The sequence below is a fragment of the Akebia trifoliata genome, chromosome 11 (assembly GCF_017979445.1).
Source record: "Akebia trifoliata isolate Shusen 1 chromosome 11, ASM1797944v1, whole genome shotgun sequence".
Classification (NCBI taxonomy): domain Eukaryota; kingdom Viridiplantae; phylum Streptophyta; class Magnoliopsida; order Ranunculales; family Lardizabalaceae; genus Akebia; species Akebia trifoliata.
In genome coordinates this window covers 16279636-16351724 of record NC_141385.1, presented here as the reverse complement: position 1 = coordinate 16351724, position 72089 = coordinate 16279636, and the positions used below count along the sequence as shown (strand labels likewise).

General features: G+C 33.9%; 3 protein-coding genes and 1 long non-coding RNA gene across 6 annotated transcripts; all 4 read right to left on the bottom strand.

Annotated features, from left to right (window-relative positions):
• Positions 1-8367: 8367 nt before the first annotated feature.
• On the bottom strand, positions 8368-8898 carry LOC147391053 (uncharacterized). Its single transcript, XM_086458974.1, has 2 exons — positions 8614-8898; positions 8368-8505 (listed from the first exon to the last, which is right to left on the bottom strand). Exons 1-2 carry the CDS (start codon positions 8896-8898, stop codon positions 8368-8370), a joined length of 423 nt encoding a protein of 140 aa, XP_086315100.1.
• Positions 8899-24244: 15346 nt separating this feature from the next.
• Positions 24245-25870, bottom strand: LOC147391052 (putative membrane-associated kinase regulator 2). The gene is made up of 2 exons (XM_086417240.1): positions 24670-25870; positions 24245-24569 (listed from the first exon to the last, which is right to left on the bottom strand). Exons 1-2 carry the CDS (start codon positions 25640-25642, stop codon positions 24457-24459), a joined length of 1086 nt encoding a protein of 361 aa, XP_086273366.1. The 5' UTR covers positions 25643-25870; the 3' UTR covers positions 24245-24456.
• Positions 25871-47502: 21632 nt separating this feature from the next.
• LOC147391051 (glycosyl hydrolase 5 family protein-like) lies at positions 47503-49827 on the bottom strand. The gene is given in 4 exon segments (XM_086460237.1): positions 47503-47881; positions 47884-48033; positions 48166-48766; positions 49128-49827. Coding segments are annotated over 4 exon segments (1611 nt in total). The 5' UTR covers positions 49710-49827; the 3' UTR covers positions 47503-47603.
• An 8128-nt stretch (positions 49828-57955) lies between these two features.
• LOC147391050 (uncharacterized) lies at positions 57956-64633 on the bottom strand. 3 transcript variants are annotated; one of them, XR_015182828.1, is made up of 5 exons: positions 64144-64633; positions 63188-63362; positions 60167-60283; positions 58470-58640; positions 57956-58311 (listed from the first exon to the last, which is right to left on the bottom strand). It is a non-coding gene; the product is annotated as an uncharacterized LOC147391050 (long non-coding RNA). The 3 variants fall into 3 exon arrangements; XR_015182829.1 differs by having other exon boundaries at positions 57956-58217; positions 63188-64633; XR_015182827.1 differs by having other exon boundaries at positions 63188-64632.
• Between the last annotated feature and the right edge of the window lie 7456 nt (positions 64634-72089).

Genomic DNA, 72089 nt, shown 5'->3' with positions numbered 1-72089 from the left:
AGTCGATAAGAGAGCAGATGAACATACTGATATAACCGCCTCGGGTATGAAAATTTGATATTTTAGACTTCCAATCCGACGTAGAATCCATCGTTATAATATGATTTTGTGGCCGATCTAGCATACCACTGTTGGATGACCATTTATCCAACTTAGAATAGTTGTTGACTAAGAACCCAATATTGAGTTCAACTAACGATAAGGTTGACCATTTGATGACTGTAAACTATACTATACAAAGACCGCCTTTACACACACAACATTCCTCAAGAAAGAAGTGGGAGAAATTCTCAGATCTCATAAGTTGTAATATGCTTTAAGGTATCCCATATTACCGAAAAGCATATGACATCTAGTATTATCCTAAATTGACCCGTCACTTCTAGATATACAACAACGAGTCACTCTTTGTAGGTTTTCTACGATTATTTTCTAGTAAACAAATAGTTTTGACTTTTTGTAATATATACTAATTTCTTTTTATTAAAAATAAAAGTAAGGTTCAATAGTGCTTTCAAATAACATCCATCTATCATTTTCATTCATCAATAAATCCATTCATCTATTTATCTATCATGTCTTACGTAGCACAACCACTGTATAAGACAGGAGGTATTATCCCATCAATTAGTCGAGAACATACATTCTCTCTATCCATCCATCAATCAATCGATCAATCCCTCGTATAACTTCCTATATATCTAATAAAATATATTTCACTTTTAAAGTTATTTGACATCCGTCGAGCATCAATCATTTCCATTAGAAATACTCAAAAAATACGATAAAGTCATAAGACATAAAAGTTGAAAAAAAATTATGAAAATTTGGTTAAGTATTGAAAAAAGTAATTTTTCAAAGTTGTCGAAATTGAAAATTGATTTTTTTATAAATAAAAGCCTTCGACAACATGAAAAGTATCGTGCAATTTTTATAACTTTATTCAAAGGAACGGTTAAGATATCGAGTTTTGAAAATTGGATAAAAACGTTGTAATTTACGTTTTGTTCTTGAAACCAAAAATTAAATCTTGATACGATGAGATTTGAATCTTGAAATTATTTCAAAAGTTTTCAAATGGGAGATAAAACTTTAATTTCATTTAAGAACTTAAAGTAAATGAAAAGTACATTTACTTAAATGTTTTTAATGAAATAAAATGTGTACAAAAATATATATATATATATATATATATATATATGCTGTGAGGGAAACCAAACATGAACCAGATTTCAAATCTAAGTAAAAACCTTTTGACGACACCATTAATGTCTAATAGCGGTGTCGCTAGTAAGTGGAAAGCTTGAATTTTTTTTTTTATTTTCAAAAATATTTTATCAAAAATTAATATAAAATGTATCAATTTATTTCTAAAACATCACACAACTTATAAAAGACTTAAATAACATCCAATAAACCAAAATCAATTGAAAAGAATTCCACAACATGATTCAATTCATTCAAACATGCGTGAATTTAACAAATTAAATATAAAAAATAGAAAAATAATAACAATCTAAAAAATTAAATGTATTTTTCTATGAGATTGTTGTATAACTAAAGGGTAAAAGGGAAGACATCCTACTCTGGATTATTTTTGACGGTTGATCGAAATTAAAGATCGCCTCCGATCGATCATAGAAACTTTTCTTCGACGAAAATCGAATTTCTTTGTGTCCACACGTAGTCCTTCATGAAATGAGCGACTTTCCTTTTTATGGTAAAATTCGAATTGTTCTAGTTTAACATAAATCTGAGTTGCAAAGATCAAGAAAAAATAAGACGGAGATTTGTTTGGAGAGAAGAATAAGAAAAATTAGATTTTTCTTTAGGTTTCTGATATTTATACTTAAATGGGAACGTAAGCATCATTTCAGGAATTATTTTTCTTGAATGTCGATTTAAACATTCTTGTATTCTATTTCGAGTGATTTTTTTACACGAACCTAACAGGACGATTGAATTTCTCAAATTATGTCTCTAAATTAATCTTTTACCTATTGGATAAAAATTGACACAAAAATCAAAGATTCGACAACTTTTTCATTTGACTTTTAATTAAAACACACTTACAAGCTAAAATATATTTTTTTACCCTTCTGAATCTATTGGTGAAGTTAATTTACCTCAAATATTTTAAATTAAGGATCCATACTTTTAAAATCAACTTCAAAAACTACAAATCTTTCCTCGAGATATGCATTAAATTTTTTAGGTCATTATAGTAGCTTACCAAAGGATCTTAAATGAGAGAAAATTTAAAGATTTAGAACATAGGTACTTAAAAAATTAAAAGGAGATTAGATTAGGGAAATCTAACTCAAGAGGGGTGGATAAGGTAATTTCCTAGGAATAATCTCATCCACACATGAGCTCTTCAACTGCCTAACTGAATTAGATATATGCTAGGTATGGCCAAAGTAAAATTATACCTACGCACCACAAAGAAAAAGTTGGAACAAAATATTACTTTGTCATATGTTCTAAATAGCCAAGCTATGTCTATGATTGGCCATTTGGTTGGTACGACTAGGTAAAATCAATTTTTCATTGATTAGATTTCATTAGTTTGAGTGGTTTCCCCTCGATTGATCAAAATTCTCTCAATTTGATCTTTGATACTGTCTTTGAACGAGCTATCAGACTTATTCAATCACATTGTGGTGTCTACATTAACTATTTTATGTTTAATTAAATTTTTTGAATCTTTCAACTCAACTAAGACTATCATATAGAATTGGTCAATACTTTAAGAACAGAAATATTTTATAAAGAAATGTATCTTGATAATTACTTAGAGCAATAGATATTTTATCAATAGATTGATAAATGGATAGAGAAAACTTATGTTTTCGATTGATTAATGAAACAATGCTTTCAGATGTATGTAGTGGCTAGGCTACATTATACTTGATTGATAGATAAATGGATGCACATCTCACATTCCCACGAATACGTAAGATATGATTGATTAATGGATGATTTGACAAATGAATGTAACTAGAGAGTACTACCATACTTTCATTTACATTTTGATAGTAAAGGATCGTAGAAACCTAGAAAGCGTAATGCATTGCTATATTTTCGGAAGTAGTGGGTCATTCTAGGATAACACATGATGTCTTACTCTGTTTGATAGTATGAAATACCTTAGAGAGTAGTATAGCTTGTGAGATTTGGAAATTTCTCATCTTCTTTCTTAGGGAACATCTATGTGTAAATGTGGTCTTTGTCTAGGGTAAAGATACTCGAGGTTCACACGTATTGCATCTTAATAGGTTTAGACGTGAAGAATTTTCTCTTAGGCTAATTAGTTATCATTAAGAATTTGTAGTCGTCAAATAAATGACCAGTATTATTAATTCAAGTTTTTGAACCTTGGTCAATGGCCAGTCTAAGTCGGATAAATGGTCACTCAAATGTGATAACAATGATCGACCAGAAAATCAGATGAAAATGGTGGGGTTTCACATTGAAAATAGTTTGAAATATCTATGACTATACTGAGATTGTTGTATCGGTGTGTTCCTCAATACTATTATCGATTACACAGTCATATTTGTAATATATATCTTTTTATTATATGTTGATAGATAGATATTTATAGTTTGTAAGCATGTTAAAACTAATAATGATATATTTGATCAAACTAATATATTAATATTTACCTGAATTATTTTATTATTATTTTTAATCTTTATCTGAATGCTATATTATAACAAAATTAGCATGATTTAAATTTCAGTATATTTATTCGTTGCATGCTGTAATAAGTTATTAAACCGGTATACATCCTACTGAGTAACTCCCATTACTCATCCTACCATTCACATTTTCCAGATCATAGTCTTTAGAGGAGTCATTTGTTGAAGAGAAGATTTATGAGAAAGTACAAAAGTTTGAGTATATGGATGAACAACCGCCTTCGTCAATTTAAGCTGTCTTTGAATTTAGTAGTTGTTTCATTTTTATGTTTTAGTTTAAGACATTTATATCAAGGTACTACGTGTCATTTTATTTCAATATTATATATTAGCTACATTTATATGTTAGATTTGGAGACATTAATTTATGTTATTACAAGATTGAAGATTATGGATTATAATTATAATTATAATTATTATTTGCATCTGCACTCTATTAGTTTATTAGTAATATATATGCTTTTGCTAGGATATAATAGTGAATCATGATCTACTTTTTTTAATTATTGTATATTATCATGGGATGAGATAATTAATCATGCCTTGACATCTAATAGATGAGTCCTTGGGATTCATGTTGGATTTGGGAGTGTGACATGGTTACTGTTTCTTTACTTATCGTTGAGGTCACTATCTTATTATTCATTTATATTGATGAAATTCTCCTCATTGGAAATAGTGACACGTCTTTTGCAATAGATCATTGACTTAAGAGAATCATTTTCCATGAAGGATCTTGGTTGCTTACATTATTTTCTGGGTCTTGAAGCCATTATCACGACAACCAGATTGTATGTAACTCAGCAAAAATATGCCTTATTGTGGAAGTCACTTTTCACAATTTCCTGACCTAAGGAAGTCAACTATTTCGTCTATCCAGCATGGACCTGAACTTACCTGCATGCACATTTCTTCTGTTTCTGAGTCAATACTTGCCTGGGCCTGGAATTCCACCGGGATTGTTTGGACCTCTGAATCCCCTAGCATCGATGCTACATATGCTAACAAGTCGACGTGGCGATTGTTATCTCGGAATATCCTGGAGATTTTCACTTTCTCAAATCCTGCCATCTCCTTCTGGACGAGCTTTACCTACTTCGCCATTCTGTCGTCTTTTACTTGAAATGTGCCTCTGCATTGTTCGACTACAAGCTGGGAGTTTGAATAAACTTGTAGCTCTTTAATCTTCAATTCTTGAGCCATACGTAGTCCTCTGAGGACCGCCTCGTATTCAACTTCATTATTCGATGCCCCAAACCCTAACTCTATTACTTTTTCCAATCTATCGTTACTGGGAGTGACTAGCACCATTCATGCACCTGATCCATGGAAATTAGCTGACCCATTTGTGAATAACCTCCATCCAGTTTCCGGGCTCATAGGATCGGGTATATTTTCTTCTAACGGATCTACCTCTTCCTCCCAATGTGGGTCTTCAACAGGGAAATCAGCAAGAAGATCGACAACTACTTGTCCATTTTGTGCATTCCTCTGTTCGAACATAAGGTCTAACTCTCCCAGGGTGACAATTCACTTGGCCACTCTCCTAGATTTTTCTAATCTATAAAGTATCTCTCTTATCGGATAATCCGTAATGATTTTGACCCTGTGAGCTTGAAAATAGGGTCTGAGCTTCTGCACCAAATATACTAGAGCGAGGCAAATTTTCTCTATTTGACTGTACTTTTCCTCCGAGGTTCCTAGCGTTTTACTGACGAAGTAAATTGGTAGCTCTTTTTTTTCTTCCGTCCTAAAAAGTATGGAACTTATTGCCATTGGCGTAGCAGCCAAATACATCCCCAAAGTTTCGTCGTCTTCCGGTTTGCTCAAAATTGGAGGAGACCCGAGATATGCCTTTAAGTTCTTAAATGCCTTCTCACATTCTTCCGACCATACGAACCCTGTCCCTTTCTTCAATAATGAAAATAAGGGTTTGCATTTGTCTGATGATCTTGACACAAACCTGTTGAGGGAAGCAATTCTTCCAACTAATTTTTGTACTTGTTTCACACTGGTTGGTGGGGCCATCTCCGTTAGCGCTCTTATTTGGTCTGGATTGGTCTCTATTCCTCTTCTTGTGACTATGTATCCCAAAAACTTCCTGGAAGATACTCCGAATGCACACTTCTTCGAGTTGAGGCACATTCTAGATTCCCTTAGGAGAGCAAATGTGTCTTCTAGTTGGATCATGTTGTCTTCCGCTCGCTTGCTTTTTACTAGCATGTCATCGATGTAGACTTTCATGGTATCTCCTCATTTATCTTCGAACATCTTTGTAACTAGCCTCTAATACGTGGCTTCGACGTTTTTTAATCCGAATGGCATCATGGTATAGCAGAATAGACCTTGTTCAGTGATAAAGGTTGTTTTCTCCTAATCCTCAGGGGTTAACATGACCTGGTTATAACCTGAATACCTGTCCATGAATGAAAGTCTCTCGTGTCCTACCGTTGCGTCTACCAGGCTATCAATCCGTGGAAGCAAAAACCCATCATTTGGGTATGTCTAATTTAAGTTAGTGAAATCGATGCATACCCTTACCCGACCATCCTTTTTAGGTACCGTTACTATGTTGGCGACCCATGTTGGGAATTGCACTTCTTTTATGTACCCGACCTTAAGAAGTTTAGAAACTTCTACGTTCACAGCTTGTCGCAGCCTTGGTGCTAGTCTTCGTGGTTTTTGTTGGTGTAGACACCCCATTTTTGCATCCGCCTGATTAATCAACTCATCAACCCGATCGCAATGATTCCCAATGATGGATGTGTATTCCATTGCTTTATTTTGTTACCAGATGTGTTTCAGAAATCCGGATGAGGTATCTCGAACTGACAAAACATTAGAAATCACGCTACGCTAGGAAAATATGACTCCAAAAGCTTAGAAATCATCATCTTGCAGACCCAAAAAGAAGTTTCACGATAAAAATCACTAAAAAATTACCAAATTACCAAAATACCCCTAACATCAAAAAAATCCTAGAGCCTACATTACACTTAGGAAAACTCTTTCGAACACATAAAACAACAAATCAGAATCAAATAAATCATTTCACCAATTTTCACAGAATTCGACAAAATTATGAAAATGCCCCTCATAAAGTTCATGACCATTTCATACAAAAAATTTCATAAATGATACAAACTAATATTTCCATTGAATTCCTTACGAAAAATCGATTCTAAAACATCTTAGAACATTAAAAATCTACTTAAAACGTGAAAAGTCCTCTCCGAGGGCAAAACAGTAATTTCACAATTTTCATAATTAAAAATTTTAAAATTAATAAATAAAACATTAAATAATTAAATTGAAACATTAATGAAATTAATTTAAAATTTTGAATTAAAAAATCGATCAATCGGGATTTCAAGTAAAATTGTTGAGGGTTCGTGAGATATTTCTTTAAGGACCCCTCCATTTGGGAGTCCAAAGAATTAAAGATATAATAGAGGAGGGTTCTCCAAAAAATTAAAGTCAATCAAGAAAGACTAAGGTCAAGGTATTAAAGTCAATCTAGTGAGATTAAAGTCAATTAAACAAGACTAAAGTCAAGATATTAAAAGTCAATCAATTAATACTAAAGTCAAAATATTAAAAGTCAATCAAATAAAACCAAAAGTCAAAATCCTAATAGAGTTCTAATTAAAAAATAACTCTATCTAATAGAGTTATAACTAAAAAATAATTCTACCTAAAACAATTTTAATTAAAACACAATTCTACCTAAAACAATTATAACTAAAACACAACTCTAATTAAACACTAACTCTATCAAAATCAACCCTAAAAAAATCTATAAATAGAGGTGCTCACACCCTATTTTCGTACCAAATCATAAACACTAAGAGAAGTAGGTCAAAAAGCCTCCCTAACCTCCAATAAACCTCAATTTTGAAGTCCCAACTCCTTACCTAACACCCATACCTCAATTTTAGCTCAAAAAACACCTAGAAGCCCTTCAAAAACACCCTAAAACCCATAAACAAATTCGAAGAATTCAGATATAAGAAAGAGATACTTCAACTTGGAGATCAAAAATAAGATCCGGTGAGAGAACGAAGCGAGGAATATTGTACAAGAAGTTATTCTATCAGATCTGAGGGAAAAGAAAATCGTTGCGTTCGGAAAAGGTAAGTATTTTTATTTTTTTTATTGATTAGGTCATTTTAGCAATGTAGTTCTACTTGAAAATTAGTAGAGACCGGTGTTTGCCGGGCGGGGTTGGTGCCTAACACCTTCCAACTCCGTAACGTGATCCCCGGACTTAGTTTCTTATTTTTCGTAGATTAGTTTCTTTTACCTTTTAGAGTCAATGTTCGGTTCCTAGACCATAATAACTAGGTGGCGACTCCCGAACCTCAAGGGTCAAAAGCGGTCCGTGCACCCCGCGGATCGAGGGCGCTTTCAGTTGGATAGGTAAAAAGTTTGGATCTACATGCAGATGGTGGCTCACCACTCATGGATAAATGTCGGGCATGTCCTCCAATGACTAGGGAAAGACATCCTTATTATTTTTTAAGAATTCAATCATACTTTCCGACTCCTCCTTCTTCATTTCCGACCCGATGAAGGTCAGATGCGCACCATCCTCTCCCAAATCGACCTCTACTACTTGCTCCACTACGGATACCCGACCAATAGGCTGGGTGTTCTATAATTGTTATTGTTCTTCTAGGCTAGCGGGGCTATCTTTAATCCTCTCGATTTTCTCCTGATGCTCCTTCTTCCTTCCCTCTTTAACTGCATAGGAAAAACATTGCCGAGCCATTATCTGATCTCCGCAAATCTCCATGGGCCCCTGCAAGGTCGAAAATAGCAATACTTGATAAAATGTGGAAGGCACGGCCTGCATCGAGTGAATCTATCTTCTCCCGAGGATTGTATTGTAAGCTGAGTCTGAACTAACTATAACGAATCTGGTAATAATAACTTTCAGACTAGCCGAAATGGGCAATGTGATCTCTCCAGCTGGCATTACCGAACTCCTGTTAAAACTGTAGACACTAACGTCAGATTGCTCCATTCCACACAGCACGCCCATACGCTCAGCGGCTGATATGAACAGGATGTCAATTGCACTCCCTGCGTCGATGAGAATTCTTCTTAGATCAACTGGGCCTACTGATAGGGTAATTACCAAAGCATCGTTGTGAGGGCTGGACACTCCATCTAAGTCTTTTGGAGTGAACATGATTGCATTGTTTCCCCATACTGACTCTGGTATCCGAGTTACTACGGCTTCCTCTGTGACTTTATAAACTTCTCGATCATGCTGTGCTTTCCTGACCTTAGATCGTAACGGAACCCCGGATGATTTGTCTGTTGCTAGCTCTGTCACTATTGTGTTTACCACTTTTCGATTTTTATCATCTTGGGCCGGAAGTCCATGTGGGGGGTGGGGGAGGCAAATCCCGTCCCCGTCGTTCTTCTGTGGACATCGCTACATATCTCCTGAGCTTCCCTATGTCGATCATGTCCTGAATGACATGTTTTAGTTTTCAACAGCTATCGGTCGGGTGATCTTCTGCCTTGTGATACTCGCAATAAGGCATCCCCGGTTGCCCACGGTAGTTCTGAGATGCGGGTTTGAAGCTCGGATCGTTGACGATGTACCTTAATATCTCGGATAGCCTTTCTATCAGTAGAGTTAGGATTCTTTTCGAATTCCATGTATTCCGGCTTGTGTGCTCCCTTGCTTTCTTCCTTTCAGATCCGCCAAAGTTTCTCTAGATCTGTTCTTCAATGTTTCTTCTAGAGTAATGAATTTCTCAGCTACCACATATAGATCCTCCATTCTCTCTGGGGGATTCGTTACTAGATCTTCATGCAACCTGGTTCCCGGTATGATTGCATTTACATACGCCTGAACGACCATGCCATCGTCTGGGTTCTCTACCGAAAGGAGCTGACCTCTAAATTGAGCCGTGAAATCCCAGACGCTTTCCTTTTCTCCCTGTCGCAGATAGAACAAGATGTTGACTTTAACTTTTCTCCTTCTATTCTGAATGTACTTATGTTACGAAAATTTCCTCCAATTGTTGGAAACTCTCGATCGTCCCCGCCTGGAGGCCCTGAAACCAGGAAAGCGCCCCTGAACGAAGGGTGGAAGGGAACAATTTGTAGATCAGCGCATCATCCCCCTCGTTTAAGATCATCATGTTCTTGTAATGCATGACATGCTCCACAGGGTCTTTAGTTCCATCAGAAGGGTCGAATTTCGGCGTATGGAATTTCCTTGGTGGCTCTGCGTGTTTGATCACTACGAAAAATGGAGATGTTTGTAGTTCTCTAACGATTGATTGAGCAAGCCTCTCGATTTTCCCTCGCTTTGCGGCATCTTCTTCCCTGTGCTTGAGCATATCCTCCACTTCCCCCGTAGTGAGAGGATTTGGAGGTACGCCTTACTCAGTGACAGTCTGATTGCTCTCACTTCTCTCGTCGGGGTCATGATTCCCAGAATACTATCCCCCTTCTTTGTCAGTCCCGTCGTGGTTCCCTGATTCATCTCCTCTCTGTTGTCTCAGGCGCTCGTTCTCCCTTCTTAGTTCCTTGATCTCCTCCGATTGACGATCCAGTTTTCTCTGCAGATCTCCCCTAATCTGCGCCAGTAACTGTTGGATGCCCAATACTGGCACGCCATCTTGCTCACCCTGTGCATGTCCTTCCCCTATTGCCCCCACTACCGCTACTGGCATTGCATCTCCTACTTCTCCTGTAGCATTTGCTCTAGCAGTCACCCTTCTTCCTATATTTCTAGTGTTAGCCATCTGTACGTCGTGTTTTTTTTTTTTTTGCTTGATCCCACAGACGGCGCCAATTGTGGAAGTCACTTTTCACAATTTCCTGATGTTAACCGAGCTATGATCGTGGCATAGATTCCAGGATCATGCGTCGATCACCCTTTCTCTGTTATGGTCTCTTCCTGTAAAGAGGAAAAAGCTCCGATGCCTGAAACGCCCTCGATCCGCGGGGTGCGCGGATCCGCTTTTGACCCTTGAGGTTTGGGAGTCACCACCTAGTTATTACGATCTAGGAACCGATCAATGACTCTAAACGGATAAAAACTAATCTAAAATAATAAAAAACTGAATTCGGGGATCAAGTTACGGGGTTGGAAGGTGTAAGGCACCAACCCCGCCCGGCCACAGTCGGTCTCTACTAAATTCCCAAGTAAATTACATTGCTAAAACCTAGATAAGAAAATAAATAAAAATAAAAGGTTTACCTTTCCGATGGCAAGGACTTGGTTCCCTCAGATCTGACAAAAAGAACTCCTTGTACCGTGCTCCCTTGCTTCGTTCTGCTTCCGGATTTGACTTCGGATCTCCGAGGCAAGGTATCTCGTTGTTTTTGAATCTAAACTCTTCAAGTTCGTTGCGGATTTGGGGATGTTTTTAGAAGGCTTTTGGGTGTTTTCTAGACTAAAATTGAAGGAGGGATGTTAGCTAAGGAGTTGAGACTCCAAAACTAGGGTTTATGGGGGGCTAGGGGAGCTTCTAGACCTACTTCTCTTAGGGTTTATAATTTGATACGAAAATAGGGTGTGAGCACCTCTATTTATAGATGTTTTTAGGGGTTGATTTGGATAGAGTTAGTGTTTAATTAGAGATCTTTTAATTAGAGTTGTGTTTTAATTTGACTTGTTTTAGGTAGAATTGTATTTTAATTAGAATTGTTTTAGGTAGAATTGTGTTTTAATTCAAATTGTTTTAAGTAGAATTATTTTTAAGTTAGAACTCTATTAGATAGAGTTATTATTTAATTAGAATTCTATTATGACTTTTGGTCTTATTTGATTGACTTTTAATGTTTTGACTTTAGTCTTAATTGATTGACTTGACTTCAGTCTTGCTTAATTGACTTTAATTTTGACTTCAGTCTCACTTGATTGACTTTAATACCTTGACTTTAGTCTTGCTTGATTTACTTTTAATTTTTGGAGAAGGCCCCTTTCATTATTTCTTTAATTCTTTGGACCCCCAAATTGAGGGGTTCTTAAAGAAATATCTCACGAACCCTCAACAATTTTGCCTGAGAACCCGATTGATCGATTTTTTAGGTTCAAAATTTTAAATTAATTTCATTAATGTTTCACTTTAATTATTTAATATTTATTTATTAATTTCAAAATTTTTAATTATGAAAATTGTGAAATTACCGTTTTGCCCCCGGAGAGGACTTTTCACGTTTCAAGTCGGTTTTTAATGTTCCAGGATGTTTTAGAATCGATTTTTCGTAAGGAATTCAATGGAAATATTAGTTTTTGTTATTTATGAAGATTTTTTGTGTGAAATGGTTGTGAACTTTACGAGGGGCATTTTCGTAATTTTGTCAAATTCTATTAAAATTGGTGAAATGATTTATTTGGTTCCGATTTGTTATTTTATGTGTTCGAGAGAGTTTTCCTAAGCGTAACGTAGGCTCTAGGGTTGTTTTGAGGTTAGGAATATTTTGGTAATTTGGTAATTTTTAGTGATTTTTATCGTGAAGTTTCTTTCTGGTCTGCAAGATGATGATTTCTATGTTTCTGGGGTCGTATTTTCCTAGCGTAGCGTAATTTCTAAGATTTTGTCAGTTCGAGATACCTCATCCGGATTTCTGAAATATATCTGGTAACAAAATAAAGCATTGGAATACACATCCATCATTGGGAATCATTGCAATCGGGTTGACGAGTTGATTAATCAGGCGGATGCAAAAATGGGGTGTCTACAGATGCCCCTCTTGGCAGAGGGTTGAAGCAAACTAGATAGCAAATCTATTTTGGTAGATAGTGCGATATCTGAATGCCAAAGCTAGTAACAGTTCATTTTGCAGCCTGATTTAGCAATTCGTCAGGGTGTTTTCGGATCCTTGAGCGTAAACTCTTCCCGAACTAAAAGGTTGTCAGGTCCTCGAGCTTGAACTCTCACTGACGATGTCAAATCCTCGAATTTTAGAAGATTTTCCCTGACTGATGCAAAAGTGCACGTGTGTGCAATGGTGTGATGCTGTGTGAAACTAAGTAAAAATGTGCCAGGTCCTAGAGATCTTCTCTCACTGACAATAATGATTCAAAATTGAGATGCACTTATGCAACGAAAACAATCATAGCAAGGTTTAACAAAGGTAATTGGAGTTATAACATTGTAGGAACTTCGTTAAATCCTATTTGAAATTCTTTTTAGAGTTCGAAAAAGTTGAGTCTCATTTATCGGACTGGAGCCTATTGTAGCCAAGCTTCTCAGGCTAAGGAACTTAAATAATCCTATTAATTCAATATGATTTCAAACAAAGCTGGAGTCTCGTTTCTCGGACTCTGGCTAAGGTTTGCAGGAACTTAAACAATCCTATTAAAATTGAAGTCTCGTTTCTCGGACTCGAACTAAGGTTAATAGGCACTTCAAAAAGCCTATGATTCAAAACGTTGGAGTCTCATTTCTCGGACTCGAACTTAGGTTTATAGGCACTTCAAAAAGTCTATATATTATTCAAAAAGTTGGAGTCTCGTTTCTCGGACTTGAACTTAGGTTTGTAGGCACTTCAAAAAGCCTATTCATTCTATGATTCAAAAATTGGAGTCTCGTTTCTCAGACTCGAACTTAGGTTTGTAGGCACTTCAAAAAGCCTATTCATTCTATGATTCAAAAAGTTGGAGTCTCGTTTCTCGGACTCGAACTTAGGTTATAGGCACTTCAACAAGCCCATTCATTCTATGATTCAAAAAGTTGGAGTCTCGTTTCTCGGACTCGAACTTACTAAGCCACGTTTCTCGGGCTTAGATTTATAGGAACTTAAACAATCCTATTAATTGATTATATGATTCAAAATCGAGCTCAAAGTTTGAAAGATCAGGTCTTTATTGGCTTATCATGCATCTAGATTCGTAATTATCATTGGGTTTCGCCGGACTTTTAAGCTTTGTATGATTTTCTTTTTATCATGTGATTAAGAACAAAAATTTTGGAATTAAATGACCTTCAAAAATGCCCCTAGTTTCAAGGTTGGCTTTAATTGGGACTTGACTACGAGACTGATGGAATGGATTACACTTGAAAAAATGGACTCTGATGTATGATAGAGAAAAGAACTGACATTCTCTTAAATTTAAGACTCTTAAGATTATCATATGTGCAATAAAGAATTGATCATTTTCTTTTGAATTTCTTTTGAAAATGCTGAGCTGGACTTAAAAAATCTTGATAAATATTAGAATAAAAGATCTTCCTCTTCAAAGTGGTTGATGATTCTACATCTTCCATTAGCGAATACTTGAACAAGTAAACATACTTTTGAAGATCCTACAATGTTCAAGATGACTTCTGATTTTTTTTCGACTTCAATATTGTCTTTGTCGGATGTGAGCTCTTGGCTAAAAGACAAATATCGTGGCTTGAATGGTCTGCAGTTTCTGCACAAACTTCCTTCTGAATTTTTCTTCTTGACGGGACCTTTCCTCCCATTTGATGATGCCCTAATTTTTGCCTAGATCGCCTCTTCAGGTTTTCAATCTAGCGGGCTTTGCTCTTTCTTTTTCTGATAATACCTTGATTTTTGCCTAGGTCGCCTTTTCAGGTTTTCAACCTAGCAGGCTTTCTTTTTTATGGTTATGCCCTAAATTTTGCCTAAGCCGCCTTTTCAGGTTTTCGACTTAGCGGGCTTCTCTTTTTTTTCTTGATGATCTTGTGTAATCAAATCGACGATTTCTCAGTTTCCTGCACCTTAACCGAGTCAATTAGCCTTCAGGAGGACTTAATAGGTGGGCTTAGGATATGGTTTAGAAAGAAAAGGTATAAGGCTCAACTTCCCAAAATGCCCCTAGTTTGATATTCTCTCTTTTCTATCAATTATTTTGATTTTTTTTTCTAAATGCCCCTAGTTTGGCATTCTTTTCTTTTTATCAATTTTTCTGATTCTTTTTTCTAATGCTCTTAGTTTGGCATTCTTTTCTTTTGAACATTTCAATAGTAGATTTCTCTTTTGGATGATACTTTCCTTAAGAGAATACATTTTTCTTTTAATGACCGGGCCTGAAGTAACTTCTCAGGTTGCCTACGTACCCCAAATATTTCTTTTTTCCTTTTGGGATCAGGTCAAAACGTAGTTCATACTAAGATTCCCTCCCAAGGTTGGTTGGTATGGTTTAGAAAGAAAAGGCTACTGCTTTTATTTTTCTTTTAAAAGACTGCGAGGGGCTAAAGAAGGTTTTTTTTTCTTTTTTGGTAAGACAGGATGATTGTTCGACCAAAGAAGGCCTCCTTTGGTGAATGCTGCTTGACTTGGTCAAAGTTTCAGGAATTCGATATCTGAATTGCTCTGTCGAGCAAGGTCTTCTTTTGAGAATGAATATTCTTCAGTCTTCTTTTGTGAAATCGAGTATGATTGAGTTTTCTAACTCTAAAATTTCGAGAAACTCTTTTATTCTCTTATGAATGAAAATTCTCCTCTTTTGAGTGAGAAACCTGGTAGATCCACTTGTAAGTCTTAGTGTCTTTGTCGATGCCTTCAGCTATATCATTTTTGACCAATAATCTTCGACTTTGAAGTTCACCCTTGACTACATGTCTTGATCTATATTTTTATGCGATCCATCTATATATCCTTATGAGACCATGCAAGAAATATTGTTGAATTTTTCAAGTAAGTTTACTATGCTCTCATGTTCTCCTGAGGATAATGTATCACCAATTTGCACTTCTTGAGTGTTACTCTTTAATTCCAATATTTATCAAATTTGATTAGTGAGCTTTAAGTCATTTCTCATGTCATGTTCATCATTATTGCTCACATCATTATTAATTCATAACAAAAGCTTCTTTATAAAAAAAGAACAAAAGTATCACACACATGATAACAAAGCCATTAGAATAAAAAAGAACACAAACTGACAAACTACTAAAAGTAGATGGAATTCAAAGACTGACGCAATTGAAGCTAAAAAAAAACTAAGAAAACTTAAAAGATGACATCATTATGAATAGAGGGACACAAATCTAGAGTCTATGCCACTTCGGTTATCTTCGATGGATGACTTGAACTTGCCTGCTTTTACTATCTCTTCATATTTTGATTCAAGCCTCTGTCATATGCGCGACAATCCGTTGCTTCAATAATTTCCTTGTTCTTCAGTTCTGTCGTTGCCTTAGGGTAGTTGTGCTCATTCTGGCATGGAGCGAATGCACTGTTAAGACCCATTGGGTGAATGAAGGAAACTGGATCAATTGATTCGGGTTTGGATATGGATATTAGGTTCAGAGTAGGAGGGGGTTGATTTTGAAAAGTAGGCAAAGGGTTAGTCTTAACATTGGGAGTAGTAGGAGTGGGTATGGTGACTTTTCCTTGCTCAATAAGGTCTTGGATAGCATGTCTGAGAGTAATACACCTGTCAAGAACATGACCAGGCATCTGTGGAATTCACAGAATTTCCCATTATCCATGTTTGGAGGAAGAGGATTAGGCAAATGCTTAGGTTGTAAAGGCGTCAACAATCCCCTCTTCATCAATTTTTGATAAGCAACACTAAGGGACATTCCAAGATTGGCAAACTGTCTCTTAGGCTTAGTTTGTGAAGGTTGAGTAGCTTGAGGAGATAGTGCGAAGGAGGTGTTGGCCACTTGTAAGGAATTGACATTAGGCTTGAAATGTTTGGGTTTTGACTCAGACGAGTTACCAAAAAGTCCCGAAGAGTAGGCATCCTCAACTTGATTTCCAGCCTCAAGGAGGGATTGAAAAGTAGGAAGGTACTGAGGTATCAAGTACTTGGCATAATTTGGAGTGAGATTCCTGAGGAATCTTAACTTGTTCCTTCTCTTGAGGTCGGTCCCACAGTTGAGCGGCTTTAGCTCTCCATCGAGCAATGAACTCAGTGAAAGTTTCCCCAGGTTTTTGTTTAGTAGTTTCTAAATCTCTTCTTGTGAGTTCAATATCCGTGTTGAATGAATATCGACCAATAAACTCTTTCATCAATTCATGCCATGTTCTTACCCGAGATGAGTCCAATGACATTAACCAGCGTAGTGCAGGACCTGTCAGGGTTCTTTGAAAAAGTTGAGCCATCTGTTCTTCACTTAGACCCTGAGATTGCATTATGCCGACATATACTTTTAAGTGAGTCCTAGGGCATCCAATACCGTCAAACTTCTCCATATCTGGCATTGTGAACTTTTCTGGTAGACGGACCGTGGGAAACAAGGTCATTGACCCTAATCCAAGAGTAAGATCATCAGGGTCTTTGATGTTCTTCAAAGCAGTTTCAACTTGAGTTATTCGATGAACTAGGATAGGGTCAACGTGTAACTGATCATCTTCTTGGTTTTCAACGAGGTCAAACACATCCTGAGGTTCTATAGCTTTATCTTTTCCCTTTTCAATTTTCAGGGATTCGATTTGTGTTTGGACAGAGGCAATAATCTGGGCTTGAAAAGATTCTAAAATCTGACGGAGCGCAGCTTCATCCATGGTACTCGTTTCTTCTTGTGGCAAAGACTGACTACTTGGCAATGGTACTCTAGAAAGACGACTCTTTTCACGGACCCAAAGTGGTACAGATGGAGGTTTAGAACGTTTAGGACCAATTATCACCTGATTGGAAGTAAACCAAGGTTAACCATTGACTCTAAAGGTTAGACTCTTAACCACATGATTAAAGTTTTGACATAAAATAGCCCAAGTCTGATGGAAAATCGAATCCAAATGCACCATAAGTCTATAGTGACCAAGAAAGTGAGAAAGGTTAGATGCGGGTCTACCCCTGATTGGGATTGAACCTTTGATCAGATAAATTAATTTGATCTTAAGATAGAATCTTTCTAGATAAAGTGGTCTGGATCTTTAAAAGTGAAACCAATTAGTCCAACTGATTTGGTATTGATCAGTTTGATCAATTTGTCCATTGGGTCAACTGGTTTAAGTGGTTCAAATTAATCAGTACATTTCACCGATTGGGTAGGACCGATATTGCGGATTTTGTTTGATTATTCTGGATCGGTCCGCCCACCTACCTGTTGGTTGGATTGAATAAAGCAACCCAGGAACACCCATAGTCAATTCGGGTCGTGACCTATAGGAAGGCTTCTAGACTCTAGGTTTACTACGTGCAATGCATTTTTATCTAGCCACCCTTGCCCAAGCACACCTATATACCTCTCGATACGTGGTGACTTGGTTTGATATACCGTATAGGTGATAATCTAAAACCTCAACTCACTTCTCTGAAGCCAAAAACAGCCAGTTTGACCTCCAGTTGAGAGGTGGCGCACAATGCTGAGCAAGGGCCCACTTAAATACCTCTCGTCTAGAATAGACGTAGTCTATCCCCCTCGTACAGTAGGGTACAGCGGGGCAAGATCTTTCTTAGGCATCGGTTTTGACCAAGAAGTGCAATTGATATACTTAGATTACCTTTTATACCTACGGGTACGAGTCACTAGGGGGGTAGCTTTCATAAATGGTTTGGCATCCCACGAGGGGACCGACCACGTATTAGTACTACGTTGGCAATCGGGACATGTGACTGTGTGGCTTACAATAGGACAAAGGCTCAGGTTGCCCCAGCCTGGGTGCATCAATATATCTCTCAGAATCACCTGATCAGACGGTATTAATGCCCCCAGTTTGATATACCCTAAGGTACGTGACTGGAGTTGTGGGTTTCATGAATGACGTCGCATCTCCGAAGAGATCGGGCCACGCACTAGTGCCACGTTGGCTAAATGGGACGTGTAAGTGAGTAAAACAGTAACGTGCATGTGGTGTGTGCAAAACAGGGTGGGGTGTGCCCGGGGCCTTTTTCAAACACGTGAGCCCATGGGCCAGATTATGTCATCACATATGGATATCAAATGAATATTGATCAAGAAAATAATCCAAAACCCATCACATCGAAATTAAGATGAAATCAAACACATCACAAATATATCTGTCAAGATCATGGCAAATCAATTAATGAGCATCGCATATAATAATTGATCAAACAAACATTGCAATAGGCATAATTTTTATAATTTTTAAGGTCCAATCAATGATCACTTTTGGGTGATCCAAAATAAATCGAGATTCCAATAGGTGTTACATTGATGATAGAATGACAATGGTTGAGATGAGCTCACTCTCAAGAACATTAATTGTGCCAACATTAGATAAATTCAGATTTTCTGTGAATTAGGAAAATACAATCTGAACTTGCATCGATGATATCTAAGGCTCCCGATAACGAAATCGAGTGAACTCAAGTTCTAAATTAATCTACTCGATGAGATCTACATTTTATTAATAGGTGCTTAGACTTAATTCTCACCAGAATGTTCTGTAAAAAAGTTTTAACGTTGCTGTCCCAACTTTCATTCAGAAATAATTCCCGATTTATAGATTGAACTTGCATCGATGATATCTAAGGCTTCCGATAACGAAATTGAGTGAACTCAGATTCTAAATTAATCTACTTGATGAGATCTACATTTTATTAAAGGTTCCCAGACTTAATTCTCACTAGAATATTCTGTAAAAAAGTTTTAACGTTGCTGTCCCAACTTTCATTCAGAAATAATTCCAGATTTACAGATTGAACTTGCATCGATGATATCTAATGCTTCCGATAACGAAATTGAGTGAACTCAGATTCTAAATTAATCTACTCGATGAGATCTACGTTTTATTAAGAGGTTCCCAGACTTAGTTCTCACTAGAATATTCTGTAAAAAAGTTTTAACGTTGCTGTCCCAACTTTCATTCAAAAATAATTCCAGATTTACAGATTGAACTTGCATCGATGATATCTAAGGCTTCTGATAACGAAATTGAGTGAACTCAGATTCTAAATTAATTTACTCGACGAGATCTATGTTTTATTAAGAGGCTCCCAGACTTAATTCTCACTAGAATATTCTCTAAAAACGTTTTAATATTTCTGTCCAACCTTCATCATTCCATCAATTTGAATCTTTCATTATTTAGGGGTCATCAAAAAGTGATCCTTAATTGAAAAAAAAAAATTGCAATGCCCAAAATCATCTACAATCAAGACAAAAAAAATAAATAAACAGAAAAAATAAATAAAATAAATCCAACTAAATAATAAAAAAAAACTAGGTCATCTTGGCAATGCTCCCATACTTGGGGTTTTTCAAGTTTGATCCTCAATAGTCCCCAGCGGAGTCGCCACTGAAAGCGCCCTCGATCCGCGGGGTGCGCGGATCCGCTTTTGACCCTTGAGGTTTGGGAGTCGCCACCTAGTTATTACGATCTAGGAACTGATCAATGACTCTAAACGGATAAAAACTAATCTAAAACAAAAAAAAAACTGAATTCGGGGATCAAGTTACGGGGTTGGAAGGTGTAAGGCACCAACCCCGCCCGGCCACAGCCGGTCTCTACTAAATTCCCAAGTAAATTACATTGCTAAAACCTAGATAAGAAAATAAATAAAAATAAAAGGTTTACCTTTCCGATGGCAAGGACTTGGTTCCCTCAGATCTGACAAAAAGAACTCCTTGTACCGTGCTCCCTTGCTTCGTTCTGCTTCCGGATTTGACTTCGGATCTCCGAGGCAAGGTATCTCCTTGTTTTTGAATCTGAACTCTTCAAGTTCGTTGCGGATTTGGGGATGTTTTTAGAAGGCTTTTGGGTGTTTTCTAGACTAAAATTGAAGGAGGGATGTTAGCTAAGGAGTTGGGGCTCCAAAACTAGGGTTTATGGGGGGCTAGGGGAGCTTCTAGACCTACTTCTCTTAGGGTTTATAATTTGATACGAAAATAGGGTGTGAGCACCTCTATTTATAGATGTTTTTAGGGGTTGATTTGGATAGAGTTAGTGTTTAATTAGAGATCTTTTAATTAGAGTTGTGTTTTAATTTGACTTGTTTTAGGTAGAATTATATTTTAATTAGAATTGTTTTAGGTAGAATTGTGTTTTAATTCAAATTGTTTTAGGTAGAATTATTTTTAAGTTAGAACTCTATTAGATAGAGTTATTATTTAATTAGAATTCTATTATGACTTTTGGTCTTATTTGATTGACTTTTAATGTTTTGACTTTAGTCTTAATTGATTGACTTGACTTCAGTCTTGCTTAATTGACTTTAATTTTGACTTCAGTCTCACTTGATTGACTTTAATACCTTGACTTTAGTCTTGCTTGATTTACTTTTAATTTTTGGAGAAGGCCCCTTTCATTATTTCTTTAATTCTTTGGACCCCCAAATTGAGGGGTTCTTAAAGAAAATATCTCACGAACCCTCAACAATTTTGCCTGAGAACCCGATTGATCGATTTTTTAGGTTCAAAATTTTAAATTAATTTCATTAATATTTCACTTTAATTATTTAATATTTATTTATTAATTTCGAAATTTTAATTATGAAAATTGTGAAATTACCGTTTTGCCCCCGGAGAGGACTTTTCATGTTTCAAGTCGGTTTTTAATGTTCCAGGATGTTTTAGAATCGATTTTTCGTAAGGAATTCAATGGAAATATTAGTTTTTGTTATTTATGAAGTTTTTTGGTGTGAAATGGTTGTGAACTTTACGAGGGGCATTTTCATAATTTTGTCAAATTCTGTTAAAATTGGTGAAATGATTTATTTGGTTCCGATTTGTTATTTTATGTGTTCGAGAGAGTTTTCCTAAGCGTAACGTAGGCTCTAGGGTTGTTTTGAGGTTAGGGATATTTTGGTAATTTGGTAATTTTTAGTGATTTTTATCGTGAAGTTTCTTTCTGGTCTGCAAGATGATGATTTCTATGTTTCTGGGGTCGTATTTTCCTAGCGTAGCGTAATTTCTAAGGTTTTGTCAGTTCGAGATACCTCATCCGGATTTCTGAAACATATCTGGTAACAAAATAAAGCATTGGAATATACATCCATCATTGGGAATCATTGCAATCGGGTTGACGAGTTGATTAATCAGGCGGATGCAAAAATGGGGTGTCTACAATGCCAAAGTTAGATTCTAAAAGAGAAAAAATAACATAACCTTAACAATCACCCCTCCCCCTCATTTATAGGGCCCTTCTTTCTTTTTTCCCCTTGAAAAAGTAAACGCCCAATCCCTTAAAATTAGGCATTTCCCTAAGATCTTGCACTCATATCCCAAGAATCCAGGGATTTACGCGCCTTACCCTCTTAAGTAGTTATTTTCTTAAAGCGTACTTGTCCCATATAAATTCGGGAACGGGAACAACCGGAACTAGGGAGCCTTGAGACACTCCCCGACCTATTTGGCCATCTCTTGTGGCTGTAGATTTTACTCTTCCACACTTACATCTACTTAAACGCACCAACTTGATTGATGCTAAGCCTACTCTTCTCCTAGTGAAAGTGGAAAGAAAAATGCATTTATTTGATGGTGATCCACTTCATGATTAATCGAGTATTGAAGTGTGGTAGGAACCCAACAATATTAAACCTTAAATCGCCTGGACTTGTCTTATGTAGTCAACCAAGTTTGTCAATATACTCATTGTTCGACTACTACTCATCGGACTGTGGTCAAGCATATTTTGTAATATGTCAAAGGAACTTTTGAACATGGTTTCTTTTTCTTATCAGGATCTTTGCCTCTCGAGACATATTTTGATGTCAATTATGCAGAGAGTCCAAATGACAAATGGTTTACAAGTGGCTATGTGTTTATCTCAGGTCCAACCCCATCTCTTGGAGTACCAAAAGGCAACTTTCAGTGTTGCCGCATAAACATTGAAACCGAATATAGTCAATTGGCTCAAATGACGGTAAAAATCTTCTAGTTACGATCTCCCTTGAAAGACCTTCGTATTTTTTGTCTACTCTACTCATTTGGTGCGATAACATTAATTCGATCTCTCTTGCTTCCAATCCCATATTCCATGCTCGAACTAAACATTTAGAAGTGGAATATCATTATGTTCGAGAAAAAGTTGTTCTTAAAGAACTAGATGTGTGATATATTTTCTTTGAAAATCAAGTGTTATTTATTTCATTTTCATATTGTAATTAGGGCAGTAGTGCATTGAAAGTGCGTAGTATCAAAGGATTTTGTTAATGAAACAATAATTTTGTTAATAATCACATATCTTGGGGTGACATTAGTAAAAGTTGGTGTGGCAATAGAAGCTCTCATAAAGAATTTGGATGTATTTGTGGGCCCATCAAATAAACATTGTGACCCATCATATAAGTGTTGAGATCCCTTAGATAGTCGACACGTGACTAATCTCTGGTTAAATCAGATAGAGAATCACTTTAGAGCGGTTTCGTAGCTGCTGCAAGGAGACAAATTGCATCTCCAATGTACAAAAAGAAAGTAAATGGAGGCATCACCATCAACGACTGCACGACAATCAAGAACTACAGATAGAGAGATCTGGAGGTTTAGTTTCTTTTTCTTTGTTTTTTTTAATTTTTTTTGAATCCGATTAGTCTTACTAACGTGGTAAGATTTCATCCGTTAGTAAGGGTCATTGTGCTCAGTGCTCACCTTGTGACATCCGAAAACATGATCCCATGCCACAGGATTGTAGAAAACAGAATTCTATCAACTTTAAAATTTTCTTTCCAAAAAGATATTATTTTCTATGAAAGTATGAAGTCCATTTTCCAAATATTGGATTAAGTCCAATTTTTTTTAATCTAAGTTTTTCCACGAGGTCTGAGGTGTTGGATTGTCAATTTGATAATCTATTTGAGCTCAAGAACCAGTAGTAAGATTTAAAATATTACTAAGTTAGTAAGTAAAGTGTTTTTCAAAGCTTTTTACTGTTTCCGTATTTGTCGCCACTTTATCCTTTCGCTGACTACACTAGAGACAGCATTTCATTCTGCCTTTGATTTGCAGAGCAAAAAGATCCAAAAAATAAAATAAAATTACACTTTAACCCCTCACGTTTAATATAATTACGTAGAACACTGTCGAAAAAGTGGTTTCCCTCTCATTTTAAAACTCAGATATTCCATCTTGTGTCTTCTCCATTGATCGAAGTCAACTCGTCTCGGACGAGTTGAATCATTTAAAATCTGCCTCTCGAGTTGAACCTAGGTGAGGTCTACTCTACACCTTCCAACACGCCAGTTCCAGCCCTAATGTCGCAGTCGCACTGACTCCAACCACCTTCCATATTTCTATCAACTCAACCCACTAATAAGTAAAATATACTTTGTCTATGAAATGAAAAAGAGAGATTCTATTGCCACACCACCTTTTGTTAACAGCACCCCAATTCATATGTAAATCGCCAAAGATTTAATACACATCTTGGGTTGCTGTTAGTAAAAGTTGGCGTGGCAATAGAATCTCTCTTTTTAAAATATAAAAAATATTTTTTAAAGTTAAATAAAATATTTGTAATTTTTTTTTTTTTTTTTAATTTTAAATATTTTTCATCCGCGTGTGGAGTGGGCTGTTGACGAAGGGATTAATGGGGATCTACCAGAGTCAGATAGGTAACTCTATGGGAGAGATGAGTACAATTTCCAGAATCTTAGGAGATCGACATAGAATTACCTGAGAGTACTGAGGAGAGTTAAATAAGTGTAAATAAAATTGCAGTTTTGTTTCACTTTTAAATCTTTTAGATTTTAGAATTTTGAGTGAGAGAGACATAATAAAGATTGAAGATCTGAAGTTGAATTTACACAGATTTCTTTGTTTTCTATGACGACTAACACAGATTGAAGATTTCTCTTTCAGTAATTCTTCTTCTACTTAAAACGATTTTTACAAAAACACAAAAACTAAACCCGATTCGATCTACTCTTCTCTAAAATATCTCCCAAAGTTATTCGAGATTGAAGAACAGATCTTCAAATGCGAGCAGCATCTTTAGCTTCTGATTCAGAAGAATGTATCGATGAATCAATCAACTTTTCATGAGATGGATCGCTTGTAGACCGCGTTAGCAGAGAAGAATCCGATTCTGAAAACCAAAAAAAAAAAAAATAAATTAAATTAAAAAATAATAATAATAAAAATAATATTTAATTTTTTTTAATCTATGAAGATCAGATTTATTATACCTTTAGAAGCATTAAACGATCTCTTACAATGAAGAATCGCACTCTGGATCCCATCTTGTTGCTGCAACAACGAATCATCTCGTCTCTTTGATTGAATCGGAACGGTCGTAACACCTGAAACAGCCGAAGAAGCCGATCGACTTTTCCCTAATTGTTTCAGATTCTTAAAATTACTTACGATTCCTTCTGTTACAACTTTCGAATCTACTTCGATCTTCGTGGGAGACGATAACGGTGTTGATGAGACAGCTGAAGCAGAAAACTTCAATTTCTCTCCATATCTCTTAGAAACCCTAACGTACAAAGGTTTAATCATCTTTAAATATTTTTGCAAAACATCTTTCGCAAATTTCTTCTCTTCTAAAGAAACTTCATCCGAACTTTGTTTCTCTATTTTGGTTCCAGAGATTCTGGAACTATTATCTCTAGTAAAAAGTGAAACAATCGGTACTTCTTCCACTTTGAATTTCACTGTAAAAAACTTGCTATGTTGCTTCTGTTGCTGCTTCTGAGCATTGATCTCTGTGTTTGCAGTCGATTTTGGTTTCTTTAATCCGAATTTGAAGACTCGAAACTTAATAGCAGATTTGATGAAGGAACCAGGAAACTGAGACTTGGAATTTGGTTCAGAAGTGTTGAATCCGAGCTTGCTTTTGAAGAAGAGATCATCAGAGGGAGAAATAGAGAGATTCGTGAAATTGAATTCTCGCTCTTGAACATCATCTTCGCTATCAATCTCTTCGTTGCAGTGTTCTTCTTCTTCTTCTTCATCATCATCATCAGGTAAGGCAAATTTCAAATCAAAGAAAGATCCTTCGTCTTCATCTTCTGGTTCGTCAGTTTCTAGTGAAGTTTGGCGTACGTTAGTGGAATCGGTGGTGCGTACTTTAGCATCAGTGGATACAGATACAGTGGTGGAACTACCACTAAGACCACCACTTCTCCAGTACTTTAGTAAGCTAAAAACGTCCATAGTTGGGAGAGCCAGAGCAGGGGTGGTGGTGATTGATTGGGGGGATTTTATTAGGTTTTTTTTTTTTTAGAGTTTTGGGTGGAGACGAATAATATGGAAAGTTTGAGAGAGAGAGAGAGAGAGAGACTTCTTTTTGGTTGATGGAGTTGCAGTTCTGCAACTGGAGGGACAGTAGAACAGTGGGTAAGCTTTTGGCAGAGCGAGCGATGTTATGTTTGGCACTTAGGCTTGAAGCTTTTATTTTGTTTCTTGGGTATTTGAGTTAGCTTTTAAAATTCATAGAGTCGAACTCGAAATTCGAATGAGTCAAATTGAATCAGTTGATTTGTAATGTACAACTTTATTAGTCGTAAAATCACAACATGTACTGCGATTCACACAATTCTGACATGGAGATGTGCACATAATCGTAGATGGTATTTATTCGTATCACGAGGAAACACATTTATGATTATATGCACATCTCAATTGTGAAAATCGCAGTAAATCTTGTGTCACCTGAGCATGAGTGTTCTTTTAAACTGGTATAAAAAAATGCAATTGAAGGTTTGAAAAATATATTCTTTTCTTGAGAAAACTATTTAAAGGACCCTCGCAAGGGGATTTCTTTTCAATTAATCTTTGAGTAAACTTTCTTCTTTCTTAAGGGTTTTTTATTATTAGCTAAACTCAGTTTTTTTTTTTAAATTTATTATCGAGTTCACAACTTTTATTATCATACTCACCACTATGTATTGTTGAGTTCACTAATTTTTTGTATATTGTCTAACTCGACAGTTAATAAAATGGTGAGCACTCCTAAAATTCACTCATTTGTTTTTTTTTTTTTTTTGAGTTCTTTTCAATTAAGATACATTAAAAAATCAATTAAAAACTTGAGATAATAACTTGTTTAGATGATTTTAATCCGAAAAAATTAATTTTGATTGATTTTCATCTAAAAACTAAGAATAAAAGTGAAAAAATCTTTGAAAATGTCTTCTTCTTCCATTTTAGATCCTTTTTTACGGAATGGAGTTTTTGAAATGCAATTGAGATGCCAAAAAATGAACTTTTTTTAATAAAATCAATGACTTCAAATGGTTAGGACACTCAATCATGAGACATGTGGGAAATGAAATGAAGGACTATATAAGAAAGAAAAAATTTATTAAATAGATTATTAAGAAATCACATCAAACTTAGGGACTATTTAGAAAGAAATCCCTCTATTAATGTCTTTTAAGTAATTTTATTTTTCTTCCTTTAAAAAGAATATATATATATAAGTAATTTTGTTTTTCTTCCTTTAAGATAAAAAAAATGATAATACCCAATAAATGAAATTACAAAAATATCTTTAAAGAATAAAAAGGTTTGAAATTTTATTTATTTAAATGATTTCAAAACATGATTATCAAGACTCAGATAGGACGACCAACCATTTCACTTATTATTGAAAATAGAAAATTCGATTTTCACCCAAAATACATATACTATTAAGAAAATGATAATAAAAAGCATATTGCATAAACTATGATGCTAATAAGAAGAGTTATATGAAAGTTCACCAATTAATATCTGTATTTTAAAAAAAGGATCAAACCAATGGTCCGATTGGGTTGGATCGGATTTTTTTTTTTTAATCAACTGGTACAACTACTGAAATGTCGATTTTGCAAGTATATCCTTATATGAATATAAATAAAGTTACTTTAGGAAAACTGAATACATAGTTTTAATAAAACTATAAATTGGATTTGGTAAAATTGAGTTTTAAAAACTTTTTACTTTGAATTGCGAGGTTGTGTGTGTGTGAATAAGGATTTGAAAAACTCAACTGTATAACCATAATTGTCAACAATGTAATAACTGTAAAAGAAAATGAGTCTACTCTATTATTAAGTTTTGAATAAAAAGTTAACGGGTCAAGGAAAATGTCAGAATTTTCAACTTCAAATCAATGTTATAAGATTCGAATATAATAATAATAAATTGAATTAGTGGGAGAATAATCTTTCAATGTGTGAAATATAGAGTTCGCTTCTTAGCTATATAGTATGAAAACTAAGGATGCTTAGAGAGAATTTTAACTGAAATGTCATTTTCCGTTGGTAAACTAAGGTTGGCTAGTGCCATCATAAGAGTTTTTCTTAATGGAAAAATTGGATTGGGTCGAACAAGCATGATATCCATGTGGAATTTACATGTGTGGGCCTAACTTTTTTTTTTTTTTTTTCTTTCTTTCAAAGGTGCTTTTATAGAAGCATGCCTGCCCATAGGAAATTCAAAAATATTTTGCTCACAGAAATCAAATCTGGGATCCGCCAATCACATATACCCACATGTGTTGAATGGTATTCCTAATTTACAAAAATACTCTTAATAGTTACAAAACTAACTTTGTATGCTTGACGTGACAAGTACTGAGTTGTCTGTGAACAAAAAATAATGACTATCGAAAATTCCGATAGAATCACTTTTTCACAATCGGGATTTTGGAAGAATTTAGTATAAATGTTCCATAAATGTTTTTCGTGGAGTGGATTTTTTTTTCAAAAATAAATAACTTAAGTTCCATCAAATTCCTCCCAATGTTAGAAGTAGGGAGTGGGTTCAAGTCATTTCTCACTTTTGTATATGTCATGCTTCCTATCGAAGTAGGAAGTCTTTACTAAATTAAAGCTATACTTAGAAATCACTTGTCAACTCAAAAAAACTCCTTTAAATTGATAAATTGAAGAAAATCTTTGGAGAATTGCATTAAATTGATTTTTATTTTTTTTACATTACTAGTAAGTGGCTTATGCTTTGGGACATGAGTTACAGAAATTAGTATTTATATCATATAAGAGGTAGAACTTTTACCAGAAAAAAATTCCATAGATTTATGGCAATAAAAAAAAGGACCACTTTTTTTTCTTTTTTTTTTTCCTTTTTTTAGGATAGAAATGCTCTCACCTATAATTTTTCTAAAAATTCTTAATAAATAATCTTCTAATTTGTAACTTCCTCCCTCCAAACATTTTATACCCTCAAAATAGAAAAGAGAGGGAGAGAGATTCATTCTATACACCAAAATCCACCAAAAAAATCATTGGAGTATACCAAAGAAGTTCTCGATTTAAGGAACTATAGTGAATCTTACTCTCGTATTCGATTAACGATCTATTGAAGGTTTTCACCAAAATTTATCAATCTCTCCTCTATTTTTTTTTTTTAATCGTTTATATATTCTTATAAACTTGATACATTTCTCTTCCATAATTATATAAATGGAAAATAGTAGGAAAATTTTGATTTTACATATTGTTGTGGTTTTATTCATAAAATTTACCTAGTCTTGAATCTTGAAGATGGAATTTATTATAATGTCGAGGTTCAACGGTACCTATTGTTGAACCTCATCGAAATTATCTAACAAAAGCTTCTATAAGTGAAAATGTTCATAGCGTCGAACTTTAATGATATGTATCGTTGAGCCTTGATGTTATAATTCAATAATCCAGTGCCAAGGTTCAACATTGAGTAAATTTGATGACCAAAATCGCAAAATTTTCGTAAAATCAAAATTTTCCCCCTATCATTTTGCATTTACATAATTATAGAAGAGAAATGTATCAAGATTATAAAAGAAAATATAAATGATTTAAAAAAAAATGAAAGAAATAGATGAGAGATTGATAATTTTTTTGTGAAAATCTTTTATTGATTGAGGATTGAACATGAGATTGCATAGATTTACAAGATTCACTATAGTTCCTTAAATCCAGAGTTTTTTGGTGTACTCCAATGACTTTTTATTAGGTTTTGGTAGATAAATCTATTCTCTTTCTATTTCGATGAAATAAATTTTGGGAGGGAGAAAGTTAAAATTTATAAGATTATTTAGGAAGAATTTCTTATAGAAATTATAGATAATAGTATTTTTGTCCACAAACATGAGTTACCATACCAAATACCCTTATTTTGAGTATTAAAAAAAAATGACCCTTTTTAATCGTTGTCATAATTAAATCTATGGATTTTTTATGCTAAATGTCCTAAGAGTTATGTTTACATCTTAAAACACATTTGATGCTCAAGTCAATTAATGATGAACTCATCAAAGACAAGTTAGAATCAAGTTGAAGCATTCCAATTATTTTCTTTTTAAGTTAGTCTCGAAGATTTTAGTGGATTTACTGAACAAACAAGCTTGAAGCTAATGCCCCTAAGAGTCTCGAATAATTTCTTTTTCCCGACTCCTAGATTCTAACCATTAAATTCCATATTTTTTTTTATTATTTAAAATCAGCCAAATTTTGGTAAATTCTAGAAGTTTGATTTAATCATTTTTAGTATCACCATCCATTGTGGGAACATGAAAATTTAGACCGTGCTTGAGAGAGGGTTTGATGAACTCGATCTCAAGAAAACCCCAACACTTTGATTATGGAGTCCTCTAATAAACTACTTCATCTGGTAGTGAGAAGGTTTCGTTGCGATTACTGATGGGAAAACAAGAAAATTGTATCTCTCAATCTATTGTGATAAACGACAGCAAACACAGCAAAGCACATGACATAATGAGTGTGTGAACCATTACATGTCATATTGATAAGTAGGCATCTTTTAAGGGCTTAGGGCCATAGCTCACTTGGTTTGACACATTGCAAAAACAACTTTGACGTCATGGGCTCAAGTCCACCCAAAAAAAGAATAGGCATATTTTAAATCAAGTTTTATACAAAATTTCAAAACATATATATACAATATATAATATGGATAAAAGGGCATGCGATGCAATTAATAATTTTAAAAAATTATATAAAGACATCAAATAAATAAAAATTAATATTCAAAAAAAAATTTCATATTCCACATTATTTTGTCAAGATTTCTATTGATTTGCCGAGAAAAAGAGAAATGGGATTGAGAGATTTATATATTCTTTAGTTGGTTATATAAAGTTGAGTTGATTTTGACCTAAATTTTTTTTTTTTTTATATCTTTTAATTAGATATAAAATATTTTAATTAATCTGACTTATTAGTAAGACTGAAAGACGTAATATAATTTAATTCTGGTGCTTCTGTGAACCATAAATTAAAAATGCAGCCACCACGTGATTGAAGAGAAGTTTCCTTTTTCAACAGTTATTTGTTGGACTATTGATTCAAGAGTTGGGACAATTCTGGTATTTTTGCGATCTCAACCCATCTCCAAATGGGACCCACAAACCAATTTTTTCTTGAAAAGATGCGACTTTAGTGACTCAGACAAAGTTTTGTTTTGGTTAAACTAAAGAAGTTCTTGGCTTTGTTCATGTGCAATGTGCTTTACTCAGTTAAAAGATGAAAAAATACATCTTTCATTTTTATTGCTTTCTGATGTTTAGGCCTTTCTTTATCAGAAAATAATTTCTGAAAAAAGCAATTTTGTGTCCTAAAGAGCTCTTCAACTTCAATGTTTTAGACATAAAAGCTGGTCTCCTACTCTAATGGGACTGGTAGGTTTCCTGCAATTTATCCTAACTTCGAGAAATAAAAAAAATGTCAAAGATTGAATCACAGGTATAAAGCTCCCCCACCGCAAAAGTCTGGCAGAGTCAACTCGACTCAGTAAAATTTCATGGTGACTCGGGGGTCAATCAATTTTACCTAAGTTACTTAATATCATTTAGGGAGAGACTAGTTGCACATCACCTATTACCAATTGCACTCCGTCACGTAAAAAAATCCTTCCTTGCACTCCATTTCTATGAATGCAAAAAAAAGAAGAAGAAAGGGAAACGCTCAAGTAACGTTCAATTGACATCATTTCACACATTGTTGATGTGGATGTGTGTATAGAACCAGAGATGATTTTTCATCAAGATTCGAGTGAGAAGCATCTATGGTTTTGTCCACACCAATGTGTGAAACGATGTTAATTTCAATGTTACTCCAGCACAATTGAAAAATAAATAAATAAATAAATAAATAGGGTGGCACTCAATTCTTTTTGTTCCCTCTAGCATCCCCACAAAAAAGGTTAACTACCTTCCCTTCTCCTTAGAAGTGTATCTCATAACAATATTAAATTAGCACTCTTTTAAAAAATTGCAGAAGTAGCTCTTTATGTTAATCTCTACAAAAGTGTAGTTAAGGTTGGGATGCAACTGGTAACTAGTCCACCCTTTGAACCAAAATGATTTTCCAACCTCCTAATGTTGTTTTCAAGACTCAAAACTAACTCTTTCTGCTTTTTTTTTTATAGGTGCAATCAAATGGTGGAACTCATTTATCCATGAATTTTCCAATAACTACTTTTCGAATACAGTACTACTTTACTTAAAAACATAAAGTAAATACTTTTCTACTAATATTCTTAAAAGATAATGTTATTTAGAAAGAATCACAATCTAGAATGGTGTCGTGTTCTTATGTGACACATGGCACATTTTGATTGGATTTAAAATATATAGGATTGCATGCATGATTTGTTTAGGAACCCTTGTGTTTTAAACACTGTCTAAAATTTACCACGTAGACACCATTCTTATTCTATGAGAACAAGACACTATTCTTGATCGTGATTTAAATGTCTTTAAAAATAAGGAATTTAATATCATTATAAAGTGGGGTTTTTGTAACCTTTTCTTGAAGGTAGGGTTAGGGAACATTTGATTAGGTTTAAAATTTTTGTTATGCGATTTCTTAGGTTTATCATTATAAGGTTTGATTTCTAATAAATTGGCCTTAGAAGTTAATTCTTTGGCCTTTTCTGATCTGTCTCTAATTCTATTTTTTTCTTCAATTTGAATGTGAACAATCACATCCTCAAAGCTAATGTATTTTCTTTTGTGTACAGACTATTCTTAGTCTTTCCAGGATTCAAGTAATTTCTGAATAAGAAAATCTACGACAAAGGATTTGGGTAGAGGAATGTCTTCATTTTTAAGGTCATTAATAATAAGATGGTAGTTATGGATTTGGGACGATACATCTTTATCCTCAGTCATTTGAAAATTCATAAAATTTTCTATGGCATATTTTTCGTTTCTAGCATATTTTAAAACATATTTTTTTTAACTAAATTTTCTCAAATTTCCTTAGTAGTCTTATATATATATATATATATATATATATATATATTAAACAGTCCGTTAGAAAGAGTACTAAGAATAGTGTGCCTACATATTTTGTTACCTCCCTCTCAATGTTTTGAGAGTTCTTGATAATTTTTCATACCTTCTATAAGCCTAGTTTCTATTAAGATGTGAGTTAGTTTACCATGTCTAGTGAGTAAGAGATCATTTCTTACCAATGTTTGAAGAAGGTATCGTTGAACTGCTCAACATTTGAAACATCCAGAAGAGACTTCACAGTAGCCATTACAACATCCATCAATATACTCTTAAGATTGTTAAAAAAAATATTAATGCAAGAAAAAAAAAAATAAGAACAATTGAGGCCTGATGAATCACTGCCCTTAAGAGTATATCGTGCCCCACAAAAACTATATCTTGGTGCAATAGGTTATAGTGGAGTACCCTCCAGAGTAAAACAATCGGAATCTCAAACCAAGCGTGCACTCACAATGGTTGACAAGTTTGAATAGTTCATATTGCTTCTTTTGAAGAAGATGAGAAGAAAAGTAATTTTATGGCAACTCAAGAACATAATAAAAGAAATACAAAAAGTTTCTATGTGTAAATTGTACATGCACATTAAGATTTTTGAATCAATGAATCTAAATTCCAATTAGAACCTTAGATTTTCCTCTTGGGCCCTTGTATGTCTATGGGCCTCCTATCCTTTTCAATCTTACTACATAAGTAAAGCAAGATAATAGATAAAGACACAACTAGTCTTTGTTATGATTAAATGTTTTAGAGAAAAAGTAAAAAACTCATCACTTGTGTGCTAAACAAGTAAAAACAATTACTTTTGTGTTTGATAATATTAAAATTGATAAAAACTAATAATACAACATTTTATAATCAAAATCACTTTGTATTTGAAAATTTGAAAATAATTAAATTTACAACAAATATAACATATAATCCCAAAAGTTATTAAAAAAAAAAAAAATCCTTTTTTATTTTCTTTTTTTCTATTAAAAACTAAAATAGGATAACATTTAAAGATATCTTTAAAAATCTATGATTTTGGATGTTTGTAGTGCTCAATTGAGGTCTTGCACATTCCACACGCTCCTAAATTTAAATTTTTTTTACCATAATTGATAATGAACAATTTCTTTTTATATATTTGCCTTAGTTGAGTTGACACGGATTTTTATTTTTTTCCCTCTTTGGTGCTGTAAAGCATTGTTTTAAAAACTCAAGAGTTCACTTGAATGCCGAATGCATGGAGTCAATTAGATGATAGTAACTCGACTAGAAAGCTCAAATAGAATTATATTAAATGTAAAAATATTACATATGGTCTATGGAGGACCATTTAGAGTCTGGACCAGATTCACATTGGGTCACATGACGGCTCATTGATTCAAATGACAACTTAGCGTTTGGGATCTACATTGTGTTTGAATTTTTTTTATTGAGTTGACTCGCTCTCGTTTTGAGTTTACTTGACGAATTAGAGAGAGAGGAGAAGATATAAAAAATGAGCTTGAGTGTCCCTCTTTTCAAAAGAGACTGAAATGCTTCATCGGCCTTATTTATAAAACCATATAACAAAAAGAGAGAAATAAAAGAAATTAAATTATTGAGACTTCTAACTTTAATTACTATTATTATTATATTCTATAAAAAATGGTTCTCCACGGGAAGGAAATTTCTTAAAGTAATTGAAAGGAACCTTACAACGACCATGAAATATCAGTATCAACGAGAGAGATTTTTTTTTTTAAACTATTTAATTTAAAATTTAGACTATTTTATTTTACATTTTTTAAATATAAATTAATTGTTATATAATAATTGAGTGGATATTTAGGTAGGGCTACCAAGAATACCTTCAAATTCAATTAAAATGTGCCCACGCCACATGTTTAGAGGAGAAATTTTTTTATCTTAAGATTTCGGGTCTATTTGTTAGTTAAGAAAATGATTCTGTCATGTTTACGTTATCCTCCACTTATAAGTGCTTCCAATAAGGATAGGCTTTCCCTACCCACAAGTCACACCAATTACATAATGAAAATGAACTCACGTAACCTCAAAGGGTTGGCTCAATGGCAATTTCAGATCGATAAGAGGTTGATACCCGTAGGTTGTGAGTTCAATACCCAATCTAAGCTTTAATTTCTTAGGGGACATCTGTGAGGGTGCACCCTCACTTGATGCGTGTTATGTGTGGGTGTTACACATGCTCTGAGACTAATCCTTGGACAAGACCTTGGCCTAGCCTATGGATTGGGGTAAAGCCGAGAAATAGGCCAGATCCGCCATCTACAGGGATACCTAAAAAAAAAAAAAAATGAACTCACGAAAAATAGATTTTAGGTCTATTTGTATGATTCGCTTTGACCTAGTTGGGATCTATAAACTCATGAAAATGAACTCATATGTTTGTCCATGAACCCGATCATACCAATTTGTATTTCATGGAATTGAATAGAGGAACAGGATTAACAAGCCTATCCTACATCTTTTGATTAAGGATTCGACGACTAGGGTTTTCAATGAATCAGATTAGACCTAAAAGCTGGTCCAATAACTTCCGACCGAGATTGAGGATTTGGATTTCATTAAGGATCTGATTTGATAATTTATTAGATTAATTTTGAATCAATCATGTCATAATTATATAGGTCCTCATCTAATAAAATGTGAGAAAGTATGTAATTTACAGTATACATTTTTCTTTAATAAATAAAAGTAATTTATAATTTATATAAGAAATTGGAATTGATTATAATTCAACCTGATATGACTGTTATCAGATCGGATCAATTTTGCATTAAATTTAAAAACTTAAGAGATTGAAATTAGCAGCCCTAAGTTCTAAGAATAACAGTATCAAAATAGGTTCAACATCATATAAATTTACAGGCTAAGGTGAAGGGGGGTATCATTTTCTTCTGTTTCTTTCTACCTTTGTTGTCATGTCAAGTTCATCATAGTTTCCATCCAACTTCCCCTTTTTTTTTTTTTCCCCTTAGTGTCATTAAAGGGATATTTCTAATATTGAGATTTTGTACTTTTAGTGTTTGTACTGACCCATAAGGTGGGTTTTGGGCTGATAGTTGAGGACTGTTGTAATCATTGAATTTTGACTCGATATAATCTCTTTTTCTCTCTCTCTCACACACACATACAATGGTGGTGGGGTCTCTCCTTAGTAGAATAAGGCAATTAACTCATTTCTTCAAAAAAGACTTCATCCATGAAATATCAATGGTAAATGGTCATCAAAGAGATGCTACTCTGCATTGTCCCCCCCTTGATCATGGTCTTCTATGATGGACCCATAAAAGATGATCAAAATATCCTTATCTATGATATCTTGCAAAAGGCTCCTATCCCCCTTCTCCCCATTGCCTTTCTTCTTCAATTTCTTTTTTAAGGTTTTTGATTTCTTTTAAGTTCTTTGATTTGTTTTTCCCCCAAAAATTCATTGTCATCTACCCTAGATTTATTTGGAAAAATCATCACGTGTGACTTTTTTTTTCATTGATTCAAAAAACAAAATAGTTGAGAAAATTGAACAATTAATCAGATTTTGTGGAGAACAAGTGACAAAAAAAACTAAGGTTGAAGATGATGGATATTTGATAATAATAAAAAAAAATCAAGAGTTTTGACAACATGCTAAAGACTTTTGTACCTCGATCATTTTCTATCAGGCTCTCATAAAAGACTATAGTCAAGAAACTATGTGATCAGGTTGAAAACATTGATGTGTCAAATATTCACTAAAATTGGAGGGTATGTCCAAGCTACCCATGTTTTCTCACGTATGTCAAATAATAATTTTTTTAATATCATATGTATCTCATGGAAACATATAATATGGTAAACATTGTTCTGATATCATGTTGGCATCACAACTTTGGGCTTATTAGTTGAGGGAGTACACCCCACCCACCCACATCATTTTCTTTGTTTCTTTCTACATTTCTTGTCATCTCAAGTTCATCATGGTTTCATCCAAATACTCTTTTTCCCATTTATCTTTGGGAGGATATTTCTAACATTGAGATTTTGTACTTGTGGTGTTTATTGGTGAGGATTGTAATCATAAAATTTGACTTTAATGGTGGTCCTCCTTTGCACATTTCCTTTGAAGATTCTCTTTCTCTCAAGGTGGTGTCTCTTCATAAACAAGGCAATGAGCTCATTTCTTCCAAAAAGATGGCCTCAATATTTATTTTGAAGTAATGATTTTTAATTGTTTTTACTAAATGAAATTGAAGTAAGGATGTTGTGATTAATATATATATATATATAGATATGGTCAGGATTCAATGACTATTGAAGAATGACTCATGGAAAAAGACATGATTTCAATTGTTTAAATACAAAATCTAACAGTTATTACCAAGATAAGTATTCTCAAGATTGGTCTGGATATATAAATCTTGACCGTTGGATTTCACATTTATACGATTGAGATCATGTGTTTTCACATGAGTCATTTGTCATGCGTCTATGGATCACAACCTCTCTCTCTCTCTTTTATATATATATATATGGATTAGGATCCGTATACACATAAAGTTACTCATAAAGCTACAACGTGTTTTGTCTTATATGGGCAAAAATGTTTGGAATAGGCTGATTTTTTGTGAGGATGATCTCTATGGTGAGGAGATCATCCTTGCCAAAAATCAGCCAATTATGAAACTTCTAACCCCATGTTTACAAGTTGAAAAATTTTAGACTGTCTAATTTTTGTAAATCAATTTTGATAGGGTTAGAAATTTTGGAATGAGATGATTTTTTGCAAGGATGATCCCCTCACCATAGAGATTATCCTCACAAAAAATCAGCATATTCTGAATCTTTTTAACCATATAAGACAAAAACGTTGTAGTTTTATGAGTAGCTTTATGTGTCTACGGAACCCCATCCTATATATATATGAGAAATGCTAATGTCCAAGACTTCATGAGGATGTTAGTATTCTCCAATACTTTTGTTTTTCAATAATACTCCTATTCATTTTGTCTTTTAGGATGTGTTTGGAAGCGGGAGTTAATCGAAGTTGGAATTAGAATCGGTAGAGTTAGTTATAACTCCTCAAATAAATTATAATGTTTAGTTTATCTTGGTATTAAACCTAGGAGTTGTTAAAAAAAATTTCAACCCTTGAATTTTGATAAGATCGACTATGACTCAATCGAGTCAATTTCGTTTTATGTATTTTTTTATGCAAATAATTAACTTTAAATATTTATTATATTAAATATGTGATTTTGTGATTAAATATTTTTTTATCACTTTATTTCATTATAAATTAGAATTATTTAAATATAAAATTCATTAAATAAGTAATGAAAGTGAGTTAAATGATTAATATACAACATAATCGAGCGAGTTAATTCGATATTTTGGATGAAACAGTATGTTAAGATTTAGAGTAAGCCTAGTCTTACTAACTTAACAAGATTTACAATCTTATTAAAGGTTGTTGAGATCACTTTATAGCATCTAAAAACATGATCTGACACCACATAAATGTAAAGGACGAAATTCTATAAATTTTGAAGAAAACAAAACTTATAAAAAATTATTTTCCATTGTTATGTAGATACGCGGGCTTTGAAACCTTCAGGGAGATTTTGAGTTCATCTACACAGGTTTAGGAGTTGTCATTGTTCAATTAAAGTATGAATGGACATTATAAAAGGTTTTTTAAAATTATGTTTTGTTGGCTTGTACTAACTCACATATCCAAAAGATAAAGGGGAAATGGTCTATGTAGAAGTCTAAGGTAAGGAGGTTCGGTTGAGGGACAAGGAAGGTGTTAGGTACTTCGTCCCACCTATTCAAAAATGAGAACCAATATATGACCGTAGGTGAAGATTATAAACTCTTTTTGAATTTTGTACATAGAAGAAATTATAGAGAAAATTAAGAAACAAAAGAACTATACTCTGATTTTAGAAAATGAAAGATTTAAACTAATGAACAAGCAAAAAACAGAAATGTTGCCTGCTGAAATTTTTTATAAGCTTAGAATTTTGGTGGCAATCCATGTGGATTTCACCTTCTTGAATCATAAGGTTCTTTTAAAGGATTATGTGCTCACTTGGGAGCATTTTTTTGTTGGTTTAACCTTTAGGAAGTATCTATGAGTTGGACACCACCATGAAAGACTAGAAACCTTATGCATAGGGTGTGTCCTCTTTGAGACTATTTTTGTTGATTCTAAAGATTGAATATAGGTTTATAGGGACCTACACTCTTGCTTGTAGTTATTTTAGAAATGAGTATGTGTAAAGTGTATGCACGTGATAGATTTATCAAAAGAAGATTACCTCCAAAGAGGATATACTCTCTAGCTCTATTGCCATCAAAGAAGACAAAATAAGAAAGACTAAAAAATTAAAGTGCAAGTAAAGTAAATAAAGTAAAACATTTACATATTATGAATGTAGATTGCATAGAAAAAAAGAAAAAAAAAAAAAAAAAAACCTAATCTAATGCTCTCAAAGAGCTTATTGAGGACTTATAGGAGGATATTACCTTTAAGAGATTTTACTCTCTACCTCATAGCCTTACTAGTGCAAATAAAAAGGGGTATAGTTATAAGAGGGGGGTTTAGAAAGGGGATCACATAAGAAAATTAGACCTAAGCCCCACATTGGTTTCTTCTTCTTATTCTTTTAGGATTTTTTTAGAGAGGTTTTGAGAGAATGGGAAGGCTTAAAGAAGTTTAGGAAAGTTTGTGCAAAATTTTAGGCCAAAATTGAGCTCCTCCTATTTTTTGCCTTGGATTGGAGTTTTATTTATAGGATTTTGGGAGACTCTTGGGGGTAAACTTGTCCTACATCATAGGGTTCTCAATATTCTCAATAAAATCTCTATAGAAAATATCAATTTTACCTTATAACTTTGTCCTTAATGGTTTTTATTCTCTTGTTGGGTCTTACCGATCTTGATCATTAATGAGTATGATGGTAAACATCCAAAAGTTCTTGAGAATTATTGATGAAGATTAGAATAGTCTTAAGACCTTGACCTTGAGTCAAATGTGAATGAAACAATCCAAATGACATGTAATTAGGTGATAGATTTTTGGTTTCTTTGATCATTTTCCTTGAAAGAATCTCTAACAAATTAAGGATATGTTAGTCATTAGGCATAAATTCTAGAAAATTTTCTAGGGAGGGCAAAATAGTCATAGACTTTGAAATTTGATGATTTTACATTAAGTGTCATGGAAGCTCTTTGAATTGTGAAAAAAAAAAATGGAAAAGGTAAAAGAGAGATTTACCTTTGATGAGTCTTAACAAACCAAGGTAAATGGGGTAATTGGCCCTAAGTGGAGGCCAAACAAGATTAAAATTTTTATTAGAAGATTTGGTAAATTACTTAAAAAAACAAGATGCAACATTATTTGGGTAATTAAAACAATGGTAAAATGGCAGGATTTCTTAAAGACAAACACTATTAAATGGAGGGTAATGGGTAATTAGTCTTAACAAATTTCTAGTGCACATGGGTTAGAGAAACTGCTTAACAAAATTAGCCTTGGGTGACCCAGCCAAAGCAAATTTTATGCTTGGCCTTGGGTTACCCCTATACTAGGCAAAATTTATGCATGGCCATGGACTACCCTATACTAGGCAAAATTGGTTTTTGCAAATTAAGGTCTCGAACCCTTTGAAAAATTATCTTGGGTCAAACCCTTTCTCGAAAAGTTTTTGTTGCTCTCAGACTTGGCCTAAGCAAAAATAGGGTGTTTACACTATAAATTTTAATTTTAAATTTAGGAGTTCTGTAACCGTCTTTTTTCAAAATAATATATCATTCGGATCTAGGCAAAGATAGGGATGAATCCGTATTTGACCCGAATCCGAATCAGTTTAAGGGAGATCAACCCATATTTTTCTTCAAATATACTCCAAGGGTCCAAACCCGTTAAATTCGGATCACTTGAATTTTGGATAAAATATGACTTATTTTATGTTTTATTCTAATCACCTTATTTTATTAAAAAATAATATTTATTTAAATAGGAATCTAGATCATGAATAATGTAAAGTGAGTTGAATGATTTATATTAGGACTATAATGGGTCAGGTTTTGACCCAATCCAGCCCAGCCTGCTGTGGAATGGGTTTGGGTTTAATTAGTAAGTCCATTGTGCTATCAGACTGGGCCAAGCTAAGCCCGTTTGATAATAGTGTCGGGGTTTGGGTTTTGAATGTAGCCCAGTGGGTGTTCTGTCCTGTTATTGAGTACCAACATGAACACAATGCAGTTGAAGCTCAAGTTCCTGAAGTAGATGTAAAATACGAGAAAAATAGATGCAACGGGCTACAAGCCTTCTTTTTAGTTTCTTTTGTAGTTTTTTTAATTTCACTATTCCTAGTTATGTATTTTCTGTAAAATTAAATGGTCATTGGACCACAGATAGCCAATAAACAATGTATTTTCTATACTAGTTGTTATGTTTGCTTCACATTTGATCAATCAATGGGTTGTTTATGATTTTTAAAAGCCCAAGCAGAAAAGTAGAAAGATTAATCAAGAGTATTGATCAAGGAGGGAGGATTAGCTTATACATGTTGGGTTATCTCACCAATTTTCCTGAATGGTGTGGAAACTTCATGATTTCTATCATGTGATGGTCAAAAGACTCTTGAAACAAAATTTTACACACCAAAACTCAGCTATTGAACCAATTCGTTTGAGCTCTTAATGGATTTCAGTTGAATAATATCTTAATTATTCATCAAAACTTGGAGGAATCATATATGATTAACATTTTCATGAAGTTAGACTTGATATCTATTCATCAAGGGTAGCAATCTCTCACAATGTGAAAAAGCCCAAATTTAACAGCTTTGGGCCGTCAAATTTCATAAAATTCGATGGACCAAGAGGTTGAATTGGCGTCGAATTTTTCATTGTCAAAATTTTTTTTTTCGATGGACCAAGAGGTTGAATTGGCGTCGAATTTTTCATTGTCAAAATTTTTTTTTTCGATGGACCAAAACTGTCAAATTAATAAAGGATGAGAGAAATTCGACAGCTCTAAGCCATCAAATCTGGGTACATCAAGAACTTCGACGGTCCTAGACCGTCAAAATTCAGTTTCTAAAATTCGTAAGTTTTGGCCCATCAATTTTTTCTGTGGAATTTTCCAGTTTTCACGTGGTGTATTCATCTAAGTGACACCAACCAAGCCAGAATCATATATATAATTGCAACAATGAAAGAACACCATGTACATAATTTCTAACAAGATTAGTCATAACAATTGCAAAACTAAACTAAAATAAAACAATGGCCTATGAGACTTGTTCATCTTTAGCAACTAAAACAAAAAGATCTCCCTTGGATAATTAAACAAAATATTGGAGACAATTTACAGATGCCCCTCATGAGTTTCAGATACGAATATTTGTTCAATTTCTTTTCGTTCTATATTCTTCAATACTTTTTAACAAAATTGCAGAGATTTTCGCAGCCCTCAACGAAAATTCTAACTCCTTGATGTCTACACTTATAGTGTGGCAGATTTCTTAATTTGAACTTCAACATTGCCCTCAACTTGTTCTTTAGTTGCTGAGATCAAATAAGCCAATTGAATCTTTCTAGCGTACTCCAACCTCATCAGAATAAATCTCCTAGAAAACAAATGACACCAAGAATCCACTGAGAAGTATGATATGTGTTCAAGAAAAATTGAGTTGATGACCAAAAAAAAGAACAAAAAAATCAAAAGGATATCAGAGTCTCAAGCATGTTTGTTCTAATTTGAGTGACAATGTCCTAAATGTGAAGATGATATTGTTAAGTAATGGTCATGATAAGAATATTGCCTCTTCACACCAATTTTGTTTCACTAATAACCTAATTTCAGTTATAAAGAATAGAGAGAGTACTCGAACAGAAGTTAAGTTAACAACAAGATTTACCAATTAACTCTGGATCACAAGCTATACGCACATGAGTTGTTCCAACTCTGGATCACAGAATTTGCAAATTTGTTTGGATAACATTATTGACGAGTGTTTACTTTATATGTGAGATGAAGCTGAGAGAATAGATCCCTCTAAATGATTGTACAATGTAGTCGTAAGTGATCTTCTAGTGATTGGTTGTTACTAATCTAGTTTTTATTCCTCTTTCTATTGGCTATCACCATCACTTTGGATCATAGCAATGAAAGATAGTACATTCAAGGATATGATTTGTTACTATTATTTGACATTTTTAATATCTTGGAGATGAAAATGTGGAAAGTCAAAATTAATAGAACCAACCATTTTCTAATATTCAATAATAGTAAGAACTACTTATCTGACACATTAAACATCAAAACATATAATGCTAATAATAAGATAACAAAAACTACCAAGTTTCTAATGCAAAAGAAAGGTCTCGTTTTTCATGTCATGGCCCAATTCTTGTATATCATCATTATATGTTAATTTAGTAAAAATAATAAATAAATAAGACTATATTAATATATTAAAAAGGAAAAAAAAAAAAAGTAAGAAGACTATGTATGATATAAATTCTTTGAAATAAGATTTTATCGTATGAAGATAACTTTATTTACTTTGTGTAGTAAAATCAGTCTGCTTTTTATTTGGATTTGTAAGGCATATGTGCTTGTCGTCTCCAAATTTTTGACATAATGAACACTTTCATTTCTTCTTCTATTTGCTCAACTTAATACTACTTTTCATTCCACCAATAGTATGAACATTTTTTTTTGCTCTTTTCATCTTTTTTCTTATCTTTTGTTTGCGAGATATCCAGGGTCCAAAAGTAACAATTGCAATAGGTTATTACCATTTTTTCTGGCTATATCTTGGGATTCCTCAATTGCAAGTTCATGTTCTAACATTTCATCGCGTCGAACTTCACAAATTTATTTGGATAATTTATTTAAGGTATTCTTGAAGATTGTATTTGCCTTCATTGAAGATGATGCAAAATTGGCCAATGTAGTAGCCTGTTGACATATACTGTCAAATCTCAATGCAACTGGTGATATTTTCCCATAGATCACTATTTGCGAATCTATCACCCTAAATTTGTTAGCTCGTTTTCTCAATCTTCCAAGAATTAAGTGTGATGGTATACTATCAATGTCAATATAGACAAATACCTTTAGACAATGCCAACAAACTCAAATTTCTTATATTCACATACACCCTTGTAACTATCCAAATTTAACTTTAATAAAAACTTATCGGGCTCGCCAAACTTGATTTTCACCTAATACATGTGAAATCGTTCATTACTCTTATTTTCACAAGTTTTTTCAGTGCTTCCTCATACCTCACCACAAATTATCTTAGATTTATTTTCCATGTAACAAACTCATCGAAAAAGGCATTAATACTCTTACTACAACTAGTAGTATTCATACTAGTGAAAAAAGTGTTTCAATTATAAACAAGAATCCAAGACTCCTGTAAGCAAAACAATTGTTAAAGCCATTCATTTTCTTCTAATTTATGCTCAACAATCACATTATTCCACTACTTTTCAAACTCTTCTCCCATGTATGTCAACTAAATATAATTTTCTAATTCACTTTTGAAATCAAAAGTTTCAAAATATTTATGAAATAGCTGTAGACACCTCGTTTTTGCCTAAACCGAGTCCGAAAACATGAAAAACCTTCCAAGAAAGAATTTGACTCGAGTCGATTTTCAAATGATCACGAGAACCCCACGTTGAACCAACAAATAATTGCATTTTTGTGATTTTGGCCTGGTGTGGAAGTAACCAATGGCCAGACGAGATAATCAACGATCAAACTTAATTTTTAGCCTGGTTATAAGTTACCAATGGCTAGAAAGAATTTCTACATAATATGAAGGTGACCAACGGCTAGAAGGAAAATTTGCACTAGCCATTAGTTACCTAAGGTCAGTTCTATTGAGTAGTTTTGAACTTCATGTGCATTCGAATTAGTTAAAGTTAATTACCCATTAAGTCCCATTTTAATTATTTTTTTCTTAAGAAAACTTTATCATTTTTCCTTTTTATTTTATTTTATTTACCTAAATAATGCTTTTATCTTTCTTTTTAGTAATTTACCAAATCCTTTAACTAGGACTCTAGTCTTGGTTGGTCCCCACTTGAGATCAATTACCCCCATTAACCTTGGTTTGTTGAGACACATTAGATGCAAATCCTCCTTCTATCCTTTCTACATTCTTTATCATTCAAAGAATTCCCATGGCATTCATTGTAAAATGACTAAATTCTAAAGTCTAAGACTATTTTGTCCACCCAAGAGAATTCTCTAGAATGTGAGCCTAATGATCAGTCTATTCGTAATTTGTTAGAGATTCTCTCAAGGAAAATAACTAAAGAAATAAAAAACCTATCACCTAATTACATGTCACTTAGGTTGTTTCATTCTACCCACATGTTCATGGTAGACTTGGCTTCCATATAGATTGAATGAAATATGTACATTAAAGCAGAATATGACAGGATCTTTCTTAGTTACCTATTGTGCACATGTATATTTTTTTTCTTAACTAACTATTTAGTGCCCCACATGAATTCTATGAGTATCATATGATTCACAGCCAAAAATATAACTTCATGCGATCCCATGTAATGCAGGATTGACAATTGTTCATTTCCAACAAGAAATCATCTATAAGTGCATTCGTTCTTAGCGTTAAGAGACTTAGCTTGCATGTTATGAGTATGGTACAGTACAACAAATCATCATCAAAGCCTTACCCCCAAAGATAAGTACATGTCCTAGGTGTGATACAAGTATAGAGTGAACATAATAATATACCTAAGTCAAAGAGTTGGGCATGTTTGGAACCCATCCTGGAAGTCAATGAGCATGGTAATCATCATCATCTCAACCTGCTTGTCTTATTTCATCTCTATGTATATTATTTTGTTTGGTCATTAGGAAGTAGAATTTTTGAAGCTTACAAAACTACAAAATGTTTCAAATTTCTATTTCTATATGATGATGGTTGCTCATGATAGCGAAATGTAATCTAATACCCTAGTTGAACTTAGAAAAATATATGAATCAGGAGTCTTCTAAACAAAGAAAAATAGCTAAAATAAAGTTTAGCCAAGCTTCCAACATAGTTTGATTTGGTTTTGAGATCTTCGAAGTTCAATAAGAAGTTGCAATTGAGGGGTTTCAAAGTTCAGATTTTCCAGAAAGAACTCAATGAAGTTCAAGTTTCAGATTCCAAAAAAAACTCTTGCAATTGAGTCCCTCTTGTGCTCAATCGGACAATTTTTTTTGGATTGAAAGGAATGATGAAGGACTTAGGGTCACGATTATCATAGTAAGAGATAGAGAGAGGGTTCGTTTGATTGGTCTAAGATTTTTGAGAGAGAAGAGAAGAAGAGGAAGAGGGAGGGAGGGAGGGAGGGAGAATGGGAGAAAAAGTTGTGGTATGGCCGAGAGAGGGAGAATGAGAGAGAGACTTGTAACTTTCATATTTTGTCAATCCCAAGACATTCTTAGATTCTGTGTTTAAAGGGTTTGAGATCATCTATTTTTTTTCACGAGTCATTCTTAGAAGTCAACGGATTCTATAGTTAAAGTTTTGTCCTATATGAGCTCTAAGTTTTGGAACTGGCCAAGATATCCTCACTATAAAGATCATAAAAATCAACTCATTCCAAAAATTTTAAGCCCATATAGAACAAAACACTTTAACTAAGTTTTTGACTGCACCTGACCATATGTATGAATTAGGGTCGGGGGGGGGACAACCAAGTCGAATGAAAAACTTGGTGATTTAACTTTAAACTTCTCCAAGTGATTGCGGAATTGGGTATAGTCCGTCTTTGTAAAATATTACCAATACATGACAATTCAGTAATTTTACTAAAATACTTTGGCCATTTTCGTACAACAACAATCAGCAAACTGTGAGACCGATTATATACAACCTTACTAGGAAATGAAATGGGTTGGACCCAAGACCCAATCCTACAGTCCATGTGTAAACAGTAGCTAGATCAGAATCTTACTCAGGTCCCTGCACGAAAAAAAGATAATTATAGACAAGGATCTGACACTGCGTTTGGATAGAGCTTCTTGACGACTTCTGCTCTTGCGGGGAGCTAGCAAACGTTTGGATAGATTTTTGCTTTGACGTGGAGAGGTTTTTGCTCTTGCGGGGAGAGGTTTTTTGCTCTTTGTGGAGAAGCTTCAAAGACCTGCTCTTCCGCGGAGAGATTTTTTGCTCTTGCGGGGAGTGATTGAGCTTTTGCTCTTGCATGGAGAGGTGTATCCACACAGGCCCTGAGCTGCTTGAAGTCATGCCTTACATTATAGGACATTTATTAGTTGGGCTTTAATTGGGCCAAGCTCCTATGTCCATGTCATGGGCCCAATATTATTTGAAGCCCAATTCTTGCTTGTATCTAACTTAAACCCGATCCTCATCGACTTTAACCAACTATAATTTTTTAGCATTCCAAGCCAAGTTTGCTTATCAAGCCATGCCCATCATAATTTAACTATATTAAACATCTAAGGGTGGTGAGATGGCCAAGACATGCCTCAGATCCTGGTGCATGTGTTGGGAGGGGACTGCATGTCCCCTCGAGAATTAGTCGGGTGCTCTAAGAGGCCCCGGATATCTCAGCTCCAACAAACAAAAAAAATTAGCTATATTAGCAGAATACAGGTGTGATACACGTGAGTGAAAAATGAAAATGTGAATCAAAATACAATGTAACATAACAAGCTTCAATGAATCTTATAGTGGTCTAATTTTCAATGAAATTATAATAGTAAGGATAATGGGTTGGGGTCAATCAGTTGGCTCTATGAAAAAACATGAAATCTTGACCATTAAAACATCAAATCCGAAGGTTGAGATCTATCCCAGGGGCACATAGTCATTATTTCAAATTTGTGGAAATAAGCTTAAACCATTGGACTTGAGGGTTCTCATCACAAATAGAATCATCATTCAAACAAAGACACTCCCTAGTCAAAATTGTAGAAGAGTTGTAAAGGTTGTTCTCTAGACAAAGAGATCTTCCTTGGTCATCACTGGTTGCTATATGAAGTTTCGAACTCGAAACAAAACTCCAAGTACTAAGGTTGCTCGAGCAATCCATCGAAAGTGTCACTGGAAGCCCATCCCCAACAGCCTTCAGACATAGAGATGTACCATCAACCTGATTGGAGAACCGTCCCCAATGTAATTCCATTGGCTTCGGTTAATACAATCGACTGCTTGAATGGTATTGTTCTCATTCAGCCATATACATTGTCCACTCAACGGATGATACATAAGTTGGTATGTCGAAACATTGGATCCTGGATCTGTATGAATTAAGATTTATTATTATTTTGTTGTTGTGACTTGTGAAAAATGTTGGTGTGGTAATATAAACTCTCAGAAAAAAAAAAAAAAACCATTAAAAATGAAATAAAGTAAAATGAGAAGAGGCATGCCTTGTATCATCTCTTGAATCAGCCGAAATCTCTTATGAAATTTGGGATTTCTAGAATTGTTCCAACTTATATCTAAAACCCCATAAGTTTCTTCAAACCCAGCACGCCCATTCCTCAAGTAGTAGCTCCCCTGCAACGCCCACATAGCCCAATCCAAATCCCTCTCCACGGAAAAGGCTAGAAAACAGCTCAAGAATTGGTTATCAGCTCTGTTCACCCCTCTTTGGTCCACACCAAATTCACTCACAAACAATGGGACAGGCTTCTCACCTTGCACCACAAAACCAGCTCTTTCATCAAACCTTCTAATTGCATTGGCACATACCCGACTCTGCGGTTGCACTTCCCAATCTCTACGTCCCCCATCACTAAATGAGTACCAATGCACCTCATAAACCAACTTGTTATAGAAGTTCAAATCACCTAAAGGTTTCCTCCCTAAGAAGCTCAAATCCGAGTCGTAATTCAAGCCTGAAACAATCACGAGAACATTTGGGTTTGCCTTGTGGATACTTCTTGCTCCCTTTCTGACATTTCGATACCAATCGTGCTCGTTCTGGTGTGGACCTCGTAATTCATTGCGCATGCTCATGCCCACCACCTGTGAATTAGGTTTAATTGTAAGAAATGTTACTAACCTTATTTCTTATAGTATGTTAAAGGACCAGTTTTAGAGTACAAATAAAAATCCTTAGACCCTATTTGGCTCACTTCTAACTTAAAAAATCCAAGGCATTTATATAATTAACAGAAAAATTGGAAGATTTCTATCCCAAAATCTCATAATTTTCGTGACATCCAATGCGTGCAAAAGCAAAGTGGGGTCTGGCTAGCTTCAACCCCTCTTTGACTTCTAGCTTTTAAGATAATCCAAAAGTCATGTGCCCACCAAACATGCTTTTTACTCCAAAATCTTTTTCATAGAATATTTAATGAAATCAAGAAAATTTCTATTAACAAACCTGAGCTTTACCCTTAAATCTATTAGCCACCATGACTAAACCTTCTAGCCATTCCTTTGGATCAAAATGTCTGTCTCCGAAAAATCCATTTCCATCATCATAACCGCAACACCACTTAGGCCAGCTAACATGATTATCAAGCACCACCATGAGACCTTGCACACCAAGCTCGTCGACAACCATATCAAAAGCTTGAATTAAAGTGAAATTCAAGAATGATGGGTTGTTCTTAGCTACACCTCTTGCTGCCCCTCTTAGGCTTAGTGATTCAAGTGAACGACTGACAGTCAAGTTCGCATAACGTGCTTTGGTGAACATATAGGTTGCCCATGTAAGACGCACACAATTGAATCCTAGTGACGATACCCGAAGAGCAATTTCTCTTATCGGCTTCTTGTTTAGTCCTTCTGCCAACATGGGTTGCATGTGTGTAACCCAATTCACGCAACGAAGCTTAACACGATTGCCTGATGTATCATCTACAATCCATTTGTTGCTTGTCGAGAGTGGTAATGAATTAGCTTGAGATCCAAAGAGAAAAAATACAATTAAGAAGATGGATTGAAAAGATTTGTCAAGCATTTCTCTAAGTGGAAGGTCTTCTCCTATCTTATTAGCATCTATAAATGTAATTTGTTTTGGGTTCAAGTGGTCTTGTTTACCTAATATAATTGCAACCTTCAAAAAATATATATAGGAAATCTCAATGGTTTTGTTTTACCTAATTTTGGTCTAAGAGGTTTACAATTTTACGAGCATTGGGAGCTGACAAATGGTAGTTTTATGGTGGAGATATTTTAGATTCCCAACTGCTTTTAACTTTATCCCTTGGGGGTTAAGGTAATACCTTACCCCTGTTATGGTGTTAGGTATACCTTATCCCTCTGTCATCCCTTGGGCATGCATGGCATCACATAACCCCTGTTATGAGGATTCTTCGCATCAAACTTGGTCTTGTGTCTTTTTTTTTTTTTTTTTTTTTTTTTAAAGAAAAATAAAACTTATTACATGAACATCGATCTAAGTAATAATTTTTAGAAAAATATTGTGATTTTTGGAGGAATACTTCACGTGGCATCTCTAATTCCTTTTTTTTTTTTTTTTTTTAATAATTCGGACATGCTGCTTGACCTTGGTTTTCTTGTAAGGTCTAATAAAAATAACCTTAAAACCCTTGTTATTTCTTCTCAAACCTTCCATGGGGTACTCTTCTTTATTTCTCATTCAAAAGAATTGTTTATTTTAACGAGAACTTAATGGGTATCGGGTTTTTGTAGGGTCTATAATGGCTAATCCGAAATCAGAAACGATAAGAAACAAAAAAAAAAAAAAAAAACTAATGCTTTGTTTAAGTTCACTTTTGGGTATTGTAGAGCTGAACTAAAGTCGACCCATTGACCCCCACTAGTGGGACGTATATTGTTTAAGTTGGCCACCTCAGAATGAACCCAGGTAAGTAGAGATAACTTTTAGTTCATGTTACATGACCTTAGGAAATTTCCAACTTGACAACTATATCGGACAAACAACTTCTAATATGAACGAAACCAAATACATCGATTCCGTCTTGTCAAGATAGATTTTGCAACTCACGGCATCAAAAACAGAGTTCCAGATTGAAACCGGGACTAGGTTTACGTCTAAGCAAGACATAATCTGTTTAAACCTTAAGAAATTTTTGAGTCGACATTGTAGACACCCCAATTAGTCCAAACTATGCCCAAGAGCTCTCAAATCCAACAAAGAGAAGTCCAATTCAAGAGCCTTCAATGTAACCAAGTGGCTCATCTCGATGGATCCCAACTCTTCAAAATCAAGTTTCCAAAGCTTAAAATTATGCTAGGTTGTAGGTTACCCATGGCCTAGGCTAATTCACGGCCTAGCTTAATTTTCCTTTGAGTCGATGACTCACCCATGACCCTTGAAAATTTTACATTGAACCTTGGGTAAGTCATCGACTCTTCTTTTTGTGCTTTAGAGTTCACTAACCAACAGTCCGGAAAGTTGATTTGTTATCATTGTGATTTGTGCACTTGAGTGCTGCAGATTTACTTAAGGGGAATTGGCATTTATACCCTCTTAATCTCTTATTTGCCGAGAAAGCTCAAGCTAAGTTCTTACTCTACCATTTCTTTAATGCTTGCTTAATTATTTAAGTTCGATTTTTGTGTAAATTGTATTTTTCTCCCAACCTTGACGTTTGGTGACTCTTGGTTCCCATTTGCTCTTCTATATTTAGTTTGTTGAGACTCTATTAAGGTAATTGATTATTAAGCACATCCTCTTATTCTCAACTCAAAGTGATTCTGTGGTACCCCGCCGAACGCTAACACAAATCCCCATGTCAGATCTCGAGGTATTATGTAGCACCTCGAAATTTCGGCATGGTCTCCTCTGTTTATGTTAGCATTCCAAGGCGTTCAACCTGCACCTGATAAACAACATACAATCCTGCATACATATACAAAATATAATACTAGCGGAAGCCTATATAAGTCTAATAACGTACGAATTATCAGAGTGCGGAAGAAGAAAATTTACGGGATTATACAAAATTTTCTCACTCTAACAAGAGTCCTAACGCTCAATACAAATCTATAATACTCCTAGACAAATGGAGTATAACTCCAATACTTACCAGGTGACGGACTCTGGCTGTCTATCTGACCCACCAGATGATTCTCACTCATGTTCTACTCCTGCCTCGCTAAGCTTCGGATCTGAAACTAAAAAAATGGAGGATGAAAGGGTGAGTAACAATGGTTACCCAGTAAGGAAGCAACAATTTCTGCCAATAACCTCTCCTAACATGAACGAATAAACATACTGAATCATTTTAAAATAAACAAAGTTTTACAGAAGAAAACTACGATTAACTGGTACATATAGCCAGGGATGAGCAACTAAACATTTTAAAACTCACATTACATCGATCAGCAGTACTCACTATAACATTCTCTTTTTATACAAATCTAATTGATCAAATGGAAACAATAAACATGCATTTCATTTTATATATCAAAATAAGCAACAGATACATAATACACGATGGTGGAGTATTGGAATTAGAGAGTTGGGATTCACGACTGGATCGCTCCCAGTCGGGACATGATGTTACAATTCCTTTCTAGCTTTTAGTTCCTGATTTTGTGGCCAGTCGCTGCCCTTACCACGTTTGGTTGACCATTTATCCAGCTCAGGCTGGCCGTTTGACGTGACCGTAAGCAATGGGTCTCTTTTCGATGTGTCAGAACGTTCGACTACTATAGATTGTTAGTAATCACTGACCAATCATCTTCGTCTATGCCTATCAGGCGTACATGTGATTCCCAAATATACAAACCATTCGTATACGACCACCTTTACATTACACGTTCACTGGTAAAGATAGAGAGGAATAAACCCGGATTCCAGTTGTGACTCCATTCTCATACGCGTCCCATACCACGTATGAGCTTGGTGGTCCCTACCGTACATCCCAGGATAGTACACCACTCCGGATGATATGACGCACTATCCCTTCAGGCATTCACAAACTCTTTAACAGCTCACAAAATAGTTACATATGTATATTATTTTCATTTGAAAATAAAAGAGAAATTAACAATACAAGGTTGAGAATAGATATGCAGTTTCCTACCATGCAAGTGTGGCCACCCGGCCTAACATAAATAACATAACGGAAACGTAAATAGCGCCTCGCGCTAACAGAAAGGAAATAAACATGCAACCAATAATATTATCCCTGGATATCTGTTCACCAACCTGCACACAACACAACAACGTAAAATGCAGACATCACCCCTCGGGTGTGACTCTGACATTTTACCGTTTCATACCCTTTTTCCCTTTTTTTCCGATTTTTACAGTTTTCAATCTCTTCAATAAAATATCCATTTTCTGATATTCATCAACTCAAAATGAGTTCATTGAATATTAAATCACATTTTCCAACTATAGAATTTATTTCTATCAATAATATTGAAAAAGTATACAATTTTTATATCAAAACGGGGTCCGAACAGTGCACAAGACCCAATTTATGGAAATAACCCGTTATAATACTCTACCCACGTATAATTTGTTAAAAATACAATTAAACATATCAAACATGCAATTTCTGGCGTGAATTTTGAAATAAACAAAGAATTCTATATTTCGGAAATACATCCAAATTTTTCCAATAAAATTCTAAATGCAATTTTCACAATCTATGATTACTAATAGAAATTGAGAGTTCCTTACAATCTCTAGGCGAAAGGATCAAAGAGTGTGCGCGAAAATCGAGGCGATCGCGCGGAAATCGAGACGGATCGAACTTCGAAGCGGTTGATTTTTGAAATCGACCTGGTGGTTTTGAAGATCTCGATGTGCTCGTCTCTTCTCCCTTCTACGGCGAAAGGCGGTTTGACCCCGAAACCGATGAAAATCGAGGTCGAAGTTACGAAAATCTCCGTATAAAAATACGGCTGATTTTTGACTATACGGGGTGAAAAATACGAGAAAACGGAAGGAATTTGGTTGGGTTATGTAGAGAATGAGGCTGCGGACGTTTCTCCCTTCTGCGTCGAAAGACGGTTTGACCCCGAAACGGATGAAATCCGAGGTCAAAGTTTCGAAATTTCCGTATCCAAATATGGCTGATTTTTGACGATATTGGATGAAATAGAAAGTGAAACGAAGAAAGGTTGGGTGGGTTTTGTAGAGAACGTAGCTGCGGACCTTTTTCTCTTCTGCGGCGATCGTCGAAAATGGACCAAGCGAGAGATCTGAAGTGGAAAAATCGGAGGAAAAACAAATTTCTTTTTTTTTTTTTCGTTTTTTTTTTTCGCACTGTTTGGACGAGTGGGGAAGATGAGAGAAAATTTTTTTTTTTAAATATTATTTAAATAAAATGTGGGACGAATTCGGTATTTTGTCAATTGTTTCGATCGATGATAATTTGATCATCCGGATTCCAAAACTGACGAATGAATACTCTATTTCGCCTAATTTTTCGTTCCGGATCTAATGGTGTAGTCAATTTCTACAAATTTTATCTCTAACAAAAATTTACATTTTTGGCCTGAGGTGACCCTTAAACTTGATGTCGTTTTCGTTTTTGGCGATAATTCGACTTCCTGATCTCCAAAAATGACAAATAAATAGTCTATGTTGAATAATTTTTCGTTATGAACCCAATGGTATGATCGAATTTTAAAACTTATTGCTCTAACACAAAATCACTGTTTTAGCCTAGTCCGACCTGGTAATCGAGGATCTTGCAACTTTTATATTCGGACTCGCATTTGAGCGTGCTTACAGGCTAAACTATGTTTTTCGATCATTTTGAATCTAATGGTGAAGTCAAATTCCATTAAAAATGATCAGAATAAGGTCCTACAGTTTTACCCTAAGTCCCACTTTCAAGATTTTCTTAAAATTCCACTATTTATTTTTCCTCGAGATACGAATTAAAAATTTGGGGTTTTACAGATTCTCCAACAAATTTTTATAAAGTAATCAAATTCAAAAAACTTGGCCCATTTTACCTATCCAAGAGAATTTTTTAGAACTTATGCATAATTATCTTTCCTACCCCAAGTTTGTTGAGCCTTTATCAAAGCAATTGACCTCTAAGCCCTTCCACTCTTAAACAAATAGCATGCTATTGCTACCAATTCAATAAAGTTTGATCACAATCAAAGGGTATAAACATTTTTGCCCATTTACAAGAATTCTCTAAAATTTTGGTGTTTTGACATCTCGACCCTTCGATGATCATGATTGGTAAGATTCAAGAAGGTGCAAAGACAATTAAGAACACGTTGATTAAGGGTATTTGAAGTCTTTTATTTAAATTTTCTTGGGAATATTTTAAAGTTAAGAAAATTGAACACTTATATCATCAGAGGTCTCCCTTGAACTTATAAATAGAGGGACCTATTCAATAAAAGAGATAAGTTTAACTCCCAAAAACATTTCTTGAAAAATTTCTAAGTAACAAAATTTTGTCCAATTGAGCTCTTACTCATCCTATAAGCCTAAAGTAAGAGGAAGAAGAAGAAAAAAGAAGTCCTAGGTGGGGAAAAATATTTATATTTCTATTTTTATATAATAATCCCCCCAAAATCCCTTTTGTATCTCTCACATTCTTTACTTTAATATTGCACATTTAAATTCCTAGCAGTGCAGTTCTTTTCTTTTTCTTTCTTTATGACAAAGGTAGTAGAGAGGAATCCCTTCATCTGAGGTAATCTTCCCCTATATACCCATAATAAGTTCCTTAAATAACATTTAGCATAACTTGTCTTTAATTCTTTATTTTTCTAGTCATTTAAATTCTAAGCAAAGTATAATAGTAATTTTTCTTAATGACATAAAGTTAAAGAGAGTAAATTTTCACTATATAAAGTGATCTTTTTCTAAGTCCATAGTAAACTCTTCAAAAAGTATTTAATTTCATAGCAAATTGTCTTTATTTCCTTAAAATGTAAAGTCCAGTTTATTTCTTTAATGACATAAGGAAGAAGAGAGTAAACCTTCACCATGTGAAGTAATCTTCCATTTCTAAATCCATGAATAAATTCATTTATGGGATATCACATGCATACACTTTTACACCTATTACCTTTCTTTTATCTTAAAAATGTCATTAGTCAAAAGTATGACATCCACCTAAATGCATACTTGCAACTCTAAACTAATAAAAAACAGTCCCTGGAGGACATACTTTCATGCACAAGATGAAGGTTTCCTTGAGGATATGTTCAACCTATGGCCATGTCCCTAGAACCAAACCAACAAAAATATACCCCTAAGTGGGTATACTTATATGAGATGAGTACTTGAGGGTCAAAAAAGTGAAATCTATGTAGATTTACACTAAAACCTTAATTTCATAAAAAAATTCCAACAAGCATGAACTTTCATCTGTGACTTGCTCATTGATCTCTTTTGCAAATTTAGAGGCCAAACTATACTTCATTTAATTTGGGAATGTTAGCTATCTTTCTAACTTCAAAAAACACTAAAAAATCATGTATACTTCACTTTTGGTCAACCTTTAGTAACCATCAACTTTGTGGTGAGACAGGATGCTTAACACGTTCTTTGTCTCATTACCGAACCTCTTTACCCTTTACCTTTAGGTGAAGATCATATTTGAGTCACTATTTACTTGACAAAAATAAATTTCAAAATATATTTATGATTTTCATTTACACCTAAACTCTATGCATGGTGATGACTCATAAATCCACGTAGATGAGGTCAAAACTCATTGAACCTCACATATCTACAGATGTCGAAATCAAGCAAATGAGTTTCGAAACAAACGAAACTAATTGCATTAATTCTTTTTTGTAGAGATAGTCATTTAGCTATTGATGAAATTGAAAACAAAGTTCTAATTTGAAACTGGAACCTAGGTTTAGCTCTAAGCAATACATAACCTATTCAGACTTGTGAAAATTTTGAATTAGTTGAAGTTATGGATGGCAAACATGCATATAGTTTAATTTTTGCAAGTTAAATATATATTGTATATTACACTTTTATTAGGTGTAAGCCAATTGACAGTCAAGGCAATAAAAAAATATATTAAAAGAAATTAAAGGCAGTGGTCATCGTTATATGGTTTTATATTTCTGCAATATTATTATTATTATTATTATTATTTCAAAAACACTCCTTCAACAACGGCAAGTCTATTGACCATCTCTACAATCTCCACATTTTTCCTCTTTTTTCACAAGAAAAATATAGTGACAATCATAATATAGGTCATCTCAATAAGTACATAATAACAACTTGTGATGGCTTAGGCCATCTTTGAATTGCAATTTTTCATTGTTGAAAGATGTTTTGCCACCAAAATATTTCTTGGGAAGTTCACTTATAGTAATGGCCTCTTCAGTCCTGGTCATGGCTGATGTGTATTGCGAGTAAAGATTGAACAACCAAATTGGTCGTCCCTAAAAGGTTATAGCGATGACAACTAGTAGTAAACCAGCCCAGATCTTTGCACTTTAGTCCACATGATTCTACAACTAGATCACACAACTAGACTCGAATGTCCACCAAGTTGACACAAATTGACTATACATGAGTCAACTCATGCGAGTCAATGAAAAATAGGAATGTGTTCGAATAGTCAAATTCAGTATCAAGAGATTCTCAACATAACTAGTAGTAGAAACGACTAATCAATTTAACATGCAAAACTGAAAGAATTCAATTTAAGGGTAAATATCCATGCACGAAGAGCAAGAGGGGCTCTTATCCTAGGAAAAACATTTTGCTTAAAGAAAAGTCAATCTTAGATTTCACAAAATCACATATCGACTAATCACATGAACCTACGTGTATTGAAGGCATCAACAAATTACAAAACTATCCTCATTAGTTTTCGTGCGATTGATCATCTGGGATTATGTGAAATCATGGATTGACTTTCGATGAGGAAAAAATCACCCTATCCTAGGAAATTCAGAGATAGGAAGATATTGGCATGTTGGAAAGATCTCGAATTCCCATTATAGAAGCTAGTGGGCACTATGTGAAAAAGGCCCATATTTGACGGTCTTCGCCCGTCAAATTTTGAGAAATTTGACGGACCCTCCCGTCAAATATGCCCGTCAAATATTCTCTTGTAGAATTTTTTTTTTGACGGCCCTGGACTATCAAATTATTAGAGAATGAACTTCAAAAAAAGCAAAAAAAAAATCCATAGAGTATGACCGTCAAATTTGGAGGTTTAACAAATAATAGCACGGTCCTCTAATTCACCAATCACAATGAATGAAATAATAAAAAAAAAATCAGAAAAAGATAAAACAAAAGAAAAATTATAAAACAAGGTCCAAATTGAATTAAATAACCCAAAATTAATATACATGAAAATCTCTTTGTTAAGATCGCAAATTTTGTCGAAGCTACAAATAACTGACAATAATTAAACTAAATAAGACCAAATGATATTGAAAGTACTGGATCGGCAACATCTTTGGTGGAGGTCGGTGTTGTTATCGTTGTAGATTGGGGAATAAACCCTTGTGCTTCACGTGCCGCTTTTTCCTTGGCCTTTTTCGCCCTTTCCAGCACATCCTCCTGCATGCAGTATTTCATTGCAAGAAACAATAAATCAATCTCTTTGGCAACCAAACCAGGCAGAAGTGACATGGCCAAATCCAATAGCTGGGCCCTGCATTAAGAGGTATAATGCTTAAAAATGTTTTTACACCTAGTTTAGGATGGACACATGTCATCTCACAAGAATGTGTTTGAACTTAGTGTGAAGCAACTATACTAACGTTCAAAAATATGCCCTAAATACAGTCAAATAGAGAAGCTTGATCTTACCGCATAAATAGGAGTATCTCTATTTTTGTCTTCTGCAACTGTTTTGAGTGTTTGCTTTGGTCCTTAACTCATAATCTCTTTATACCTCAACAACAACTACTGCAACAAAGACTGTTGTCTGCACCGTCGGTCCTGTTTTCAACAACAATGGCTGTAGCTCCTCATAAACAACTGCAAACAATTTATACAAGCAATTATTAATATCAATTGAATTTGTTTTCTTTTGGGAATTTCTACTCCAGCTTCTTTTGTAGATTTAAGGATTTAATCGTAAAAGAAGAAGATTTCTTCTCTAGCTTTCTTGTAGATTTAAGGATTTACTCCCGAGTCAAATATGCTGTGTCATTTAACAGAAATTGTCGAAACCCAACAATTTCTTGGAAATTGTCTTCTAATGGGGCTACTACCAAATCAATACTTCCCTAAACATTCATGAGATTGATAAAAACATGTTTTATTTTATTTTTTAACTTAAAATACGTGAATTATTCCAGAGAATAATACTTTCGTTAAAGAAAAAAAAAATTTGTGAATTTTTTACTAATAAAACGGCAGATTGCTAACAAGGGGCCCAACTAATTGTGTTTGAATTCAACTCCCCCAAGGGTCTGCTCTCCATTCTTGGTCAAGTCAATTATTATTTTCCCCAATGGTGGCTCTACTGGCTCTTTAGTCCTCCCAACTACTCAACTAGTAGTCAGACTTAATGTAGACTTAGATTTCTCTTCTAATTCCAGCATTTTACCTATATTTCCAAATAAATAACATTTCATGAAAAAAAAATGCTGCAACACTTGTACATTCCACCAAACATTTGCATACCAAGTATCATTGGGAAAACAACATCTGCAGTGCTAGAGAGCATCATAATTGTTGTACTGGACTGGGGTTGTTCAAGCTAAAGAGATATATTGCATTTAAGATTTAAGCAATAAAAGAAAACAATAGTGTAAAACCGAATACTACAAATTTTGCAATCTAATTGCTATAAGAAACAAGATTCAACCAGCATGGGAATTCAAGAACAGCAATGTCTACAATACAAACCAAAAATAAATAAATAAATAAACCCCTTCGAATTCGCTGAGCTTTTAAGATTGCATTATTGTTTGGCATACCTTCATGGATTTGCATCGATTGCGACTACATGAAGATATTATAAAGAGTTCCTGAAGTCCATGTCTCCAGCAATACGCTGCATCATGTACTTTGGCTGTGGGTATAAGATAATCCTTCATAGATCTTTTTTTATTTGGGATACACAAGAAAAAAGATATACTGTTCTATGACATTGCTATATCAGTCACGTGTGATTTATCACGTGCATTCATCATTATTCATAAAAATTAGGTGAGCATCGCTAGCTACAGCCACTAGTTGCCTAATAGAAATTGGGTGAGCATATGTAGCTGCAACCACCAGTGGCCTCTGAACATGATCTCTAATAATTAATGGCACCATACCGCCAATGCAACTACGCATTGTGATCAAGGCATGGGACTCAATGAATAAAATCAACGATCCAATATGATCCACACTTTATAAAATGGGTCAATCCGTAATTAGGAATATTTAAACCTACTAAAATGTGGTGGACTAAGAATCAACATAGCTTAGCCATCTCCTCCACAAAAAATGAAGGTGACACCAAAAATCACTAAAACTAATAAAAAAAATGAAACATGACATACTCTCACCTTTCCTCTCATCTCCTTTAGAAAGCTATGATAGATTCTAAGAAGCATCTTTATGACCTCATTATCACTCACTACTTTGCTTTGCAAACCTTTTCTAGTGCATCTTCTTTTCTTTACCTGAAATTGCAAATATTCATAAATAAATTAAAGCAGAGAAGTTAATATTACATAGGACTAATGCAAAATATACACATGAAAACAGACCTAATCGGCCCCAAACACCCACACATTATATCATGAATCGGTCCCAAATAATAGCCTTTGAGGCTATTGTACCCCAAACAGTTTCCAAGGTTCAATTTTGTAATACAAACAACCACCCCAAACAAGTACATCTAGAACTGGAATCATCATATTTTACCAGTTTTGATTCTTGTCGATTCTATTTTTCTAAACCTGATGCTTTAGAAAAAGAATCAGGATCATGTAAGATGTCCAATCCCTATAGAATAGGAATGGTGTGTCTATGTGTCATGTTTTTATTGGAGTTTAAAACACGATCCCTGAACAAGCCGTTTTCTACATGGCACACAACTGAATGTGTTTAGTCTCCAATTGAAACAGGTGCCACGTAGACACTGTATGTTGCTGTAAGAACAGAACACAATTCTGGATCGCGACTCTCAGAAAAAAACTAAAGTGAACCAAACTACTACAACTGCCTTTGAATGAGGCATAATTGTACCTTTTGAATGAATCATTAGCGCTTGGAACCCATTGGGTTGGGTGCAATTGACAAATTACAATAACATTTTTTTTCATTGAGTTTTATAAAAATTTATTATTTTAAATTTAAAATATGTGAATTATTCAGAATAGTTTAATAATCTAAAAAATAATACTTTCATTGAAAAAAAAATAAAATGAAACAACGTGAATTTTTCAAGAATTAAAGGGGAGATGTCTAACAAGAGTCTCCTATTAGCCATTAAAAAAACTTGCTTCAATCCAATCCACATTAGAAATTCTAGTCCTTGGTGAGCTGCGGATATTGGTAGAGATCCACCAATATAGGTTGGGCGAAAATCCATTGGGTCTATGGGTCAAAGTGTGCCACGTGACATAAGTAGGTAATGACTTTAGTCCAGACGTGTCGTAGAGAATCTATGATCTAATATTTCATGGCCAGGAGTCTCTCACCCACCAAGACAAATCATATCCATCCATATATTGTACACAAAGAAATGTTTTTGTTTTTTTGCTAGGCAAGCAAGGGTTAGGATGGGTTAGGTGCCTTGGTAAAGAGTTCTAGAGAATCTGAAATGGCTGTATAGTATTATTCAAGACCAAGAGGGAGAAAGATATTTAACGGCTTTTTTTTTTTTTTTTCCATAAATGAAGGTTTCATATATATATATATATATATTTTAGTGATTACAAGCATCTAAGAGCTATCTTTATTAGTTTCTAATTTTTATTGAAGTTATTAAGATTTTGTTTTTATTTATCCAAGACAGTGTAGTGTTGTTCTGGTGCAGTTTGTAGCGGCTAAGAGGTTAGAATCGAAAAGTTACAATATTTAAAGAATAAGCATTTCCTACAGTTGCATCCAATTTTTAAATGACATAAGAAACACTTTTAAATTTGTGTGAATCTATCTTTTATGATTTAAGAATGCTATTCTAATGATCCTCAAGTGTAGTAGACAAGATATTTTCTTGCTGGATCGCACTTGGAGCAAAGCAACACTATTTTTTGGGTTTGGCTATTTTTCCCCCCTTAATTTAGGTGTCTTCAATGGTTGATGTTTGCAGGAATAAATTTCTCGTAGAGTTTTCTTTTGGCTTTCATTTTTGTAGCTACTAGCGAGGAGGGCAGGGCATTTTCTTTTGCTCAGTATTGCTGCAATAATTATATAGAGTTTTCATGTGATTGTACTTAATGTTTCTATTCAAAATTTGGTTGTGAAAAATTAATCGGTTGCAAATGTGGGTGAACATTGCGCACGATATGCTAAATTGGTGTCTATAAATAATTTGAATGGTGACATTTTGAAAGGGGGCTTTCCTTGGATAAGGAGTAGAAAATCAAGCTGGCAAAACCTACCAAACAAAAAAGAAATGTTCTATGCTCAGCTGTGGTGAATTTATGGAATTGCTTCCAACTCACTCCACTTTTTCCCCATTTTTTGCTTCAACATATTTGTGAAGAAAAGAGTAAAAGAATAATAATGTCCACAACATGTCTGATTCATTTAGAACTCATGTCAATCAGCCTTGTTTGGCCGTGCTCTAGCCTCTAAGTACTAGTTTTATTAAAAATATCTTGACTAGGAATGATGCCAGGGTAAACGAATTCCCACGTAGAAAAATTGACTGATTTTGAATCAAAGCTAGAAAAATATTTAGAAAGACTGAAAATAGTCTTCTAAGGTGGTTGAATCAAGAGATTACCTACCAAATTCTTTCTAGACTCTAATGAACATCAAAACTGAATAATGTAGCAAAGCTTCAAAAGCTATCAAAGGTTATTAATCAATAAATTTATCCAAACTAGGTTGTGTTACCCTCTCATAAGGTGTTAGCTATTCTTGTGAATGAAGAGAGTTAATTGGATGTATGGAGCACTCAATTGGGCATGTGCCAACAAGGGTTGTCTCATCTATTCACAATTCAGTGAGAAATATGCAGTTCAGTGGAGAAAGGAAGGACTCAAACAATGGCAAGGCAATTTCTTTTGCTAAAGAATTGCATGACTGCTTCAAAGTGAAAGAGGAAGAAGAACTTATTTTGAACATTGGCAAGAATCTGGCTGAATTCCGGCAAGCAGGGAAAATGAATCTAACTGCATCCTTATAGTAGACTAAGCAGAAAAAATGAATGTTAACTGAAGTTATAAATGAAGAAATAGCATAGTGTCACCAAAACACAAGTCGAAGTTCAAAATACAACCTAGTCTCATCAATAATCAATTGACTAAAGGATATAAATATATGATTGGAAGATAGCAAGCATGTTAACTGTAGTGATTCAGAGGTCAAATGGGAAAAATAATGGAAAAGAAGTGAACCAAAAATTGTACCCTTATGAGGAGAATAGCAACATCTGCTTGAGAATATCAATGGACTGGCTCCCGCACTCAGTGCAATGCACATTGTGACTAATGTTTCTAGTCAGAGCTTCCACAACTTGTACCCCTTCTTCACTGAGTGGTTGCCATTCTCCATTGTGAAATATTTACACAAGTCCACAAAAGACTACAAACAAAATATAAGAAAAATAGAAAATAGACTAATTTTTTCTTCTATTATGTTGGCAGAATATCAGAACCTTAAACAAAGTTTTCTGAAATACAAATTATTGTGATGTTTCAGAATGCAACTGAAATCAGATATATTGATAATAACATCAGTAGGAAAAAAATCAGAACTCAGGTTTTCTACTGGTTAAAATGTTTAGAAGGTAAGAGACACATTTGCAGAAAAATGTGAAAGGTAAGAGACACATTTGGAGACACCTTTAAAATTAACCGATTCAAACAACCAAACAAGCCATAAATGTGAAAGGTAAGAGACACATTTGCAGAAAAATGAAGTTTTTTTGGGATGATCGCCTTGGTTCCAATTTGATTTGGAGAAAAGACGCCAATTGAAAACAAGTGAAGCCAGACAACATGAGATAACAAGGAAAAATCACTCTCTCTCCACTTGATTTACTGGAAATTGAGATAAAAAAGAACAAAATGAGCACACAAAAAAACAAATAAGAAGCGAGGAAATGTCGTCTTCAGGAGTTCAGATCCTTTCAAAAAGAGACAAAACAGTGAAAAATCACTTATCAAGTAACAGATCGTCAAAAATATCACTAAGAACAGCAAGAACAACTCAATCCACAAACAAATCGCAGAAAAAACCAACTAAAACAAAGCAAATTAACAAAATTTCCCTTTTTTCCAACTCGATTCACATAAAAACCAAATAAAAACATCAAATGCAACCAAATCACCAACTTATCTACAGATCGATCAACAAAACTCACCAAACCAAAAGAAAATCAAACGACCTAACGCCTGGTACACGGTCGATTCACACTAGACGCATTAACAGAAACAACCAGATCAAAATAGGCAAATAGAACACAAATGGAGAAATCGAGCGATTGAGCGATGACATCGATCCATACTCCAGAGATGAGATCGAGGGAGACAGGGAGAGAAATCGATCGACTGTGAGAAAGTAATGGAGAGGTCGATCGATTGAGTGTGTGAGAGAGAGAGAAACAGTTAGAGAGAGGCAGAGAGTGAGAAGTCGATCGATCGACTGTGAGAGAGACGGAGAGAAACGGTAAGAGAGGCAGAGAGAAAGAGAAATAGTGAGAGAGAGAGAGAGAGAGAGAGGTAGAGAGTGAGTGTAATGGACCGAAAACGTGGTCCACAGGCCGCGGAATTTCGGGTTTAAAATTCGACGGGCCAGGCCCAACAAATTTTTTTAGAAAAAGTTGGGATTTTCACGTAGTGGGGTATGGGATTGGGATCCAACGACATTGAAAAGGGAATTAAATGTCATAACTACATGTGAAAGATGGTGAGATTCGCAAAAACAATAATCAGAATCACCATAAATCAAAGAGAGAGATAAATAATTATAATAATAAGGTGGAGAGTCTTGGATAAAGGAGGGATGTGAAGTCTACACAAACAAGAGCTTTTCTTTACTTTGATTTTTTATATGACACCAAAAAGATTAATGTGAATATAACTTAACCATTGGAATCTCTTTTGACAAGGATAACACTGGTGCCATTAGCGCAAGAAAATTAAAGGAGTTGATGTTACTGGACATCTTAAAATGTAGGGACAAAAGAAAAAAAATCCTTCCTAGCTATGACAAATATTACATTTATTAAATATTTAAAATAATTGAAAATTAAGAGTTACACTTATTTTGTATTTTCCAAATAAGATATTGAATAAAGTTGCAGATATCAGCCGACTTTTTATACAACTCAAATGTATTTCCCAATTGACAAGATCAACTTTTTAAGTCGGTTCAACAAGTGTCATTCAACTAGTTGATTAAAACAAGTTTCATGACCTAATCAACTCAAAATTAAATTACCAATGTTTTAAAATTTGTTTGGTATACTGCCATAGGGAATCAACTTGATTTAACTTTTAGTTGATGTGTAAAAAGATGTCACGTGTTCACTAAAAAATAAAATCAAACTCATCAACATATTATCTTATTTTTCTTTTAGGTTTTGTTGACATGTGCCCTAAGGGCATAAGTTAAGTTGTATTAAATACACTTTGGAAAATGAATTTCCTACAAAAAAATGCTCTCAAATGAATTTTTTTTAGGGTCGTGGTAATCTGACTCCCCCACGTGGCATACTCAAAATACTCTCCTGACGTTGAGAATACATCCAACGCAAATGAGTGAAAGTACATGGCTCTTAATACACATCATATTAGAATATTAAGTAAAAATAAAAAATAGAAATGCAAAACAGAAGAAAAAACAAAAACACAAAATAGACTTTGTTTCTTTTCTTTGATTTCTGATCTTTCTCTCAACTCAGTCAAGACCCACTCATCTTCTTCTCGAAATCCTACCAAAAAAATGCCTTACATTATAGGACATGTGTGTTTGTGAGTTTGATGATTATGAGATGGAAAAAAAAAACTGATGAATATGTGGAGCAAATAAGGAATATGCCCTTAGGTAAAAAAACCCGAAGGTCCTCAAGGAAGATACCAAAATGGGATAGTGCGATTTAGACACACTGGTGATATAATGATTAAATAATTGTGATTAAAAGGAAAAAAAAAAAAAAAGGAATATAATATGTAGAATGATGATCTCAGGATTGGTGCTGAAATGATAATGTCATATGTTATGTGTGCCAAAGCATGTTTTACTTTTTATTTGATTTGATTTTGTTTAGTTTGATTAGTGGATTATGATATTTGGGTAACTACCTTATCTATAGAATTTGAACGACATAATTATTTGATTTTGTCCGAACTATTGAATAGGATTGTAAAAATATTTTAAATACTAAATAGTAGTTTTAAGATCTTCTTCTAAATTTTTTAAATTCTAAATTTTTGTAAATTTGTATCCAGTCTAAGATCTTTACATTTTGGTAAGAATTGGATCGGGTGAAAATTTTAGAAGTTAATAGGTTAATGAATCCCAACTTATGCAGCGGTACAACAACTTTGTTATATATTTTTGAACTAAAAAACACATATTTTACTTAGTCCAATATTTTTAGGTTGTGAAGATTCAATTCTCTTTTTGAATTGGGGTATTATATCAAGTTTTGATTTTTTTTTTTTTTTTTACTGAAGATGTGTTGATTTGTCTCATGCAAACATTTTCAAGAAAAAGATTAAGTTAACTATTTTACTTAGGCTCAAAACATTTTTTAATGGCCTATGAGAAATTTATTTAATGAATTGTTATCGATATTGTTGAATTTCGTTTTTGAAGCTTTTTATCTGCATATTTTCATCATAACAATTTAGAAATTTTTTAAAATACTACAAAATAACTTTCTAATCTATTTGTAATATAATATAAACTTTTTGATGCTATTATAATTTTAATTTGGACACTTCTAAATAGTTTTAATTATAGCTGAAAAAATAAAAATAAATTTAAACAAAAATAAAAATTAAATAAGGAATAGTTTTTTTAAAGTAACAATAAACTAGAAATCCTATTAGAATTAGAAAATATAATTCTACTAGAACTAGAAAATAAAAACAAGTCCTACTAGAATTAGAAACTAGAAATAAAACCTATTAAAATTAGGAAGTTACTTAAGACTCTAATTAGAATTACAGATGTCCTATCTCAATTGTGCTAATATTACCACACTATTATAACATAAATAAACCCCATAAAATCACACTATATAAAGTGAGATTATAAAATCACTTGTAATAGTTATTCACTTTTGGTGTGATTTTATAACAAAACCACTTATAAAATAATATGTAACACCATATCTTCTTTTACATGTATGATTTTTCTAACCTCAAACGACGATATAGGCAAACATGGGAGGAGAATCATATGTTACCTAGGGATTAATATATGTTTCATAAGAGTAACTCTCTCTCTCACACACACACAAATCATCTTTAATCACTTATAGTATTTATTCACTTATTGTATGATTTTATAACCAAATCACTTATGAAATAATTATACCCTTTCTTTGTTTAAACCCTTAATACCATATCTTATTTCAAATGTATGATTTTGTTTAAAATCATTACATTACGTCAAATAGGTCATCGGATAAGAGGAGTATTTTATTATGTATTGTGCTGATAAAATAGAATTTTGGGGCATAAAAGATAGTTCACCTCCCTTATATGGTCCTTTTTCTTTCCCTCTCCCATGAGTGAGAGTGGAAGATTGTATGTGGGAGAAACTTCTACCGAATTAATAGTAAATATTATCTAAAACTATTGAACAACTAATTACTACTTTTAATGGATAAAATCAATTTCGAAGAAATAAGCTAATAATGACGTTAATGATTTGACAGACTCTCAGGTCCAATATAATAATTGATGCATTTCCAATCAAATTTCTCCTAATCCTAGTAAAATTGTATCTCTACAAAGTAGTCATAGAGAAATTACCTTACGGATATAATGAAATCCCTCGATCGTTTTTTATGCACTCTCTGTGTAAATGATTATGGCAATGGACAATTTTAAGATAATATACTTTTGATTTCTTATAAGCACATATTAGTTTCTATATATATATATATATATATATATATATATATATATATATATATATATATATTATATATATATATTTTTTTTTTTTTTTTTTTTTTTTTTTTGTATCTTGATTTAGATGTTGCTTTCAAGTACATCTCCTTTGTATGTTGTCCCCATCTTATTAATGTTTCTTTTCAAAATCATATTACTAACTATTTCCAAATATCATGTCAAATCTCTTTACACCTCATACTTACTAATCTTTATTTTCAAACACTGGAAAGTCCCCATTCCTCCATATTAAATTCAACATCAAGGCTCCACTTAGTATACTACAAATGATTTGCAATGCAAATATTTTACCAAAAGAAATTTACCAATGCTGGTAGCCCCAAGGAAATCTCTTGCAAAGTCATTTCTTTTGTTTCATTGACTTTTGTAATGCAAAATTTTTGTGGAGATTATATATTAAAATAAATTTTAACTTATACCCATTAAATAAACTATTCAAATGGTAAATTTATTTGATTTATGAATTTTGACATATACCTATTAAATAAATTATTCAAAGGTATCGAATTAAGGGTATTTTAGTTATTTTCCAAAAATGTGAGATTTTTTTGAAAAATATCTACTTTGAGCTTCAATTTTTTTCTATTATAGGAAAAGTGTTTTCAATTATTTAGAGAGAAAAGTGGGCAAAAAGATACCAAAGGTAATTTGATCATTTCAAGGAAAATATGATATGTTTAAAAATAAAAATAAAAATCTAATTTGATCCTAAATTGATTATTTCTATGGTTGGAGATGTTTTGGATTGTTTTAAAGTGAAAAGGTACCAGGAGTATTTTTTAAATTTCAATGAGAGGTATTTTTGTAATTTTTATGAAATTTTGATTAAATATTTTTTAACAATTTTAATTGCAAGTTAAAGTTTCTTTGAAGTGGGGGTATTTTTATAAATTCATATGAATACTAGTGTAGCATGGGGTCAAATAGTTTTTACAAATGATTTGTAACACTTTTTTTTGCTGATAAATCATTTGCTTTGTGCCACCAACCATCCATAAAAGAGATTTTAGAAAATATTTTGCATTTGCAAATGAAAAGTGCAAAACCATACTGGATCAAAAGCAATACGTTAAGTGTGAAGGGAATCGTTGAGATCAATCATTCAAATTATCAAGATCATCAATTCAATTTGTTCATCTTAATGATTTGAGTTCGTCGTTTTATAGGGGCAAAGAGTCATTAAAAAAGAAAGATTTTAACTAACTGGACTATTAAGATATCATCCCAAAACTCAAGGTCCATTTAGAAAGATGTCTCTCTTGGAGGGTCTATTAAGTAATTTTCCCTTATTTCTTTAGCCTGGCTTGACCACTAAAAAAGCGAGGCTTAGACATGATTCTTCAAACCTGGTTGATACCAACTTATTTATAGCCTAGCCCAAACTCACTATTTTCAAAAATCAAATTACTTCTTATTTTCAAATTTAGTGTTAGTCACTTCAACACCCCTCTCACATTCTCTCTCTTCTATAGTTTTAGGAAAATTTTATTAACACACCACAATATCTAAAGGCGGATTAGAGTTCAAAAAATAAAATAAAATTGGGTTTAGGCATACAAAACGATTTTAAACCTCCTCGTGTTTTCTAGTGAATCAATACGTCGAAAATCGACTACAATGTGGAATCTTCTTCTTTTCCTCTTCCACGGATTTCTCTATTTATTTTTCTTCTTCTCCTCCCCAATATCTCTCTCTCTCTCCTCTTTTGCTTTTTTTACTTGAGTCATCGCAAATGTTGGAGGATGAGAGGGGTGCCCTTTGATATTGAGTGCCCACAACAATTTATTTTTTAAGAGGTGCCCCTAAAAATCAGAGGGCCCATAGACTTTCTTGACATGTCAATAAAAATTCTCATATATTTTATTATTCTATGTGTTTTTCATTATCAAATTCAACATCAAAGAATAAAATCAATCCGACTCAAAAGTAGGTGGGTTGGGCTTGGATGTATTGCATTAACTCTTTAACCTAACCCGACCACTAAACATGCAAAATGGAATCCGACTTTGAAATGACTTGCCTGCTTCAAACTAATGCACACGATTCTTCATAATGAAATTCTCTCCTCATATCATATGCACAATCCTTTATGTTTTCAAACTAATGACATGCCCCTCCATGCTTACCCCTTACCCTCAATCTTCTTTATGGACTAATGAAAAATGATCTCATTATCATCATCATCATCGTCTTCTCATGTAATATCCTGAGTTTTTAACTTTTATCTCGAGGAAATAAAATAATTAAATTTTGAGAAAATTCTGAAAGAGAGAGTTAGGATAAAATACTTGGATTTGATTCTACTCATTTTTAACAAAAACCGACTCTACCATTGGATTAAAAATGGTCGAAAAACATACTTTAGCCTATAAGTAAGCTCGAATTCAAGTTTGGATGAAAATTATAAAATCCTTGAATTTTCGTATCAAATGAGATCTAAAATGATAAATTTTTGTTAAAACAAGAATTAATAAAATTCGATTGCACCATTAGGTTCACGATAAAAAATTATTAAAAATAGAGTATTCATTCGTCAAGTTTCAAGTCTAAGAAGTCGAAAAATCGTCAATTATCAAAATAAATTAAAAATATCAAAATACCCTCCAACCCTTTTTATAAATAGAATAAACTTATTATTTTATTTCATATTTTTTTCTCTAATGACTCCAAACCCCAACCAACTAAACCTTCAAGGATTTTTGCCCATTCTCTTCTAGATCTATTAAAAAAAATTAGCGATGTCAACGAGATCTTCAAGTTCACCATCTTCAATCCCTGTTTTACTTTCTTCTTCCCCATTCTCCACCAAACACCAAACACATACTCCGAGTGGGTTTCGATATATTTTCATTAGGGATTTCATCTAGCTAAAAATGAATTTCATAGTTGGAAAAATGATTTAATATTCAATGAATTTAAATTGAATTGATGAATATGAGAAAGTGAATATTTTGTTTGAAAGATTGAAAATGGTAAAATCGAAAAAAAGGAAAAAGGGTATGAAACGATAAAATGTTAGAGTCACACCCGAGGGGTAATGTCTGCATTTTACATTGTTGTATTGTGTGTAGATTGGTAAACGAATATCTAGGGATAATATTAATGGTTGCATGTTTATTTACTTTCTGTTAGAGCGATGCATTGTTTACTTTTCTGTTCCGTTATTTATTTTAAATCGAGTGATTATAATTGCATGGTAGAAAATTGGATATCCATTCTTAACCTTGTATTATTAATTTCTCATTTATTTTCAAATAAAAATAATATATATAGGGTCCCGTTTAATGGCTAACTTTTTGGCAAAACATTTTTCAAAATATAAGTTAGAAGTTTTGGAATGGACTGATTTTTGGTGAGGATGATCTCTACAGTGAGGAGATCATCATCTCCAAAAATCAGCCCATTCCAAAACTTCTAACCCATGTTTACAAGTTGAAAAATCGTGGACCGTCCATTTTTTGTAAACTATTTTTGATGGGGTTAGAAGTTTTGGAATGGGCTGATTTTTGGTGATGATGATCTCCTCACCGTAGAGATCATCCTCACAAAAAATCAGCCCATTCCAAAACTTCTAACTCATGTTTTGCCAAAAAGTTAGCCATTGAACGCTACCCTATATATATAGCTATTTTGTGAATTGTTAAAGAGTCTGTGAAGGCATGAAGGGATAGTGCGTCATATCATCCAGAGTAGTGTACTATCCTAAGATGTACGATAGGGACCACCAAGCTCATACGTAGTATGGGACACGTATTAGAATGGAGTCACAACTGGAATCCAAGTTTATTCCTTTTTATCTTTGCTAGTGAACTTGTAATGTAAAGGTGATCGTATACTAATGATTTGTATATTTGGGAATCACATGCACGCCTAATAGGCATAGACGAAGATGATTAATTAGTGATCACTAACAATCTATAGTAGTTGAACGTTCTGACACATCGAAAAGAGACTTATTGCTTACAGTTACGTCAAACGGTTAGCCTGAGCCGGATGAATGGTCCCACAAGTGTGGTAAACAACGACCAGCCATAAAATCAGGAACTAATAATTTATTATGAAACATCATGTCCCAATTGGAAGTGATCCAGTCGTGAATCCCAACTCTCTAATTATACTACTCTATCATTGTGTATTATGTATCTGTTGCCTTATTTTG

Bases quoted from the DNA above. Each gene is read 5' to 3' on its own strand.
- LOC147391053 (XM_086458974.1), bottom strand. From the start codon at position 8,898: ATGTTCACTCCAAAAGACTTAGATGGAGTGTCCAGCCCTCACAACGAT. The intron at 8,506-8,613 runs GTTAGTTCAGAC...TCGACCTTGCAG, and splicing joins TTATTACCAGATTCGTTATA to GGGCCCATGGAGATTTGCGG.
- LOC147391052 (XM_086417240.1), bottom strand. From the start codon at position 25,642: ATGGACGTTTTTAGCTTACTAAAGTACTGGAGAAGTGGTGGTCTTAGT. The intron at 24,570-24,669 runs GTATAATAAATC...TTTGGTTTTCAG, and splicing joins ATCGTTTAATGCTTCTAAAG to AATCGGATTCTTCTCTGCTA.